The 70,533-nt window shown below is 47.6% G+C and overlaps 3 protein-coding genes across 3 annotated transcripts in view; 2 read left to right on the top strand and 1 right to left on the bottom strand.

Annotated features, from left to right (window-relative positions):
* GPR61 (G protein-coupled receptor 61) overlaps nt 1-1,396 on the top strand; it is a 10,388-nt gene extending 8,992 nt beyond the window's left edge. Inside the window, exon 3 of the transcript XR_004000206.1 lies at nt 607-1,396. The gene's annotated coding sequence lies outside the window, so the exon portion shown is untranslated. The remainder of the gene's footprint in view (nt 1-606) is intronic.
* A 9,027-nt stretch (nt 1,397-10,423) lies between these two features.
* GNAI3 (G protein subunit alpha i3) lies at nt 10,424-45,765 on the top strand. Its single transcript, XM_030561083.1, has 9 exons — nt 10,424-10,592; nt 28,828-28,870; nt 28,988-29,129; nt 31,247-31,404; nt 37,895-38,023; nt 42,341-42,470; nt 43,243-43,396; nt 44,281-44,479; nt 44,584-45,765. Exons 1-8 carry the CDS (start codon nt 10,475-10,477, stop codon nt 44,469-44,471), a joined length of 1,065 nt encoding a protein of 354 aa, XP_030416943.1. The 5' UTR covers nt 10,424-10,474; the 3' UTR covers nt 44,472-44,479; nt 44,584-45,765.
* A 4,202-nt stretch (nt 45,766-49,967) lies between these two features.
* The window catches only part of GNAT2 (G protein subunit alpha transducin 2), a 24,041-nt gene continuing 3,475 nt past the window's right edge, over nt 49,968-70,533 (bottom strand). Inside the window, exons 2-8 of the mRNA XM_030561082.1 lie at nt 69,158-69,200; nt 67,754-67,895; nt 66,575-66,732; nt 58,756-58,884; nt 58,299-58,428; nt 50,681-50,834; nt 49,968-50,158 (exon numbers count right to left, since the gene is read on the bottom strand). Of these exons, the coding sequence (XP_030416942.1) occupies nt 49,968-50,158; nt 50,681-50,834; nt 58,299-58,428; nt 58,756-58,884; nt 66,575-66,732; nt 67,754-67,895; nt 69,158-69,200 (947 nt within the window). The remainder of the gene's footprint in view (nt 50,159-50,680; nt 50,835-58,298; nt 58,429-58,755; nt 58,885-66,574; nt 66,733-67,753; nt 67,896-69,157; nt 69,201-70,533) is intronic.

The raw sequence follows: 70,533 nt of genomic DNA, 5'->3' as shown, positions 1-70,533 counted from the left end.
GCACGGTGGAGCCACGTGTCTGTGGGAGGAGCAGGTGGAGACTCACGCGATCCTGTTCAAGAAAATGTAGCTGAACTAGTGACTTTTGATCAGGCCGTGAGACAGGGTTTCCTAGGAGCCAGACCCATCTCCTCCCACTCTGCCCCCAGACTCCAACACAGCCTCCCCCCAGGCACAGCCTCCAGCACAATCTCCCTCCCTACCCCGTAGTCTTCCAGCCCCCAGCCTGGCCCAGGCCCCTTGCTCTGTCTCAAGCTCCTCCAAAGGTGATGACTAATGACACCTGCCCAGCAGGAGGTAGGCTGTGGGTCTCTTCCCCCGTCCCCAGCACCTCAAGTGCTCCCCCCAACCCGCACTCTTCTCCCACCCTGTCCCCCAGTGCTGCTCCATGGCCTGGGATTGGATCCCCTGCCCTTGAACCCCAGGGGAGCCCCCGCCCATGCATGGCCAGCTCAGACACCAGATACAACCTTCTCCCCAGAGAACAGAGCTGCTGCTACATGGGAAGCAGATCCCCAGGGCAGGCTGGCCCGAGCGCTGGGTAGGGGGAAGGGAACAGAGATAGTGATTTGTTTGTATTGACATTAATCATATTTTCCCTTCCAGAACCGCCACCTCTGGTCTGTCTGCCCGTGGCAGAGGGGACTCTAATGCAAGGAGCCCATGTGACGTGAGTGGGGCAGCCACAGGACTAAGTCATCCCCGCTGGTTGGCCCCCTCATGAGATCTTTGATCACTGACAGAGACTTAGGAACCGTGATCAGAGCCAGGCTGAACCTGAGCCTTCGCCTGTCACACGGCCCAAGCTAGGGGCGAGTGGGATCCAAGCTGCATTTATCCAAACACCTTTTCTGCCTGGATCTGACCCTGCCCCTTTCTGTCAAACAAAACTGGGGGAGAAGAGTTGGGATCTGGCAAGACCTCAGTGGTCAAGCTTTGGGCTTACCGGACAAGGGAGTGGTTCCGATCCCGGTCCTATTTATTTGACCCTCCCCCACCCCCAGGCAGTTCAGTGCAGGGTGATGGGGCCGGGGGAGAGGGGTTCTGGTTTTGTCTCATCTCTGCTTTCGAGAGCTGGAGAGGAGAATGGCATTCACATCTCTGTCCGTGAACAAAGATCTGCTCAGCCAAGCAGCCTCAGCCTGCTGGGATCTCTGGCAAAATTGCCCTGGGGCATGGACAGAATGGGGATAGGGCCCCATGTAATCAGTGAGCCTTTCCCAGCTGGGCTGGAGAATGGGAAATAGCCAGGAGAAGAGGCCCAGCCACCTTTGCCATGGGATTATGCACTAACCTCAGCTGCAGGGTATCCTGATCTCAGAGCCTGCAGAGGCTCGCTCTGGCTGGGAGGGCTCTCTCCAGGTGGGTCCTGCGCGCCAAGCTGGCAAGCCAGCACACCCAGCTGAGCAGCACCGTCTGAGCTCAGTCACTGCTTCCCAAGGGCTACGACTCAAGGATGTTCATGTAGGACGGTTCCAACCCAGAGCACCAAATAAAATACTTTATTACGAAACATGGCTCCCTGCCTGTGTGGGACCTGGCGTGCTCCGAGCCCTGCCGCTCAGAACAAAGGGTCCTGAACAGGATGCCAGGAATGTCATCCTGCTCTGATGGGGCTTTTAGCTGTGGCCAGGTGGGTCTTGCTCTAATGGAAACTAGTCTTTCTCTCTCCTGGCCTTGTCAGCTGTAGCTGAGCTCAAGATGGGGCAGGGGCAGTGATTTCAGCACAGGGCTCTGGTCACAAATCCAGAGTCAGATGAACTGCATTCTGTGCCCCATGTGACCTTGGGCCTGTAACTAGGCCAAGAGCCCCCCAAATGGGCATGAAGCTAGACTCCCAAATCCACATTGAGACACTTAAAGAAGCAGCCTGATTGTCCCATGGTACTAAGTGCCCAGCAGCTCCCCTTGAACCCCGTTCAAGCTTTGGGTGCTCAGCTGCTGTGAAAATTAGGCTCAAGACTGCTCCATGCCTCAGTTTCCTCCTTTGCGTACCAGGGATGAGGATACTGACCTGCCTAGCCGCAGGCTTGAAGTCTGAACTTAGATGCAATTCTTGGCCAGAGCAGGCTGGCACTCTGTCTAGCCGTGGCCCTTTCTCCAGAGATCTCAAAGCACATCACAGAGGTGGGTAAGTGCTAGTACTCGCCCCATTACAGCTGGGGCAGCAAAGACACAGAATTGGTGACGTGACAGTGAGCTTATAGCAGAGCTGAGAATGGGACTCAGGAGTCCTGCCTCCTCACCCATTCACCTAGCCGCCTATGCGCAGGACCCTGGCGGGCAGAGAGCTGCTAGTGGGTCATGAGCTCTGGCCCTTGCTCTTCCTGGAGCAGTGGGACTCAGTGATGTTTCTTGTCAGGAAGGCTGCTGGGCTCCCCTGAGACCACCCCACGGAAATGTGCCAGGGGCTAGAGCCCCAGGGCAGAGGAAGAGCTGCAGTCCTGCGCCCAGATTCACAAAGGGACTTAGGTGTCTCTGTGGGCATGCACAGACCTGCCCAAGTCCTGGCACTGTCCCACAGTGAATGAGCTGCTCAGAGCCCTAGCAGAATTCTCAGACTAGGTGTTCCCCACCTAGCTCACCTGCAGACACTTGACCCAGACCCTTCCCCAGCCTAGCTGAGGGCCCGAACTACTGGGCTATACTGTCAGTCTCTGGCCCAGTGAACACTATTTATATGCAGTGGAGCAGCAGACAGCCCCGGCCCAGTGTACCCTGAGGATTGGGGCACTCACCAGCCAGCTGGCAGACCTAAGTTGGGCTCAAGTCCCAGCTTCCAGTCAAGCAGAGACGAGATGTGAAGACAGGTGAGTGCCTGGGCTGGAACGGGGTGGGGTCTCTGCTTGTTCCTAAGAAAGGCTTGACTTGTTGGCATGTTTAACTCCCGGAGGGGCTCCAGCTGGGGATCCAGAGCAGAGAGGGGCTCCTCCCTTTGGCTCCTCAGTCAAGCACCCAAGGCCCAGATGAATTGGAAGTGTGAATCTGGGCTTAAGCCCTGTCCCTCCCCTCTGCATGTCACCTCGACTGGCTTAGGCAGCTCCCTGCTCAGTGTGCTAGTTTCTGAGGCTCCCTCCCCAAGCACTCATTGTTCAGTTAACCTGGGAGCTGAGACTGCACAGGGCACCTAGGAGCTAAGTCCTGCCTTTGGAAGAGGAGTTTGGAACCTGGCACCTGCATGCTTGGTAGCCAGTGTCCAATATCCACAAACGGGGTAATCATGAGGGAAGGCAGTAGCGTCTAGTGGTTAGAGCAGGGGACCGCTGCCCGAGTCTCTCTGGGTGAGTCATGGCCCTCTTTGTGTCTTTGTAACAATAGGCTGTGCTACTACAGGAGCCTCGGCTGTAATAGCTGGGTCTCGTTTCGGGCATTGGGCTGTGATACAGGCAGTTGGACAGCGATCTGGGGGTCCCCTCTGGGCTGGAGTGCCATGACCCTAAGAACTCTATGACTCATTTACACTCCTCCCCAGAGTGCTGTACAATTCAGCCAGTTGGTCTAGCACCCAGGAGTGACATGGGTGCTAATGAGTGTGAAGTGCTTTGAGATCCCCAGGAAACAGGCATTGGGCTGGTGCGAATGATTGTGCCAGCGGATAGTGCAGACAGACAGAGACATCGTGAGAGGCAGTCCAGGCCTGGGGATGCAGGATAGCTGTGTTCTAGCTACGGCTCTGCTGCTGGCTCACTCTTCCGCTCCCTTCCCCCCGTCCATGCTGTTTGAGGCAGGGGCTGTATGTGCAGTGCCTAGCACAATGGGGCTATGGCCTTGCTTGGGGCCTCCTTGTTTCACTGTATGATGAATAATAACTCTAGGGAGCTGCAGGGCTTGAGTTGTGACTGTGCTGCACCAGCAGACACACTGCCAGCAGAAGCCCTCCATGCCCAGCTGGGGATCCCAGAGGAGGAAGACATCTGAGGGATGCAGCTTTCATCTCCTGTTGTTGGCTGCAGCCTGGGCAAGCGGCCTTTTCAAAAACCAATCTTCGCCCATTTTTGCTCAGTGGCCTCACACGGGGGTGGAGACAGCTCCATCTAGGGGGGCCTGAGTCCCACGTGTTCCCCATATACCCCTGGAGCCTTTTGGTCTCCTACCCAGGCTAGCCTTTCTGGGTATTTCTGGTAGAAGGTGCCTTTGGCCCTGGTGCATGGTCAGGTTCTGAGCCACAAGGCGTCATGGTGCACAGTCAGGCTCTGAGGCACCCGGCTCAGTTCCACCCCTCTGGGATCAAGCCCCCTGGCCGGGAAAGCACTTAGCAAGCACGGTGTTTGCACCAGAAAGCTGAACCCAAACAGCCTTGTGACAGATCAAATGTCCTGGAAACCCTGCTCTTGGGATCCCTCCTGGGGAGTCTCCCTAGGGCCTGCAGGCCGAGCAACCCCACATATGAGTGAGTCCTTCCTGAATGGAGCGTGGTTCTGGATGCACCAGTCCAGGCACTGTACACATACGCATGTGATCTCATGCACACGCTCCCAGCACCTCCTGCACAGTCCATCCTCCACACCTCCCTCTCGTTCTCCTGCAGGATCCAGCAGCTCTGACCTTTCACGCTCTTCAGAGCCTCCCTGTGTGCGCTGGCTCATGCGCTCGTCCCTTGGAGCCTGGAGCCTCCAGAAATAGCTCTGCTTTGAAGAGTGCTTCCCCCACACCTGGGCAGGGCAGAGCAGCTTGTGTCTTGCAATCGGTGCGATAAGCTGCTCTATGGGTAATGGAGAAGGGACATGGGAGCCACGGCAGCACCTGGCTCTGTAGGTGCAAGGGAGAGATGCTGGCCTCGAATCTGGATTGAGCAGCTTCTCTTGGGGTGGCTGTGGAGTTTAGACCCTCTGCCCTTTCCTCCTCCCCGGGGGATCCTGGCTCAGACACAGAGGAAGGGTTGGCTCCTGTAATATAGGGGGAGCTCCAACTGGAAAGTCATTTGGTCCCTGTCCTCTGAAAGCCTGCCTGAGCCCTGCGTGGCCACAGCTCACTCTCCATCCCCATCTCGCCATCTGATATTCCTGCCTTGGGGACTGGAGTTTTGCTCATTCCTAGAGCAGGAGCAGCAAGAGCAAGACACCCCCCACCCCTGTCCTGGCCCCCAGCAACCTCCCTGCCATGGAGTGAGGGGGAGTCCGGCCAGGTCTGGGCCCGTCTGAACTGAGACTGCCAAGTGCCACAGGGAGTGTCCCTGAGCCCCCAATGTATTTCACTAGCCCACAGAATGGAACCTACTGGATACAAGCCCATGGCCAGTCCCCCAAGCCCTGCAGCACTCCCTGGCTGTGTCCAATTGAGTTCAGTGAGGCTTAGGAGGGTGTAAGCCAGGGCTGGCATTGCCTCCTCAGGTGTAAAATGCATTTGAAACCCACCTCCCAGTACCAGGGTTGCTGGCAGCTTTATGAATCAGGGAGGAAATGGGAGTTAACCACTTCATTACTGAGCCCGCAGGGGCAAAAGGGATGTCAGGGCTGCCCCCTGGGCCACTTACTTCTGCTTTGCTGAAGCACAGGGTGGGCCATTAGGTCAAGGGTTAAAATTAAACACCCTCCCCCCCCCACGTCCTTCACACATGGTTGTTGCTTCTTGTGCTGCTTAACCCTTCTAGTACCGACAAGGTGCAAACACAGGTTAAGTTCCTTCCCTCTCCCACCCTCTCCAACTCTCCTGCAGCCTCCGGCTCTCTCCCTGGCTACCTGAACCGAAGGACTCCCACAGCACTCCACCTGGTACATGCATCCCCAGCCAATAGGCCCCTCCTGGGCTGGGATTTTACCGGCCATGGCCAAACCAGTGGGCCTATGGTTAAGCCTCTACACAAATTCCTGGTTATCAGAGGGGCTGCACACTCCCAGCTCCCATCCAGTTACACCAGGGATGCACCAGACCCATTGTTGGTGCACCCCTAAACGGCACCCCCCTTTCTTGCCTCTGATGGAATCCAGAGACTGCCTTGGGGTTTTCTTCCAACCCCGCTGGGTGTTATGGAGAGTAACAGGCACAAGAGGGCAGCAGAATGCCCTTTATGGTGACTTCTTTTTATTTGGTGAACAGATTGAGGAAGGCCAGTAGCAGCCACATTTCCTGTGTTTGGTGGTTGTTCTGGGAGCAGCTTCAAGAGTCGCTCTGTCTGGGGAAGAGAGACAGGGGCTATGTTCTGTCCCCTAATGCAGAGCCAGGCGGGTTTATACATCAGGGCTGGGGAAGAGTTAGATGTTCTTGCCATCCTGGTTTGGTGGGCATATGCCATCAGTGCTAGCTGTTGGCAAGGAGAACTGGGCTCCTTGCTTGGGGGAACACATGGCTCAGGGGTGGGTAATGAAGAGCTGTTCGCCTCCAGGTCACTGATTGGAATGCACCCATTTGGCAGTGACTCAGAGGTGCCGCAGAGGTGCTGCTATCACAGGGTGGTTGTTTTCCCCAGCAGAGGTGAGTTTGGTGAGTCTCAGGCTGGCTCCCCACAGACAGGCATCTTCATCACAAAAGTTGGCACGAGGCTTGGCACTAATGGGTGGCAACCTCAGTACAGCCACCAAGGACTTAATAGAGACTGAATACTCCTTTTGAGGGTGTCCTTTGGGTTAGGACCAGGGCCAGCTCCAGGTTTTTTGCTGCCCCAAGCCAAAACAAAAGGCCGGAGTACCACCCCTTGAAAAGACTGCCCACAAAGGGCCGGAATGCCACCCTTGAAAAGGGCTGCCCCAAACACATGCTTGGAATGCTAGTGCCTAGAGCCAGCCCTGGTTAGGACTGAGACGTGAAAAGGGGGCACTGTGGGAGAGTAGCATGTCCTGCAACTGCCAGGGCATTGAGGATCCTATTGCCAAGAGCTTTCAAGCCGGGCATCAAATTCATACTAACAATATAAGAGTCCCTCCAAGATGTAACATCTGCAGCATGTTACCTGAACCCTCCACAAGTTTAAAAGTGGGAGAAGACAATTCTACCTTCTCTGGGCACATGGTTCCCACTACCATCTCCGAGTCCTCCAGATGCATTTGCAGCCTGCTCCCTCTTCACTGTTGGTAAGGATTTGGCTGTGAGGGGTACCCTATAGGAGCTTAGCTAGACTGCCACAAATGGGGTCCTGCATAGCAGCCAATGTACCGTCAGCCCCTAGTGCTGTTGAGAGGCTGGGCCCAGCACAAAGGCAAAAAAGCCCCCTCGTGGCAGTCCTGGGGCAGCTGCTCTGGCCCTGCTGTAGTCTGCCCATCTCGTTCCCCCAATCCAGCTTGGTCATCCTTTCTGTCCACATAGAATCCTGCAATGGGGTAGCACTGTAGGTTAGGACATGGGTATTCAGGGTCTTCCCTTGCTCAGATTCTTCCCTGTTCATGGGAAGGGTTTATGTCTGCTTCACTCCCCTGACTTTGGGGTTGGCAGGGGAACCCAGGCCATGCCAGCCCTCTTCACCGGGTTCCAATCCAGGGCGACAACTAAGTCCTGTGCCCAAAGTGCTACTCTGCTGCCTCCCTGGGTCGCTTCCTCACCAGTCCCATTTCTCAATGATAAAACAATAACCATCAAATATCTCGATTCAGAGGGGCAGCTGTGTTAGTCGGAATCAGCAAAAACAACAAGGAGTCTTTGTGGCACTTTAGAGATTAACAAACTTTCGTGGGCTATAACCCACTTCATCAGCTGCATGGAGTTAAAAATACAGTAGGCAAGTATAAATATACAGCACATGAAAAGATGGGAGTTGCCTTACCAAGTAGGGGGGCTAACACAGTCTATTTAATCAGGGCAGATAGCTCAGTGGTTTGAGTATTAGCCTACTAAAGTCAGGGTTGTATGTTCAATTCTTGAGGGGGCAATTTGAGGATTGGCTCTGCTTTGAGCAGGGGGTTGGACTAGATAATCTCCTAATGATCTATGAATTCCTAACAGCTCACAAAAGAGGGAAAAATACTTTTTGTAGTGACCCCCAGCCACTCCTGGTTCTTATTCAGGCCTAATTTGATGGCATAAAGTTTGCAAATTAATTCCAGTTCTGCAGTTTCTCATTGGAGTCTGTTTTTGAAGTTTTGTTGTTGAAGAATGGCTACTTTTAAGTCTGTCATTGAGCGTCCAGGGAAATTGAAGAGCTCTCCTACTGGTTTTTGAATGTTACAATTCTTGATGTCTGATTTGTGTCCATTTATTCTTTTGCATAGATACTGTCCAGTTTGGCCAATGTATACGGCAGAGGGGCATTGTTGGCACATGATGGCATATATCACATTGGTAGATGTGCAGGCAAACAAGTCCCGGCTGATGTGGTTAGGTCCTATGATGGTGTCCTTTGAATAGATATGCGGACAGAGTTGGTAACAGGGATTGGTTCCTGTGTTAGTGTTTCTGTTGTGTGGTGTGTAGTTGCTGGTGAGTATTTGCTTCAGGTTGGGGGGCTGTCTGTAAGCAAGGACTGGCCTGTCTCCCAAGGTCTGTGAGAGTGAGGGATTGTCCTCCAGGATAGATTGCAGATCCTTTTTTTTTTTTCATCAAATATATGACCTCCCGAGTCTCTCCTTGGTCTGGGAAAGTCTCTACAAACAGATTTGCAGGCAGCAGGGTCCCTGGTGTATTTCATCAGACAAGCTCAGGGCCTAGGTCACTTAACCTCCACTGCCTACTAGGTTAGCTTGCACTAATCCTGGGCCATCTGGACCCAGAGCACCTGCTTAACCCCTTCTTTACCAGTGTGGGGTTTGTATACCCTTGTCACGCACTCCAGAGGGAAACATGTGAGGAGCACAATGAGCTGGGCAGACAAAGAGCAAGCAGCAGATGATGTTTTATAGCTCAGAGCCCTACTTTGTATTGAGTCTATGGCTCATGTTGGCATCTTATGTAAAAGGCCTAATGCATATCCCTTACCAGCTGTGTAGCTGGAGACTTCATAGATTCCAAGGCCAGAAGGGACCACTGTGATTGTCTCATCTGACCTCCTGTATAACACAGGCCAGAGAACTGCCCCCAAATAATTCTCAGAGCAGAGCTTTTTGAAAAAATTGCCCATCTCAATTTAAAAATGGGCAGTGATAGAGAATCTACCATGACCCTTGGTAAATTGTTCCACTGGTTAATTACTCTCATTGTTAAAATGTGTACCTTATTTCCAGTCTGAATTGTCTAGTTTCAACTTCCAGCCATTGGATGGTGTTAAACAGTGATTCTCAAACTTTTGTACTGGTGACCCCTTTCACATAGCAAGCCTCGGAGTGCGGAACCCCCCCGTAAATTAAAAACACCTTTTTTATATTTAACACCCATTATAAATCTGGATGCAAAGCGGGGTTTAGGATGGAGGCTGACAGCTCACGACCCCCCATGCAATAAACTCGCAACCCTCTGACAGGTCCCAACCCCCAGTTTGAGAATCCCTGGTGTTAGACTGTTCTCTGCTACATGGAAGAACCCATTACTTGTGCACACATCCGCTGCATTTTACACCCATCCCTTAGTGGTGCTGTAATCACTGTAATGAACTGAGGTGGGTGCATGTACTGGAGTAAGATACATTTAATACTGCCATCTGCAGGATGGAATCAGAACTGACACACTATTTGCCATAAGCTCCATGCTGCCAGCTGCTAAGAGCTATTAGCTCAAGCTGCAGGGATTTGGGTTTTTGCAGCCAGAAAAGCTGAGGTTCTAGCCCCACTGTCACAGCCCGGTTCCAAGTGGGAGTGGTATGCAGCACAGAGCCAGTGATGAGGTCCTGGTGCTTGGAGCGTCCCACAGCACACAATACTGTCAGCAGTAAAGGTTTACGCTGGCTAGGCATTGGGGGGTAGTTCATGCCCATGAAGGATCAGGGTGCACCAGGGCCAGCTCCAGCTTTTTTGCTGCCCCAAATGGTGGGAAAAAGAAAGAAAGAAAGAAAGAAAAGCCAATCGGCGACACCTTGGCGGCAGTTTAATTGCGCTGCTTCATTCTTCGGCGGCAGCTCAAAGAGGTAGATAAGGACAAAGGGACCCACTGCTGAATTGCCGCCGAAGACCCAGACTTGCTGCCCTTTTCTATTGGCCACCCCAAGCACCTGCTTCCTTCGCTGGTGCCTGGAGCTGGCCCTGCATGGACCCCATTGAATAGTGCAGGCGCATATAGTGGAAACCTAATCTCACGAGAGACACCAGCCCACAGGGGATTGCAACCTCCTGCTGCAATCCTTTGCCATGCACACAGCCTCCCACTGCTGCCCACAGGCCCAGCCATGCGATGCCTCCATGCAATACGTAAGACTACAAATCCCAACATGCAATGCGGCGGGGGCGTCTCCAGACAGATCCCAGCATACAACGCTCTAAGCCATGGGCCGTGTCTGCAGAACTACATTTCCCAGGTCGCGCCGCGCTCCCAGACTCTGCTAGCGGGCAGGAGGCCCCGGAGCGGATATCCGGCTCCGCCTCACACACAGCCGCTCTCGGGCCGCCGGGCTGAGGAGAACTAGAGGCTCGTCCCGGAGTCCCGCCGAGCCCCGCGCGGTGCGGCGCGGCCCGGCCTCGCCATGGGCTGCACGCTGAGCGCCGAGGACAAGGCGGCGGTGGAGCGGAGCAAGATGATCGACCGCAACCTGCGGGAGGACGGCGAGAAGGCGTCCAAGGAGGTGAAGCTGCTGCTGCTCGGTGAGGAGGGGCCGGCGGGGCGGGGGGCTCGGGCCGGACCCTGTCGCCGCGGGAGGGGGCGGGTCGCCGCGCGGTCCCGGGAGCTGGGGCCGCCGCCGCGCACAGCGCTCGGACTGCGGCCGGCCGGACGAACGGGCCACCCGGGGCGCCTTGCCGGGGCTGGTTGTCCCCCGCTCCCGGTTAGGGGGCGGCAGCCCTGCAAGCTCAGGCAGGGCCAAATGGCTCCAGGGCCTCCCCCTGGCTGTCCCTGCTCGGATGGGCGGTGGCGCTGGGCTCCCCCCCGGAAGCTCCCGGCGGGAATAGCTCTCTGGGCACTCAGGGGCGGGGGGACTTGGCAGCTGAGCTCTCTGGAGAGAGAGAGAGAGAGAGGGTTTCAGAAACGGGCACTGATCCTTCGCGTGGGTCTGCTCTGAGAGTGACTCCCCGGAAGTGGCCTTGTGTGGGCCCCTTCTCCAGGTGAGAGCGGCTCCTTTTCACAAGCAAAGGTGCTCGTGCCTGGTAGCCGGTGGTCAGACTAGGTTCACCAGCGGTTGTGATAGGAGCTTGATGCCCCAGCTAAAATAGAATCAGGCTCCTTTCATGACTAAGGGCTTGTCTACATCAGAAAGTTGCAGCGCTGGTGAGGGAGTTACAGCACTGCAACCTTGAAGGTGTACACATCTGCAGGGCACCACCAGCGCTGCAACTCCCTGTTTGCAGCGCTGGCCGTACTCCCGTTTTGTCTCGGGTGTAGAGGATCCAGCGCTGGTAATCCAATGTAGACACTTACCAGCGCTTTTCTTGACCTCCGTGGAAGGAGGAAGCCTCTGGTAATCAAGCTGGTCTCCTTTCCCGGTTTGCTCTCTCGTTCCCGGAACCCCGAGCAAGCAGGTCTCCTTCCCTGCGGTTTGCTGGGTGGCTCCGGGAACGCGAGAGCAAACCGCGGCAAAGCTGGTCTCCTTTCCCGGTTTGCTCTCTCGTTCCCGGAACCCCGAGCAAGCAGGTCTCCTTCCCTGCGGTTTGCAGGGTGGTTCGCGGAACGCGAGAGCAAACCGCGGCGAAGCTGGTCTCCTTTCCCGGTTTGCTCTCTCGTTCCCGGAAACCCGAGCAAGCAGGTCTCCTTCCCTGCGGTTTGCTGGGTGGCTCCGGGAACGCGAGAGCAAACCGCGGCGAAGCTGGTCTCCTTTCCCGGTTTGCTCTCGCGTTCCCGGAACCCCGAGCAAGCAGGTCTCCTTCCCTGCGGTTTGCTGGGTGGCTCCGGGAACGCGAGAGCAAACCGCGGCGAAGCTGGTCTCCTTTCCCGGTTTGCTCTCGCGTTCCCGGAACCCCCCTTGAAGCCGCCCAACAGCGCTGCAGTGTGGCCACATCTAACACCACTTGCAGCGCTGGTTGCTGTAAGTGTGGCCACTCTGCAGCGCTGGCCCTATACAGCTGTACTAATACAGCTGTAACAACCAGCGCTGCAAAATTTTAGATGTAGACATGGCCTAAGGCTATGTCTACACTAGTGCTTTTATCGACACCACTTTGGTCAGTCAAGGGGTGAAAAAAACATCTCCCTGACCGACATAACTTTCACCAACAAAAGTGCCGATGTGGACAGTACTATGTTGCCGGGAGAGCATTTTCTGTCAACATAGCTAATGCTGTTGGTTGGGGATGTTTTAATTATGCTGGCAGGAGAGCTCTCTCTCCTGGTGGCATAGAATCTCTACACAAGAGATTTTGCAGTGGCACTGCTGTGCCTCAGTAAGGTCCGTAGTGCAAACATGGCCTAAGTGGTCTCCGCAGTGCTTGCAGGAGTGAAGTATAGTGTTTTATTGTCACCAAAGTCAGAGCTCTGGACATGTGCAGGAATCATATCCTCTGAGTAAGGAGATGCTATTTTTATATAGGGTCACTTTTCTGATGGTAACATTTTAAGGTGCTGCAAGAATATTTGCCTGCAATCCAGTATTTACTTATTGGAGACTGCTGACTTGTGTTTTTTCAATATAGTTCTTTGAACAGATAAATATTTTGGGGCTACAAATAAATTGCCATGTTCTGTCTGTTTTTTATTAACCCTATTGGAGATTGCACATAGCAGTTTAATGAATAATCCTGAGATAAAAAGGCCTATTAGGGAAAATTGCTGAAAAGTGAAATCTGTTAAATCGTTATAGACTCCTAAGTGAAACAGCGGCAGTCCCAGTCATTTAAAATGAGCTACAGAATAAAGTGTCAGGAACAGCCTTGCATTTATTGGAATGGAAGGTGGATTAGCTGATTTCTATATTTCATCATCAGTTACTTTGTGAAGTTTGCAATTTTAGTTACACGTGATATAGCTCTAGTGTGGGTATTGATCTACTTATAAGTATGTATACTAGTGAGCTTCTCTCATTTGTGTGGGAAATGTTACACTAAGATTTCTCGTTTTCTAAGGGGAGACAGCCATGGGAATCCTGAGAGCAATATGTGTATTGCTTAACTTGTTTTTCACCTGTGTGTACGGTGTTGAGGCACTGAGGTTCTTGGTCCTTTGTGTGCATAGAAAAAATGTTGATTGGCTGTATGTGGTGATAGGTCTTCTTCCTTGAGGGTTTGTTCCTTTGTTAGTAAGTAGGAGTTGCAAAATCTGTAGAGAAGAGACTTCTAATGAGATTAGTAACCTTTTTGAGACTGTGGACATGGGGTTTTTTAATGTGCAATGATGCTGGAATGCATCTAACACTGAAATGCCACTTTGAAAGGAATTTGCAGTGGTGTCAGCAGTTTTGCCTGTACATAAGAGGCCCAAGTAATATACAGAAAAGCTGTACAAATCAGAACACGTAGCAATGTTCACACAGAGTGGGAGAGACGTTTCAGAAGCATGAATGGTGGTCGTGCACCTAACTAGTATTGCCTTTCAGTGGCTGTTAATTGGCCTGACAGCCATTTGTGCTTTTGAAAATGTCTCCCTATAACTCATATTTTTAAAAAATCCTAGATTAGTAAGATCTCTCGGAATTAAAGGATTCTACAAAGATGTTTGCTCTCTATATATTTGGTAACATACAGCTAAAACAACAATTGCTAGGATAAAATGCACGCTTTAGTCATTTCATTAACGTTTCAAAAAGCTAGGCAAATAGCACATGAATTTTAAACAGTTTGAGGTGACATTTAAAAAAAAAATGCTTAGATTGAACCAAAGTAGCTCACTTCATTAAATTGTAAGAGACCTTTGGAGTGTTTAATAACTGGAGCAAGCCACTCAATGCTGATGCAGAGTAGTTTAGAAGAAATGTATTGCTTTACGTAAAGTCCAAACCCACTCTGTAATCCTCTTTTTAGAATTCAGGAATACTTTGAATGAAGGTGAGAAGACTCCATATAAATCTTCCCAGCATCTGTTCAAATAAGTGGCCTAGTTTTTGCACTTCTCTGCAGAATTATGTAGGTTGGGAAAGCTCACATAGGCAGGGTCTAGTCATTTTCCCCTGCCTCAGCCTTTTAACAGAATGTTCAATATTATGACATTTGTAAATTGCTACATCATTCAACATGTGGGTTACACCATATCCCAGGATTCTAACTGCATTTGACTTCTTCCCCACCCCTTTTAAAAAGAGAGAGATTCTAGAATTTTTGGACTAGCCTTATTTCAGCTACACATCCTGTTACTACAGGCTGTTTTTGTTCCTCTGGGTTTCTACTTTTCTATTTTGCAGTTGATTTGGTTTTGCACTTATTGAGAGCAGCCCAGAAGTGGAAGAAAAATAGGGTGCTAGGTTGTCTGGTCTTGCTCACTAAGCCCTTTCATGCGGCTCTTGGGTCATCAGTGTAACCTGATGAATTATATAACCATATTTGCATTTCTGTAGCACCTTTCATACAAATTACTTTACAAATAATACTTGTTTCATGACCCTGCCTGCTAGGTAGCAAAGTGTTACACCAATTTTAGACATAAGGAAACATAAGAAGAGAGTAGTGACTTGCCCAGGATCACACAAGACCTTGCCTGCAATAAGTAATTGTCTTGTTGCTGACTGCTGTTAATGGGTCTCTTTGAATCAGTGCTGAAAATGGCTTTAACTGGTGATGGATACCAGTCTTCAGCAACATTATAGAAAACATTGTTGACAGCTATTGTCAAAAGCAGGTCAGTCTCCTAGCATATGGGAAGCTGTGGAAAACCTGTGGGAGAGCAGGGAATAGAACCCAGGAATTCTTGCTCAGACCTCTGCTCTAGACAATACTCCCTCCTTTCTATTCGTTTGTTACCAGTGCCTCCAGGAGAACGCTACTGTGCAGGAACAGACATGCAATTTAGCTGATATATAATTCTGTGGGATTTTCCTGTTATGGTGAGCAGCAAAGTGTGGGAGGATATGGAAATTGTATGATTTTTGCCTATTCCATTTAACTCTTACCAGTGCTGTAAGTAGGACCCTTCATTTTCAGTTTTTGTGTTTAATTTTTCATGGGAATTTATCAGTGTTTATTACCGCCGTAACAAAAACAGGTGAAAATGCATGTGCAAAACTATTTATTTTTGGGGGGTAAATATCTAGGTTTATTTTGGTGGATAGAAAGACTGGAATAAAGTATTCAGGAGATTAATGCTTTGAATTCTGTTCATCAGTGTGGTTTGCTGCACAACTGAAGTAGAACTCTATACACAATGCCACCTCTAAGTGAAGAAAACAATGCATCTCTAATCCCCAAATAAAACTTTTCATTTGAATAAACAGTGTACTATTATAGACTTAGTCTAATATGTCTATATTTACATTTAATAATTGGGCCACAACATTTGCAATGCATACACTCAACTTCATTCTTTCTTCCTCTTTTTGTGTTTTTAAAACTTTTGAATAATTCCTTGTGTTCTGAAATGTATTCCAATAGATTTTTTGTTCTCTTCTCGTTTTTAGTGTCAGACCTTTAAACTGTTATCTGCTAACAGCTTGAAATGTGGATGTGGTGGACGTGAGATTCATCTGTACTTTCAGATGCGCACGCACTTCAGAGCTTGCTTGCCTGCCTGCCTGTTTGTGTGCATCTTCTAGGCTAAGCATAACCTTCCTTCAACAGGCAGCTTTGCATATATGCACAGACTAATGTATTACTGTAATGCAGATATCTCATGCAATGTATTATATTTTCCTAATAAAACAAGGGTTTTTTTATATTTGAGTGATACAAAACTAGGGTGAAAATTGGAAAAAACTGAGTAATACTTTTTGTAAAACCTGGGAAATTTTTGGTAAAAATGAGTTTAAACTAAAAATGAAGGGGCTCAACTGTAAGTTATGCCATACAGTATAAATTTACTGTATTGCTGCTTTTTTTAAAAAAAAAAAAGTTCATGTCATATCAAGTGACCAATATGTTATTGGCTGTAGAAGGCAGTTCTGTTGTTGAATCCAATCAGCATCACTCCTTTGTATGGAACATTCTGCTAGATGGCATCTTTTCCGATGCATCTTTCCCCTGTTTGAACTATTCATGCATAACGTGCATTTTACCATTCTTTTATCACTCCCTAGTTCTGTGGTACTTGAACATAATTCAAAACCATAATCCATACAAAATAATTGAAACAGAAGCCCATCCTAAAACAACCCTGACCTATGTAACCAGTTAACCCAAGAGACATTCTACAAAGAACACCCCCCACCTTCTGTAAAGACCTGATCCACCAGTTATTTCTTAGCCCTTCCCTGAGCTCAAGATAATAGGCTTTGTGTTGTGCCATGAAGGTCCACGGTTTTGGCCATTTCTGACCAAAGGGCTGGAGGATGAATTCCAGGGGTGAGGGCCATTCATTGAAAATGCCTTGCCACTACTTCCTTGTAAACTAGGAAGTCAAATGCTTTAGTGCCACAGCTGATCAGCTCTGGACAGTATCTCAAAAACAGGACATTTAGGGTTTCATAGGGCAAAATTCTCAAACTCTGCATAACACTGGAGGGCAGACATTGGAAATTACAGTGCAGTAATGTAACCAAGTCATCTAATACAAGTTGAGTTTCTATACAGTACCTAAATCTCAACCCAGATTGTGAGGCGGCTTGTCTAAGGCATTCTAATTCATGAATTACAAGTTATTCCACCTCCAGAACTTCATTGGGTGACACAGGGAAATGTCATGTCCCCTCCATATTGCCTTCCTATTCTATACTCCCTCTGCTTTCTACCCTTCCCCCCCCCCCCAAAGAGCTGAAGTATTTACCTACAAAACATTTAATCAGTCATCACAATGTGAAAGGCTTTAATTTTCTAGAGGTTGAGGAGACAACCCTGATCCATCAGGCTATCTACCAATCAGAGTAAATCCACTATCAAACTTTATGGCATAAGAATAAAAATGTGTTGAACTCTGTGAGCTTTGGAATGAGACTTGTGCCATGGTGCTTTGCAATCTTCTCTCTTGCTTCTTGTGTCTTAGGTCACCTATAAACCATTTGTGTGGAAGAGCTACGAGACATTTTTGGGGTCATTATCATATTAATAGCTGAGGACAAACAACTTATGAAGTACTGCTTAAGCATTGGTGGATCTGTATTTCCTGCCCCTCAAAAGCTTTCTGGTCATGCTTATTCCATTAATCTTCAAAGCGTAGCAACAAACAAGTTTTGTCTAACTAGAAACGGGTGCCCCAAAGACAAGTCCTCTTCTCTGTAAGTTAAAACAAGTCACTACCAAGTTAATCCCCTGGCAGAAAGCATTTTATATTCCTTGTGTATGTGTGATTCAAAAGCAATCTCGTAATGATTTCAAAAGTGTCTACAATTTAAATATTTACAAATAGTTGTTACGCATTCTGTTCTGTAGTGACTTTGCTATATCTCATTTCATAAGAAGTAGAATGGAGACATTCCTGTTACATCCAGCTTCTTCAGTTTTTAGTGTCATAACTTTCTGCTGTTTCCAGTATTGAAATTAGCAGTTGTATGCATCTGATTTCTAATCTTATTTCAGTGGTTAAACTGATCACAACCCCCAGGTTGGCTCATAAAAGGCAATCCAGGAGTGGGAGGTCACAAGCACTGAATGCTTCGTTAGTCTGTGGCCATGTCTACGCTTACAAGCTTACAGTGGCACAGCTATACCGATACAACTGGGCTGCTGTAAGAGTGCTCATGTAGCCATGTTATGCTGATGGGAGAGCGCTCTCCTGTTGACATAATAGCTACCACCACTCATTGACCTGGTTTTACGTCGGCAGAAGAGGTTTCTTGCTGACGTAGCACTGTGCACACTAGCGCTTATGCCAGCAAAACATGTCACTCAGGGATATGTTTGTTTGTTTTTTACACCCAAGTGACAAAAATGTTGTCAACATAAGTGCTAGTATAGACATGGCCTAAAGTGAAGAAAATCTCCCTCCTTTTCACCCCACGCCCTGTTACCTTTTTAAGATCAAGTATTCTGTCTGCTCTTAACAGACACACATTATATAGGCTTAGCAATGCACTGATGTTTCTTTTTTACTCTACTTTTAAGTACTGTCAATGGTAAGGGGCTTGTGATTTTTTTTTTTTTTTTTTTTTTTTTTTTTTTTTTTTTTTTACTTCAGATAAGGGGTTGCCAACCTGAAAAGGTTGAGAATAACTGCTGTTTTTGATCTGGCTGTCAGAGGATGAGTGTATGTGACTACTACATATGACATGTTTAAGTTATTTCAAGAATGAATATTTTCAACTTAGTTCTTATGTCATTCAATAGAAAAAAGCCTTTGTGAAAGGACATTAAGAGGAAGACTTTAGTCATGTGATGGGATAGATGTTTGAAGTACTTCCAACTAAAAGACTGACTCAGGAATGCTGCAACATTTTAGTCCCTTTCATTCTCCTGCACATTTAAGTTTGACAGCAGGGCTTGATGTAAACCTGTGTAGGTGAGAGAGGCAGCTAAAGCAGTTTACCTTGGAGATGTTTGTTTGATCTTTTGTCAAATCTGTTTAGTGCTTTTCATGACTAGTATCAATAGATGTCTTGTGCTTCGTGTTGGTAACCTTGGTTTAATTAGCTTTAAATGTTCCCAAGGCTGCAGTGTGAAGTGCTGCAAAAACAACTACAAAACAAAAAGGCAAGGGTGTGGTGGTAGTATGCATAGTTCAAGATACATAGAAGTGGTCTCTTATGCTTTAGTTGTATTAAAAAATCTTTCTCTGGAGAGGAAATGAGACCCTGCTGAGCTTTTTGCAATCTTACGGATTTTGTCTGTTATCGACCATGGATGTAGCTGCGCTGGTGCAACCCCTAGTACAGATAGGTACAGCTAGTATTTGCACTGGTTGGAGCTTACACCAGTTGGCCACTGATGGCTGGAATTGGAGCAAACTCTGGTGTGGACGAGGCCCTGAAATCCCACACACTTGAGTAACAAGGCTTTGAGCAATCTGTCAGGTTTGTGAAGGCCATTTTTTGCATTTGAGGTTAATTTTGTGTGCTAGAGATGTGCTCCATTGTCAGTATTCATGTGTAATATGAAAACTGACAATTCTGCTATAAATCAAGTTTTATCTATTTTTTACTACTTTCTGTTGGATTCCATCATCTTGCTGCCCATAACTAATCATTACGGTTTTGTAGCTAGTGATGGTTAGTAACAAGTTCAAACTGCTTCTGTGATGAATGCTGCAATTTGAATATTATTGCACATAGTTTTTGAATGCAGAGAGCCTTCTGGCATAATCAAATATCCTGTTTTTGCTGATATGCTCATTTGCTTATTCCCTTTATAGCCTCTTTACTATGATGCAGAGCTTTAGAATAGAATAAGATCCTCAGAGAATCATGGAAGAATATCCGCATCGGAGACCCTGTCTTAACTGTAAAACTATAAAGCTGAGCTGGTTACAACACAATTGTTCCTTAACCCCATTACAACATGGCCAACAAATTGTAATGCAGCTGAGACCTTACTTCATCCCTGTAACCATGTTGAAACCTCTAGGCTACAACTTTTAGTGCTTTTATAGCTGAGTCTGGGGATGACTGTTCTGACCCAGTTCCCAGAGTTGGTTAAAGTAGTTCCACAGAAGACTGTTGTAGTAATTATCCTTAATTCAAATCTATGTTGTTTAGACATCCCCCTCCTCCGAAATATTTAGTTTCCTGTTCTGCAGTTTTTATCTAAAAATCTATTTATAATGATAATTCCATATATCAGTATTTCTCTCAGTGACCTTTAATTAGAGAGTAGGTTGTCTAGTCAACCCTAGTAGTTTCTAATTGCTAAATCAGGTTTCCTAATCTGTAATGTCCTGAGATGTCTGGATCCTTTTTTGAAAGGCTGCTTTGGATTTTACTTAAACATTATGAAAGGTCACAAGATGTAATATTTTTCACCACATACGAAGTATAAATTTATCTATATCTTTGAATTCCACACATTTCAGCTTCCCGTTGGCCATCCTGCCTTAGTGACCTCATTTGTGAAATAGTATTATATGGAACTCTTAAATAAGTTTCTAGCCTGGTTTTATGCTGGCATGGACAAATTGGCTCTTGTTCTACTTAGTTTTCGTTTGATTGGCAGGCATGACCATTGTGCTCAGGTACAATACACAATAATTTCCAAATACTTCCAAGTTTTCCTGCAGGGCAGCCTCTCAAGTATAATTTCAAAAGCCTTGAGGCAGTTGTTATGCATTCAGTCCCTTAAGTAAAAAATAGGTTAATACAACAGTACCATGAAAATGTTAAATGCCCCAAAGTCAAAAGTAACAGTATTTTGAATGTTAACTTTAATGTCTTTGATACATATACAGTGTAATGGTCCCATAACCTAAATTATGCAATTAAAATTGAGATAGATTGGACGACCTAATATTATATTGCTATATTTAACTTCTTTGCCTAATATTAACTCTAATTATTTGGATGCTGTGAATTTTCAATCAGTGTTATATGAACTTAAATTATTGTATTTAATTTCCTATCTCTGAAAAATAAATATTTCCTGCAGAAATAAACGCACATTTTTGTGCACCTCCCCTGTTACTAACTGTTGGAGCAGATAAACTGTTTGCATGGGGCCATTTTTTAACCTAATACTTTCACAGAAGAGGAGATGTCTCGTTATGCCGCACTGGGTAGATGTAATATTTTTGCCTTTGGCCTCTGACTTGAGATCCTATCTGACTTAGAGATGGTAGTGTGGTGAATGCATCCTGTCATGTTGTGATTAACTTCCTTCCTTCCTAACAACCTCAGCTTTTAATGGAGCAATGTAGGTGCTGGCCACTCTGTCAGACAAAACTATCTGATTAGCCCCTTTCTTATTTGACAGTAGATCTGGCTGTCTGACCTGCTTTGCTCTCCTCCGGATGGCCTCACTTTCTCTGTCCTCAACCTTATCTGCTTTAGCAGCAGTCCTTAAGTAGCACATGGTTTCTAGTTTTGTCACAGAATAGTGTTTTGCAAATCACACTGAGCCTAAATGCTGTAGTTGATTTACAGCAGGGATCAGCAACCTTTGGCAACAGGCTCACCAGAGTAAGCACTCTGGTGGACTGGTTTGTTTACTTGCTGGGTACGCAGGTTCTGCCGATCACGGTTCCCACTAGCTGCAGTTCGCTGTCCCAGGCTAATGGAGGCTGCGGGAAGTGGCTTAGGGCGAGGGATGTGCTGGCCGTCACTTCCTGCTGCCCCCATTGGCCTGGAGCAGCGAACCATGGCCAGTGAACCTGCAGACGCAGCCGGTAAACAAACTGGCCCTGCCCACCAGGGTGCTTATCCTGGCAGGACGCGTGCCAAAGGTTGCCGATCCCTGATTTAGGGAAAAGAATGCTGCTTCTAAACCTTCAAGTACTTTGGGAATTTTAACCAGGAAAGTAGTGTACTGGAAAGCATAAGCCTTTGTGTGAAGAGAACTATTCGAGTTGACTTGCTAGGGAGAAAGGATTTTAGACTAATGGTTGGTCATTGCTTCCAAAGCAATAATGATGTTTACTGGGTAAAAAGTGCCAGTATCTAAAAGACACATTTAATTTCTGGTCCAGGACAATGGGGTGGTTTCAAATATTTTTGATACTATTGCATTCATTTAATTTTCTATACCCAGAATATTGAAACACCAATCATCTAATTGCTATCCAAAGTGGTTTCTTGGCAGTTTTCTGATTGGCTGTTGCTTCCCAGTTAACTGATCAATTTTGGCTTCTTGTGAGGGTTGGATTTTTCTTCATGTTTCAGGAAGGCGTCTGGCTTACTTTAAGGAAGTGGTTGGTTGATAATGTCCCCCTTTGCATAAATGCACCTACTGGTGCTATTACTAATATGGGGCTGACCAAGAAGCTGCAGTGTCTAGTGCTCCCCACTGAAGCCAATGGGAGTTCTGTGCATGGGCCTTTGTTTAGCCTCTATGGGTATAGCTACAGTGCAATTAGATACCTTGTGCTGGCTCGGGCTGCAGGCCTGTTTAATTACGATGTATATGTACAAGCTTGGGCTGAAGCCCATGGTCTGGGACCCTCCCACTTCGCAGGGTCCTAGAACCTGGATATCTACACCACAAATAAACAGCCTCTTAGCCTAACCCCCACGAGCCTGCCTGAGTCAGCTGGTATATGAGAGCCATGGGTTTTTAATTGCAGTATATACATACCCTGTGGGATCTTAAATAGATGTTAAAGAAATGTGTAACTAGAGGTAGACTTGCTGTTCTACTCTTCAGCATAATGGTGAAAGAAGCCCTACAATACAAATTCTAATAGTTGAACATGTATGAAATATCCCATTAAGGACCTTGGTGCAAGCTCTTGGGTTTTTTGTGGGTAGAGGTGGAGTGGATGTCTGCCTGTGGGAGCACCCGAGGTTTTGGCCTGGTTTCCATAGGGAGCTAAAGCAATTCTGTCATGGGCTTCCTGATTATCTGATAACCTAGCAGTGATGACACTGGTTCTAAACAAGCTACCCTTTGATGTGAACCTATCGCTGTGTATCAGAGGGGTAGCCGTGTTAGTCTGGATCTGTAAAAGCAGCAAAGAATCCTGTGGCACCTTCGTCAAATGCATCTGACGAAGTGGGTATTCACCCACGAAAGCTCATGCTCCAAAACGTCTGTTAGTCTATAAGGTGCCACAGGATTCTTTGCTGCTATCGCTATGGTGTTTTGTTTTTTTTCCCCATTGTCTGGTAAATTGAGTTCTGTCTCATTTTTCAATCACCTCTTCTTTGTATTTTTGCAAATATGCAAACAGAGCCCTGGGGTTCATTGTCCTCATACTGCTAATTTTGAAGAAGTGAATTGAGACTTCTATTCTCCACATAATTACAACATCCCTGATCTGAAACTAGTTAACCAGAGTCAGCTTAGATTTTTCATGCTGAAATGCGATCTTCTGGGTAGCTGTTCTAATCAAAGCAAAAGGAACAGCCTTACTTATATTTTTGCTAATGAAAATGTCTAAATAATGCTTCTGAATTTGTTATTGTTGAGCCCAGTAAAATACTCTTATTTCCTGAGCTCTAAGCTTTTGAAAGCTTTATAACTTTTACATCTGGTCAGGATCTGCCTCTTATCCCTAAGTAAGAGGATGCATGCAGGACCCACAAGAACATCAGATGTAATGTTATCCAATCACACTAGCCTACTTGGAAAACTATTTGTCATGAGAAATCGCAGTGGAAAAGTTTTTTCTGTTGTATTTAAATTCCTACTTTGTTAGTAATCTAGAGGTGGTCATGTACTTTAGGATTAAGTTTTTCAAGTCACGTTTAACCAGAATATACATCATAATGACTGAAGCTGGCTGAAAGCAATAAAGTAAGTAAATTAAAAAAAAATTAAACATCAATTTATTGAGTTGGTTAGGTACAGAATTGGGTCTGCTTGTAAGTGATCTGAAAAAAAGAAGGAAAATTGAAATGTGAGAAGAATGCTAATCTTTGCAGATATCTATCTAGAAGGAGTTGTGAATGCCCCTGAAAACGCAAATAACACAGGGACCTAGGGAGATTGGAAATGTATGAGGAAAATGTGATTAAGTTGAGAAAATGCAAGCTAATAAATCTTGGTTGGGGTTGTAGGGGAGACAAGAACAATCTAAAGCACAGATATTCAAAGTGAGAGAGAAACCTGAAACAGCCTGTACAGTTTTATGCTGTGTACAGAAACTCAAGTTATAAAGCAGAGCACAAACAGGCCCTCTTTATTCACCTGCAGTATAGCATCTGGTGCTGGACATCTCATTACCAGGAAGACTGGACTGCCATATTGGAAGGAGCACACAGAGCAAAAAATCACTGGGGGGCTGGAAGGTTGTCTTGAGGGCAGGTTTAAAATGGTTATTGTGATACTTGGCACAGGGTGGCTGTTACAGGTGCTGAGGTGAAATTGAGAGGGAGATCTTGGACTGAATATCAGGAAAGACTTCTTCAGGGGAACAGTATCCCAGAGAAGGTGGTAGAAGCCCAGTCACTTGTGAAATTTTGAAGCTAGACTGGCTGACCCAGTGTGCTGTAGGAGACAATCCTGCCCCTGGCAGGAGGCGAGGACCAGATGGCCTAAAATGTTTTCTCTAGCTACCTTTTTAGAAGGAATCAGATGACAGATGCTTTCTCATCCAATACAGTTTGAGGACTGCTTTTTTTTTCTTTTGAGATACATTGGGGCTGATTTGGTGGATCAGAGGGAAAGATTTAAACAAAAGGAAATATACATGATTTTTTTAAATTAGAATACCCTTACAGCTTACCTTGGCCCTATAGTGCAGTTATTGATAGCGTAATTTTATGCCACTTTGTCAGTGAAATAACTGGTATCACACACTCAGCATTGACTGCGCTGCAGAAAATAAATAGCTTTAAGATTACTATTGAAGTTTCCTCAATTTAACATAGCAATGAGAAATGAGCGTCATTTGAGAATGCATCTGAAAGTAGTCTGCATGAGAATTCCTGCTGCCAGAGCTTTTTGTGATGGGGATAGTCTTTTTTTTTTTTTTTTTTTTTTTTCAAAACTGTATACACTGCTGCTCAAAATACATAATGCTATTCTTCAAATATCCCCTCTATTTGTAAGGGGAATTTAGAGGATCACTGTCAAAATAAAATGAATCTGTGTCCCCTTACCCCCAGTGTGGAAATTCCAAAAGGGAATATATAGAATATTGGAACCACTAAATTCTTAGGCCTAACCTTAAATATTTTTCTTTCTTGAAAGCATGAGGCGCAGTGGAAGAAGCACACAAAGTTCTTAGCGCAGTAGATGTTCCTGATGTCATCTCTGTTGAAATGCACACTGCTCAGAAATGATGGGCAGCCATTTTGGCAGTACAGGGAGAAGAGAACAAGAGAGCTAGCTTGCTAAATGGAAGATATTTTTGAAAGGAAAAATCACATTGATCCTTAAAGGAGCATTACTAAAGTCATCTGTGAAAGCTGAAGTTTTTGAGTGTTTCATTAGCCTCAGTGCTTTTTAGTCTTGCAGTATCTCCTTTTGTGGCAGATGTCTGCTCATAATCTTGGAGCGAACAAACATGCTTTGAGACCCGGTTTAAAGTCCTTATTCTGTTCCCATTGTTTGCCATTTATTGTTTGCCTTAGCAGCAGGATACAGATAGATATCCTGTACTGTCTGAAACTGAACCGGAAGTATCTCAGTATTTGATGTGTAAGTGATGAATGAGGCTGAGCCACATGAAATACTGTTTAAAATATTGAGCTGACTTTCATTACTGCATGCCTTGGGTTGAGTCAAAGAACAACTGAAAACTCATTACTGGTACTTTGCCTCAACAGCACAGAGCTGCTCATGATGAAAAACATCTGAGTCAGCTTTTCCCCTCACCCCCAAACTAATGACTAATTGATTCTGATTGTACTACCCACACTGCCTTGGAAGCAAACTTGCTGTCCCGTGGGACAGCTATCAACATTACTATCCGGATGGGGATTCTGAGGCAGGTAAACAAGTAGCATCTTTCGATCAGCTCTGAGCATTTTAGGGAATTTACACTCTAACTTGGTATGGCCTCAGGCAGTAAATCTGAATTAAATCAACATATGTACTCAATAGCAGAACTCATAAAGAACACATGTACCTGAACTACCGTGTGGATTAAGCCTTACCCTTTGAAATTCCGTGGTTTTGTATTACAGAGGTGCCTAGAGGCTCTGTTGTGCAAGGCACTGTGTAAGTGCATAGCAATAGATGAGCCCCAGTCTCCCAAAGAGTGGGAAAAGGAAGTGGTATGCCCATTTTGCAGGTGGGGAACTGAGGCACAAAGATGAAGCGACTTGCCAACGGACACACAAACGCTGTAGCAGAGCTGCAGATTGAACCAGGTCTTTGGAAGCTCAGTGCCTTAACCACAAGAGCCATTCTTCCTCTTGATAATTTTAAGCACCATTAATTAAAGCTTTAGGCACTGAATCAACCTACTGTCAAATACACCGAGGCATGTAGAAGTTGGTCTGTACCTACTCTGTTTGGCCACCAAAGGTTTTCAGGCAATACTATGACCACTTGTTCAGTCCAAAACAATCTAAACTACAATTGGGAAATATAAACTTGAGTATAAAGTTACCCTGGCAGATAATGGGAAACTTAATTTTGTAACGAATTGCTATTATATTACCTATGGTAGACTTTAAAGAAGTTGAATCCAGGGATAAATTTCAGTTTGTCCTGTTGCCAGGGGCAAACACGGCAGAAAAAATATTTTTTTTCTCATCTAGAAAGACTGCAGGAATTGTCCAATTCAATTTCTGACATTGTTATTGTCTGTTATCCTGCTTCCAGGGCAACAACAGTTTTCCCTGTTCAAGTTTGCACAATATTTCCATAACTAATGAATAGCTGCTTGTATTTGGCTATTGCATAAGTGTTTAGAACATCAGGTAGTTGTAAGTTTTCTCTTTCCATTTCTCTCTAACTAATGGCCATTTGTACCTTGAGACTTAACATTCTCATGCAAGTACTCTTAATTCTTTTCCATACTAGCCCAACATTTTATCCTGGTTTTAAAAACTCTTCAACATGATAAAGGAACTGGAAAAAGTTCAGCAAAGTTGAAACACATCTGTAAAACTCAATACAAAGTAATTTTTATCTGTTTATACAAAAGTTGTTGTAACAGTCACCTCTCTAATCTTCAGAAATCCAAGCTGCAGATTTCCTGGTTTCTCCGGAAGCATGTGACATCAAGTACCGAGAACAGAAGGAATGTACCAAGTGACTCTTTCAAACTTTGTTCATGGTTCTCTTTGGGAGTTCAGCTTTTCTGACATCTTAATGATGTAATAACTAAACTTGAGTACAGCAGTTTCTCTATCAATGGCTATCCTCTTTATCTCTATTTGAATCTAGCAAAAGATTTTTGGAACTTTTATTCCAGAGAGCATACCTCCCAGAGGAAACATTAGAAGCTTCTGCTAGATCAATAGTGACAAGAACATATGCAAAAGCCCAGATTTCACTTGACATAATTACCAAGATTCTAGAGACCAGATGCTCTGGCATACTTCTGCTAGAAGCGAACAGGAGGTTGGGTCATATAATCATCAGTCTTAAAATACTGAGAATCTCATGAGCCACGAGTCCAAACCTAGGCACGCTTCTCTTCATACTTCTGTGGATAATAGAATTCTAGTTTACTGAGTGCTGCTTTTAGATGAGACCTTAAACGGATGTCCTGTTTGCTCTGGGTGAAAATTAGAACCCTCGGCACTTTTTATTGAAGAGTATTGTTTGCTCCAGAGTGTCTGTCTAAAACTTACCTGCCACGCCACTTCTATGCTCTTTGCTCTGAGAGCTGGTTATCACCTCCACTCTCTGGGGTGGGTGAGGTGGGCTGCCTTTCTGCAGGGTGTATATGTCATTTGTAAAGCACTGTCGGATGCTCGAGTATGAAAAGCAAAGTATCTAAAAGGTAGAACATTCTAGAGTTAAGATGACTCTTGGCTGGATCTGTGAACTTCTGGAAAGGTGAGTCGTCTGCCCTTCTGTAGTCAGCAAAATGCTTGAGGAGGGGTGTGTGCCAAATGGTACAGCTGGGAGGCCTGGTATCTAGCCAAGAAGATCATCTTTGAGGCAAACTTTCACTTCTCATTATCTTTGGAATCTTCTGTCCTAAGTTTCCCAGACTGCTGTTCTAAAATGGGGAAAAGCCTTCCTTGCTTGAGATTATGATCTGACATGTAAGGAATTCTTTAGTCCAGTCCTATCCTATCATTACAGCAAACATAGTGTTGTTGCTATTTTAGATTAGGTTTCCATAAACTGCTGCAGAATAGAATCTGGGGTTCAGTAGACTCTTCCACTTCCAGGAAGACAGACTGCTGGTGCAGAAAGTGGGGATGCTGGAACTTGTCAGTAGACTGGGTTTCTATCATAACTTGCTTATGATCCATCATTTTGATATTTCAGAACTAGCAAACAAAGAACCGAGGCATTGATTTTAAAATTAGACAATGTGTAAATGCAAGTTAGCACGTTGGAATATTGCTGTGGCGAGTGTTTGCCATCTGATTTCCCTTGGTGCAGCAGTTTTTTTTCTCGCCCACTTGCTCTGCTAGGAATTGTCCTCAAGATCAAGTGTAGTAAAGTCAGAGTATAGTCGTCTTGTGCATGCCAATGCTTCTGAATCACAGAAGATCACGCTGCTTGAAACCTATGGCCCAGAGTGGCGTGGGAAATGAAAGCAAATACAGACATTTCAAACTTGGCTGTCTCACGTTCTGTACATAATGCGAAGGTGCAGGTATATTTGCCATGGTGAAAATGTTGAACTTCCTTGTTAATGCCTGTTGCTTACACTGCTCTGTATCCTTCAAATTCGTGTGTAATGGGAGCACTGCCTTGGGAGATCATTAGTGTATTGCAGGAAGGGGTGATGGATCGGCCGGTGTACAAACTGAAGTACCTTTGTGCCCGCCCCCCCCCTTCCCCATTTTACAGTCCTATCTGCCTGGAAGATAGAGAGTAAATGAGTAGTCAGAACTTTGGAAATTCAGAAGTATAACCTTCCTTGTTCTGTGAACAGATGAGCACTTGGTTGTCAGCATTCATAAACAAGCTGAGAATACAAACTGAGCATTGTGTACGGTGCCTGGTCTCTCCAGGGAGCCACTGTCAGAGGTGTAAAAGTAGCAAAGGTGGATCACTGCTGGGAATAGCTGTTGTGAAGATGTTTAACTGTTGAGTTTGCACAATTAAGTTCTTCACTTCAATCCCAATCAACATCTAGATGTGGGGCTACATCTCACTTTGACTCTTAGTTTTAATTTGAAGTTAAAACTAACATGAGTTTGTATGTACTTTTCAGGTGCAGGAGAGTCTGGTAAAAGCACCATTGTGAAGCAGATGAAGTAAGTAGAAGCCTAAATATTTAAATTGGTATAAATTGCATTTCTGTATTAGACGAAATAAGAAATCAACATTATTGTCCTGATTTAGCTTGTGATTATGGCTTGCTTTTGTTTCAGGATCATCCATGAGGATGGCTATTCAGAGGAAGAATGCAAACAGTATAAAGTGGTTGTCTACAGCAATACCATTCAGTCCATCATTGCAATAATAAGAGCCATGGGAAGGCTAAAGATAGACTTTGGGGAAGTTGCCAGAGCAGTGAGTATTTCACTCATTTCCTTTAGCTTACTTCTGTAATGTAGATCATATTAATGAACATCTGACGTTCAGTCCATGGAACATGTGGTGGAAATATTTTTAAGCCACAAGATAGCAGTAGTGGAGTACATCTGATAATCTGTAAAGTATTAGTAACACCCTGCATGGAGTATCTTATTGCAGATACAAAAAGGAGCCTTGACAACTTTTTGAACTTATTTCTAATACAAAATATTTGGATTCAGCTCAAGTTACTACATTTTTAACAAAAGACTCTTATGAATTAATTTAAAATATTTGGCCTCTTGCATCAGTGTTCAGTAGTATTTCAGAAAGTTATGCCCCTTCAAATTTTTAATCTAAATCAGATTCTAATGAGTTTTCACAATGTAAAAATGATTAAGAGCATCACAAAGATAACTCTTTGACATTCTCCTTTCCAAATCCAAATCCTCTGTGATATCACTAAAATTTCCCCCCTCTGAGTCCCTCCTATCTAGCAAACTTCCTGGCATTTCTTCTTTGCTTTCCCCACCCACAAAAGTCAAGAAGGAATGAGTCCGAATGAGGGAAGTCCCAGGAGACACTTGAAAAGGTGGCACAAATACAAAGGAGCAGGAAGTAAATAGTGTAATTATGGGATTAAGCCCCCCAGGATGTCCCTTGTCCACAAACACAAACCGCTCTCCTTAGTCCAGTTGTGCTTTCAACCTGGGCTAGCTGGCATGGCTGGGAGTGAGGTTAGAGCCCTGGTTCTGCTTTCACTATGGCTGGTATCCTGCCCATTCTGCAGGGGTGATCCAGGCAAAGCACTTGAGTGCTGATAGTCCTCCATTGCCTTCGTACAATTCTCCTATGTGCCCAGAAGGACAGGCAGTTCCTCCCACAACTTACTGGGAAAGAATCCTAGAGCAGCTCAGTGTACAACAGCCCGTAGAGCCCTGGGATATGCCCCCAGCTGTCCTAGCGAGACGCAGAGGAGTGCTGCACAAGCGAAGGCTCTAACTCGGGTAGGGACTTGCAGTGTGGTTGCATAACCGCAGGCCAGATATTGATCAGTTGGGCTAACTCTGCAGTGACATACCCTTAGAGTGGGCACCTGGGCATTATCCTACAGGCTACCTTGGTTCTTCGTTAACTCTGTGCCCTGAAGCAGCATTTTAAGGGCTGATTTCAGGAGAAAGTAAGTATTGGGAGCAGACCAGCTCTTCAAGTTGGGGGTACTGCTGGCAGAGTAAAACGGTCTTGCAACATTACCCCTTAAATAGAGCTGATACAAGTTGCATCATCACAGAAACCTCAAAGTAGGTCAGCCTATTTCTCAGTTGCAAATCTGGCTGATGTTTTTCAATATGGAAATTGAGAGCCTATAATTTTTCTGACAAGTGTTTCATGTAATCCAATGCAAACAAACACTGGAATCCTGATTGGTCCCTATCCTTCCTCTATGTTCCCAATAAGAAGTTGGAATTCCCCTTTCTTTTGACAGCCCTTAAGGGAGATCGCAGTTCTTCAAAGCTCTAAAACCTTTAATCACCCAGTATTTGCTTTTTGACACTGGGTTTTTCCCTGCTGGGGTATTACACATTATGGCCTCTAATAAACAGTAATTTGTAGTTTTAGACAGGAAAAGCTTTAATTCCTTCAGTAGCTTATTGTACAGAACTGATATTCTTTCGAAAGCCAGCAGCACGTCTGAGGAGATGTGCCATGCACAAGATGTAATGCTGAAGGTTCATATTGCCCCATGTACCTCATTAAAATCGCTAAACGTTGCCTATTAAGTTGGAACTATGATCCTCCTCTCAGAAGAGAGGGTTCGTGGTGCTGTGGGCATGCTGTATGCCACAGATGACCACCACCTCCCTCTGATTAACACATCTTGCTTGCATGAAACCACATGCTCTTGAGCAGTTTGCTTCTTTCTCGGTCCATTTGTTTCTGGTTGAACAAGGAATATTGATTTAACGGAGTGGGTAGACGGCAGGGGGAGGGGAATCTAGCTTTGCCAGTCAGGAACCTATCACTGGTGCCACTGCAGGCGTTTGTGGTGGTGAAGGCTCATTTTAACTTGTAATGGTGTTTGACTGAACCTTTCTTTTGCTCTCTTCCTGCAGGACGATGCCCGTCAGTTGTTTGTGTTGGCTGGAAGTGCTGAGGAAGGAGTGATGACTCCTGAGCTAGCTGGAGTGATTAAACGATTATGGCGAGATGCTGGGGTCCAAGCCTGCTTCAGCAGATCAAGAGAGTATCAACTTAATGACTCAGCATCCTAGTAAGAGACCTTTACTGGCAGCGTTTTGTGTAGCAACCACGCCACTTATAACTGTGGTGTGGTCAGAGCAATGGGTACTTCCAGTGCCTAGGTGCTCCTCTAAAGGACAGTCAGAAAGCATTTAATGGGAATACAAGTCACACTTCAGGAAGCGTTTACCTTAGATGGGTAGATTGGCAGGATGGGATATGCTGAGACAGGAGGGGATTGGCTCTAAATACTTAGTCCTGCCTCAGGTCACCTAATCCAGTTGCCTGCTCTATTGAGAGCTCTTCCAGTCCTACGTGTCTGATTCTGTGGCTCTGTGCTTTAGCTGATCAAAGTAGATCTTGCAATGAAAAGGAAAGGGATCCATTTAAAGAATTCATTGCTGTCTTCCCCTTATCACATGAAAAACTTACTTGTATTTCTAATGTCATGAATAAATTAACTTGTCGGTTTGCCTTCCCAGTATAAAAGTAGCTTAGTCTGTTTGTAAACGTCAGTGTAGTGAGACAAATTGTTGTAGCTTATCTGGAAGGTGACTTGAGATCTCCTCAGTGTTAATGTAAGGATTAGTATTTCCTGAAAACTAGACTTATAATTAAGCTACCAAATATGTAATGAACAACGTTTGACTGTGAGGATCTAAAACCAGTATAGGAAAAACCATTTTCTTTCAATTCTTCGTTTTAGTAATTTTTACCAGGTTTCTTCTGGTGTTGCACCAGATGGGAAACTATTTTGGGCAAAAGGAGTAGTTCTGTATTTTAGCCCAGTCTGGCAGCCCCGATACTTCCCATTAGGAGAACCTGTTTTCAATTGCTTACAACTTTGCCAAACTTTAACTGTTTGGGTTTAAGTTCTCCATGCTGGATGCCTGGAATTTTTGGTGACCTTTTCTTTGGAAAGCTCTATTGCCCCCTTGCTTTTTGCAGGGGCTTGAAATTTGGTAGGGATCTGGCCTTTGTGTCAGGGATGTAGCTTTTGCCAGCCCTGTGAAAATACATTGAAAATCCACCAAATTATAAACCTTTGAAAAATTGCAGTTTGCACATGCTCACTAGAGACTCCTTTCTGGCAGCAAATTGCTTGAAGATTCTGTCCATGCTGAGTAGAAGTTTCCCTGCAGTTGCTGTTTTGGGCTGCTGGGGATCATGCTTGGCTCCTGTGAGCAGGGAGCCTCTCTCTCCTGTACGCTCATTGACCTCCTCTTCAGGGCCAGTGTACCATGGAAGAAGCTGCCTGATTCAAAGGCTAGAGCTGGATTGGGGTGGGTGGGGGGTGGAATGTCAGGGAAGTAGGTTGGGACAAAGAGGTGGGGTGGATGTAGACTTGGAATTAGGGAGGAGGGGAAGACAGATGATGAAGGCAAGAGAACGGAGTCGGTATGTTGGGTGGGGGCGGGGGAGACACTGAGATTGAGTCGCCGAGGGAGGTGGTGGTTAGAAGTGACTGGAACTGAGAGGGCAGGAGAAGAAGTGTGTGTTTTCGGGGAGAAGGGGAAAGGGGATGACACTAATCTGTTGAGGAGCCAGGTTGCTAGGGGTCAACTGGGATTGGCTGGGCAAAGAGCGGGACAAGGAGCTGGGAGGGTGATGACTATGAGAGTAGATGAGAAGTCTGGGTAGGGAGATGGGGGTAGGAGGAGAGAAATTGGCTGAGAAGCCGAGGTGTGGGGAGTAGTAGGATTGGCCGAGGTGGGGAAGAGACAGAACTAGAGGACAGGGCCGGGATGGGATGGGAGGAGAGGAAATGAGCTGAAGTCTCACACTCCCCTCCGGAGTCTCACCATTCATCTGCTATCAGTAAATATCTGGAAGCCCTCTAAATGGCAGCGTCCCATTCTTCTCTAGCGCTGGTCAGCTTAACTGATGACAATTTAGTCTAGCTATCAAGTGTCAGAAGTCTGTGTGGTGGATCTAATAGTTCCAATCCTGCTGATGACCTCTATGGGTGTCAGTATGATCCCATGTGATGGAATTTCCATTCTTTCATTTAAAAAAAGAAAAAAAAGGAAATTACACAGAAAAATTACAAGAAACGAATGCTAGTGTTGCAAAGTTAATCACCCCAAAGCTGGGAAATGCCGGAATTAAGATTACCTGTGCAGTCTGAATCCAGCCTCATTGTGCATATGCATTATGGTGCAATCTACTTATGTGATCACATAGTATTATTTTCTACACTTCAGTCTCATTCAGTTTACAGGATCAATCTTTCCAGCAAAAAGTGGGTGTTGTCTGTAATGCCCTCTGCTTCAGTTGTTGCAGAAGTTGAAAGATGTGTAGTGAATGAGGCTGTGTCCGAGTCCCTATGTGATGCTCGGCAAGTCACTTAACCTAGGCTTTTCAGAGGTGGTTGCTGATCACACATTCCTACCTTTCCATTTGTGCTGTTGTGCTTCATGTACAATGGACTTTGTATTGTGTAGAGGCCCATTGAAGAACCATCGCCTTACCTGGTTGGGCGCCAGGCTATTCACTACCTCGGCTTCCCCTCACTCATGTACTTTACCTTCCTAGGAAAGACTCACTGCCACATCCAAATCCTTTTTGTCACACAGTTTTATTCTTCATACAGAAAATGTATGTGAAACAAAAGCAGATCCTCCACCCAGCTCCCAAGGGCTTTCCCCCGGTGCTGAAAGGAGAACACAGCTTCCCTTCATTCCCCCTGCTGCAGGGCATACTTCAGGAACCCTTCCTCCCTCTTGCAGCTCCTCTTACCTGAGCTGTCCCTGCCCTTTATAGGGAACTCTTGACCCCTTCCCAGCTGGGCCTGATAATTGAAGGGACATATTCAGTTTGACAAACCTAATTAAATAAAATCTGCCCTTCCCTTCATTGGGGGTGCTGAAGGTCATATTCAGTTTGGTGCATCCATTTCTACTTTTACCTAGCCACAACAGCTTCCTAATTTCAGCTAACCGCAGTAGGGAAGGCACAGCCTATTTCTACATACAGGGAATTCAATCTTCTATCTCAGTGCCTGAATTATCAGAACTTTGTCAGGGGCTGTTTTTCCTGACTATTATCTTCAGTTCAGGAAGGACTGGCTCCTGAGGACTGCATAGGAAGGAATGAATGGATATTCTTTGGTTGTGAGTAAGAAGAGCTATAACTAGAGCAATATCTAGGACTTCTGTGAAGAAGAGCTTCTACCCAGGCACTGAAAGATATTGTACCTCCCTGGTTCTCGTATCTTATGGATGTTGGTCTTTTGGTACAGCCTTTCTAGAAAGCTTGTAGTTCAGTGGTCCCAAATACAGAACTATCTGAATACTGTCATGGGGATTTCATGCCCTCTTATACCCTCTCCTCAGTGTGGAGTCAGAAGGCAGTCTTTTGTGTTCTCTGCTTTTCCCTAGAGATCTGTTAGTGACAACTCCTCCCTTAGCTCAAGTTGTGACTACTCGGTATCCTACAGACTCTTCCATAATAAATGCTTTGTATGAATCTTTGAGATTTTAGCTCTTTGTTTGGCCTTGTAACTGTTCTTCCCAGTAGTTAGAGGAAACATGACTGCATTGTTAGGAAAATACCACTCTGGTGCTCATGTGAACATATGGAGGAGGGAGAGCCTATTGTAGCCACCAACTGAATCTTGTCCAACTCATTGACGTTGTCTGCCAAAACCTGCCTGTCTCCTGAGAAGCTCTGAGAAATCAATGTTCTGCTTTGTACCATGAGATTCCTTCTGAGTTTTAGATTCAGAGAAACTTGAAGCTGCCAAATTTTATTTTATTTCAAGTTGGAGCTGCCCCAAAACTAGTATGGGTTCTCCTGGGAAACCTCAATGGTGAGCCAAGTCCTGGGCTTAATTATGAAAACTTCACCCCCTCTGCAGCTGAAATCTTAATTTTAGGACGTCCAGTTTTACAGGGGATAGTTGAAGCATGAAAACAAGCTTCCCCCACAAGAGAGAGTGTAGGGTAGGGAGCAAATGTTTTTGTCAAAAATAGTGAAGAAATTATCTAACAAGGTGCAGGAAAGCCCTAGGTGCTCACCTGGGAAGGGAACATTGTTAAACCAGGTAGGATATAGAAACACTGTCTCATATTAGGATAAACACATCTGTTCTTTGAATGGTAGATAAATTTGTCTTGTCTTAGTTTGTCTTAACTTTTACCCACATAGTAGTGGGAAAACTGGATTATTAATGTGGTCTCTGCATCGTTCTCTTGTCCCCGACTTTCTCTTCTTGCATTTCTACTTTTTTTTCAGGCTGACAGATTTTTACATGGTGTGCTATACAGAAGCTGTGCGCACAGATCTAGTAGCAGCTTGTAACTGACTAGGATTCTGCAGCTTCCCTCTGTAGAAAGGACTTCTTTGCAGGACAGTGCTGCATGGGTGTGGTTGCAGCCACTTCCCACAGAGAGCAAACCACATCTGTCAAGTCATGGGCAGCTGATGCCAGATAAGGAAGTGCAGTGAGGGAGCTTTTGTTGCTACGTGCGTATGGGGAAAATTGAAAAGCGAAGGCTTACTTCCTGGTGTCAGCAGAGTCCTTTTTGATGCTGCCAGTGTTCTGATTATTTTAAAATGCATTTCTGCCGACCAGGGAGGTTCAGATGAGTATTGGCCTGTAGCATTGTTCATTTCCACCTTTTCAAATGAGTTGGTTAAGATCTTTCATGGTGTCTTAATATAGTATTTTGTAGATTCTCTCCCCAGTCAGTTGGACCAGGTTTGTTTGATCATTAAGAGTCACACTTCAATCACTAATGGAAACAAGGTGCTTACTGGACTAAAGTAGCTTTGTGTTTTAAGCATGTGTGGGATTTCTCAGTTCATTTGGTGGAGGAGTTAAATAACTTCAGTCAGTATCTACCATCTGCTGTAGAAAGAGCTGATGAGAGAACTAAACCAGTTTTGCTTCCAATAGGTCTTGTGCTGAAACCTGACAATGTAGTGAGTAGATTACAAGTGTGCTAATGGAGGAAGCAGAGCAACTGTTTAAATAATTCACTAGCTAGTCACATGCTTGTTATCACAGCCTAGCTGTTACAGTGCCAGCTCTTGAGGTAGCACTTGCATTCTTCTACCAACAGGACACAGCTTGTTTAGAGTTTAATACTTATTGCCAGTGCTGTTACTTAATTCACTTGGCTCTGCTGTCTGGTTTGTCTAGCTTCTTTTCCATTAGTGCTTTGCTGCTAAATTAGCTGTGTTCTGGTATGTGTGATTAGAGCAGTTACATTTTCCTGTGGTGTTAAACTAATCTGGACTAGAAATTCCCAGGATCTTTATTTCTCATCAGAAATACACTTATCACAAGTTTGTTAAAGGTGACACTACTTACACCAAATGCAGTTATATAGTTTTTTTTCTAAAACCTCATTAATAATACCCTGTTCAGTGCCCTGGCATATCTTGTAGACAGCTGAGAAGTTTACTCTTTGAACTAGTTGGCAACTTGTCTGTTATGCTACTGAGTGGAAAGAAGGACTGTGTAGAACCAAATTATGACAAATTATCCAATGGGGGGAGAAGGTAGGGTCTAGCTAGAAAATTTATCTACCAATAGTCCAAGAACTGGCAGGGCTAGAAGTGGGGGCAAAGGCTAAAGCCTGCCAGTTCAAAACTCAGTTACAGATTACTCTCAGGTTGCCAAAGATAGAGGAGCTTCTGAAATGGATGAAAGGCAGGAGCAGGATTTGTGGATCCAGACTAGAAGAGATGCACCCATTACATGACTTGGAGCTCTAAAGGGGATATTTGTATGAAGCTGAGAGTTGAAGGTGGTCTAAGTGGTGACGCTGCTGCAGAGTGGTTGTGATGCTGCAGAGAGGAAAGGATTCCGCCCAGCAGCCTCTGGGGAGCTCCAGTGCATAGCCCAGCTATATGGGAGGGATGCTTGAGCAAAGAGATGGGCCTTGGTCAGTTCACAATTCTGGTCTCAGAGGGCCTGGAGGCACTGGAAGGTAGAAGTGCATCAGGTCACATAAGTATTTTTGCCCCATAATAGCTAGAGATTGAGAGTTTGTTCTCCAGACATTGGTGGGTAAGCGGCCCCAAGTTGTCAGGGAAAGATTCCTGCTTGCTTTTGCCTGAGTGGATGGCTGGATTTGTCATGCTTTGGATAGAGCTATGAACGTGGCTTACTGTTTTGCCACATTCTGCCTTTTACCCTTTACAATGAGCAGAAACCTGGGCTTTATTCACTTCTCTTCTGGTACATTAGTGTAAGCCTTTAGCAAAGGGTATTAATTACAGTGGGAGTTCTGTGATCATTGTTTCTGCACTCTTGTCTTCCACACTCTTATTCTGTAGCCCAGCTTGAGCTTACGACTAGCTGAGCACTATCTGTTACTAACTGATGCTATGTTAGCCTGGATAGTATACGGCTATAGGAAACCCTAGAATAGAGGTGCATGTTGGAGGTCTGGGCTGTGCTAACAGAACTAATGCACTTCACCATGACTTTCTTCTGCAGTTTATAAAAGGTTCATAGGAAGGAAGCAGACTAAAAAAAAAGCATGTCTTGGATTGTCTCTTTGGTTTAGTTACCTAAATGACTTGGATAGAATATCCCAGCAGACCTACATTCCAACTCAGCAAGACGTTCTGCGGACCAGAGTGAAGACTACAGGCATTGTGGAAACTCACTTCACCTTCAAGGACCTGTACTTCAAGTGAGTATGGTGCAGGCTACTGCAGGATGTTATTCCCCCTGCAGATTGCACTGCCTTCTGCTGAGTGCACTGGTGCTTGGTGGTGACTGGTATCCAGTTTTCCCTCATGCACATATTGTGGAGCCTTTCAAGTAAATTGTGACTTGACCCATTAATTATTCTGTTCTTACTGGAGTTGCTCACTTGGGGGACTGCTGACTCTTTATTTACATTCTCTTGTTCTTTTCAGCTGCTTTTCTATTGGAATCGCAAACACAGGTACTGAATGCTTGCTTACAGGATCAAAAACTACTAAAAGGACACTGTTGGCTACTGGTTTTAGTTTGCATTTAACGGCTTCATTTGATAAGATAAGAGCCCTTTCCTTTAGCCTTGGTCTCTGTCATTTGCAGTGCATTGTTTTTCCTGTGTTTCTAAGGGAGCTGAAATTAATTTGGCTCTGACTGGCCTGCATGGCATTGTTAGCAAAACTCAAGATACAGTAGTACAGCAGGGGGCATGCATAAGTGTTGGCAAAAATGGCGGCCTTTATTGTGCAAGAGTGCAGGGGCAGGGACTTGCCCTCTATTGTAATACAAGTAAAACCTTTTCAAGTGGTACAGATACTGAGCCTAACCTTGACAGTGTCCTTTGAAGTACGATGAATCAGAGTTCCCTCTTTATCCTCCATACAAGCTGTTGGGGGGGGGGGGGGGAAGGGTAGGGTTAGCACAGCTTCATATTTACTCTTCTAGCTAAGCTTGCTTTGGATTCTGAGCGTGTTCACTGACACACAAGCGAGAATTCTGTGCGCTGGACATTAGTGCTGTGTAACATTGTCCTAGGAAACTGCTGTTTGTATCATGGACCAGGTTCTTCCCTATCTGGAATTCTGTGAAGTTTTAGTCACATAAGACTTTAAATAAGCATTAATTTGCCAGCTGTGATTTTGATCCTTCTGTGTAACCAGGTTTGAATGGGACATAGGAACAGTCTAAACACTTGTGTATGAAATCTGACTCATTGCACGCTTCTGGGGGTATAGTGGCACCTTGGCTTCCAAGCTGTCTAACCGGTGACTTGTTAACAGAAAATGCTTGCGCACTTTGCCTCAGAGCTATTTTTATGGCTGTTGGTAAGCTCAGGGGAAACTTGTCGTCTTCCATCACTATGTACTGGGATTAACATTGCTATGCTGTGCAGTGCTTGTTTTAAAAAGCCACTTGTTTCTGACTCCTGGGAAACTGAGATCAGCGTAGCAGACATTTATTTTCACCATTTCTATGAACAGGAAAAATAAGGAAAGTTTCCAGCTATCTGCTGTGCAGCAGATGTTATCTAGGGGCTTGTCTACATCAGAAAGTTGCAGCGCTGGTGAGGAAGTTACAGCGCTGCAACTTTGAAGGTGTACACATCTGCAGGGCACCACCAGCGCTGCAACTCCCTGTTGGCAGCGCTGGCCGTACTCCCGTTTTGTCTCGGGTGTAGAGGATCCAGCGCTGGTGATCCAGCGCTGGTGATCCAATGTAGACAGTTACCAGCGCTTTTCTTGACCTCCGTGGAAGGAGGAAGCCTCTGGTAATCAAGCTGGTTTCCTTTCCCGGTTTGCTCTCTCGGTCCCGGAGCCACCCAGCAAACCGCAGGGAAGGAGACCTGCTTGCTCGGGGTTCCGGGACCGAGAGAGCAAACCGGGAACGCCGCGGTTTGCTCTCTCGGTCCCGGAGCCAGCCAGCAAACCGCAGGGAAGGAGACCTGCTTGCTCGGGGTTCCGGGACCGAGAGAGCAAACCGGGAACGCCGCGGTTTGCTCTCTCGGTCCCGGAGCCAGCCAGCAAACCGCAGGGAAGGAGACCTGCTTGCTCGGGGTTCCGGGACCGAGAGAGCAAACCGGGAACGCCGCGGTTTGCTCTCTCGGTCCCGGAGCCACCCAGCAAAAAACCGCAGGGAAGGAGACCTGCTTGCTCGGGGTTCCGGGACCGAGAGAGCAAACCGGGAAAGGAAACCAGCTTCGCCGCGGTTTGCTCTCTCGGTCCCGGAACCCCGAGCAAGCAGGTCTCCTTCCCTGCGGTTTGCTGGGTGGCTCCGGGACCGAGAGAGCAAACCGCGGCGTTCCCAGTTTGCTCTCTCGGTCCCGGAACCCCGAGCAAGCAGGTCTCCTTCCCTGCGGTTTGCTGGCTGGCTCCGGGACCGAGAGAGCAAACCGCGGCGTTCCCGGTTTGCTCTCTCGGTCCCGGAACCCCGAGCAAGCAGGTCTCCTTCCCTGCGGTTTGCTGGCTGGCTCCGGGACCGAGAGAGCAAACCGCGGCGTTCCCGGTTTGCTCTCTCCTCCCGGAACCCGAGCAAGCAGGTCTCCTTCCCTGCGGTTTGCTGGGTGGCTCCGGGACCGAGAGAGCAAACCGCGGCGTTCCCGGTTTGCTCTCTCGGTCCCGGAACCCCGAGCAAGCAGGTCTCCTTCCCTGCGGTTTGCTGGCTGGCTCCGGGACCGAGAGAGGAAACCGCGGCGTTCCCGGTTTGCTCTCTCGGTCCCGGAACCCCGAGCAAGCAGGTCTCCTTCCCTGCGGTTTGCTGGCTGGCTCCGGGACCGAGAGAGCAAACCGCGGGGAAGCTGGTTTCCTTTCCCGGTTTGCTCTCTCCTCCCGGAACCCCCCTTGAAGCCGCCCAACAGCGCTGCAGTGTGGCCACATCTAACACCACTTGCAGCGCTGGTTGCTGTAAGTGTGGCCACTCTGCAGCGCTGGCCCTATACAGCTGTACTAATACAGCTGTAACAACCAGCGCTGCAAAATTTTAGATGTAGACATGGCCTAAGGCTCTGCAGCCCTCACCCAACTTCCTGTTGGGGCCTACAATCACGACTATATCCCTCTATGTATCCATATGAATGGGATATAGATGTGAGAGTAGGTACATGATGAGGGTAGAAGGGCCCAGCCAAGATTTGGCTAAGAGGCAATTTCAGATCATATAGGCTTGGATAGAGAGAGTTGTTATATTGCTAAATAAGTTTTTGGGTTTTTTGTTTAAAGTAGATCATTAAGGCTGAGCATTCAAATCTCCCTTTAGGAAACTGGCTTACACAGGGCTAACAAGGCCTGCTTAGACTAATTGGGCATCCACAGAAACTGAGACACAAGGCATCTCATTTCAAAGGGAAGGACCTGCTTAGGAAAATGCTTAAATAGATTTTAAACACAAAGCAGCAGTCTTCTCTCTCGCAACCTACTGTATCTTCCTTTCATCCTGCAATGAAGTCCCAATGTTGAGTCTGGGATTGCACTTCCCTACTGGGCTGAGATGTTCCAAAGGCATGACTGTGAATTCAGGATCAGCTTGGAGAAGAGGGGTTGAGAGGCACTATTCTTTTTTCAGATATCTTTGCAATAACACTAAAGGTAATGGAGAGCTTTGCAAACTAAATAACATATCTTTATACAAAATTCCCTCTTTCATAGTGTGGTCCGCTGGAACAGCGTGTTTTAAATAAAAGCATGGAGTTGCTGAGCCACAGTTCTGGCCCTTTTGACCAGAATCATTAAATTGTGTTCTTGTTGGCATACACTGAATAGTTCCTCTCTTTGTCTGACTACCTGTTTGCTCTGATTGTCAACTTGGATTTTGGTTTTGTACCTCTTGGATATTGACTTGTATCTGACCCAATGTAATTAATGATTGTGGGAAACCAGCAGAGAATACTACCTCTCTTCAAAATGCTTTGGAGAGGAGGGCATTGTAACTTTCCAAGAAACTTGCATATCTTTGTTTTATAGCCAAAAATCTTCCAGCAAAGTTTAGAAATGTTTTGCCCCAAACTTTTACACCACTGTAGCTCATTAACTATATATTAAACTGCTGCAACACCCAATTTCTTAAAAGTTCTGTCAGCATCCCAATGGTAGGTCCAGGTCATGTTACCTCAGAGAACCAAGCACAGGTAATTGGAAGAACTGATCTATGCAGAGTGGGTGCTTTGCATCCAGTGAAGCCAATGGGTTATTGCTACAGGAATGTGAGATAACAAACAAGGAAGAGTGCCAAGGTGAAGCAGCAGGTTCTATTTTTTCCATTCGAGTTACTGTTGAGGGTTATTTCCAACTGGAAGGCATAGAATCTTCATATTTAAATTAAAACTTGAGTTCATTAGAACAAATAGTTCAGATCCCATAAATTGAAGGATTTGAGTTTCTTCTGGCCTTATGGATGGAAAGGCTTTGTATCTCTCTACATTTTCCTTGCACTCTGCTTGCTGAAAGTACTTTGAAAAGTTTTTCTTCACCATTTCCTATGAGTAGGAAGGTGAGTGCTGCATGACATCTGAGCCACTTTCCCTTCACTCTTCCAGGATGTTTGATGTTGGTGGCCAGCGATCAGAACGAAAGAAATGGATCCACTGCTTTGAAGGTGTGACAGCGATCATATTTTGTGTAGCCCTCAGTGATTATGACCTTGTCCTTGCAGAAGATGAAGAAATGGTATGTCAGTCATTACTAACACTTGGAAGTTGGTTTCAAGCTGCCTGACAGACTTTGCATCCAAGTTTATGGGACTCTAACCATAACTTGTTCTGTGCTAGTAATGTGTTTGAGATGGTGTTAGAAAGCAGTCTCTCCCCTCAGTCATATGGCAGTAGAACTGTGGAGGGAATGAGCTTCTGAAGCTCTAGCCTCTAGCCTCTTCCTCTACAAGAGCACATAATAACAAACACTGTGGGAAGTCAAATATCAGGGGTAGCCATGTTAGTCTGTATCCACAAAAACAACAAGGAGTCCAGTGGCACCTTAAAGACTAACGTTTATTTGGGCATAAGCTTTTGTGGGTAAAAAACCTCACTTCTAAATGTGTTAGTCTTTAAGGTGCCACTGGACTTCTTTTTTGTTAGTGTAGGAAGTGAGATTTTTCTCCAGGACCTATCAGCTGCTTTGACAACCACTACAAATACACACTCTCTTCAGAACCCGTGCCTCCCTGACAATCTCAGAGAGAGATTATGGAGTGGGGAAATGCTGAGGAAAATTAAGACATGGGGAGTTTCAACCTCTCCTGGACAGACCTCTGATCAGGGTCAAGCACAGTGCAGAATTACCTGACCTCTGCCTGATGCAGCACCACTAACACTTGTGTGGTTGTGCAGCAGTGACACACACCACATTGTTAACACTAGTAGCTTTGTTCTAAAGCTCATCAAAGAAAAACCCTCCTCCCAAATTACTGCTGCAATGATATATTGTTTTAATTACTTTTCAGAACCGAATGCATGAGAGTATGAAACTGTTTGACAGCATTTGTAACAACAAATGGTTTACAGACACATCAATCATTCTCTTCCTGAACAAGAAAGACCTGTTTGAGGAAAAGATTAAGAGGAGCCCATTAACGATCTGCTACCCAGAGTACACAGGTGAGCTGGGCTAACAGGAATGAAGAAATAGAATGAAGGTGTCTCCTAGAGCCAGGCAGTTAAAATGCTCAGGAAATCCAAGCTCACTTGAGCCTGTTTTTCCTTGTCATTCCCGTCCTCTGGACTTCCTATACAGGCAAGGAGAGGGTTCTGTCTTGTTCTGGCCCAGCACATGTCTAGTGATTTAAAGGTGTTCAGAAGGGGCAAGGGCTAGGCCATCTGGGGCATAGTCAGCACTGGTTCTCTTCTGAGCAGCTTTGGCTCCATGTGGAATCCTTATCCACATTTTCATATGACTTGGCGTATGGATAGAACAGATATCTGACCCGTTCATGTGCTCCCCAAAGCTGGGTCCTTTTGCATCTCACTGGTGGTGTAAGAATAACTGTGTTTCAGCTCAATGGAAATTCTGGAAACACGATAAAAGGAATCTGGGTGAATGCTAGAGCATTCATTTGCCCTAGCAACTAAAGTCCCCATTTCTTCCACTAGAGTACCCTTTGCAGCCACCTCCCTGTTCCAAATGGTGTGCAGGCAGGTCATTCTCCCTAATCTATCGCTCTGTACCTAGTCTTTTAAAGGTCAGACCCACATCTGCCCTCTAGTGTGATCCTCTTGGGTTTATGTCTAGTCATAGCCCAACTGATGGGGCCTCCATTCATACCTGTCATTTGTTTCATCCCCTAATTCAATTTAGAAGTTTAATCTAGTGGGTAAAGCTGTACTGGTATTAAGTACTAGTGACCATTGACATGAAGAGGCAAAAGATAAGATTGTAGCTTGCTTAACCATATGGTTGCAAGAAGCTTAACTTCTGCCTGAAGGATTTGAATCAAGCTGTCTCCTGCAAGCTGCTGGCTAAAGTCAGGTGTCCTATTTTCCAGGCTCTAATACATATGAGGAGGCAGCTGCATACATTCAGTGTCAGTTTGAAGATTTGAACCGAAGGAAAGACACCAAGGAGATCTACACCCACTTCACCTGTGCCACTGACACAAAGAATGTGCAGTTTGTGTTTGATGCCGTTACAGATGTTATCATTAAAAACAACCTGAAGGAATGTGGACTCTATTAAGGAGGAAGGTAACACTGAGCTATTTAACTGCTTTGAGTTCTGGTATTACACTGACAACTCAATGTGGGGTTGGAATGTTTTTTCGCTAACACTCTCGGTGTTCTTCTTTCAGTTTTTAAGATGTGGCGTTTTGAGAAGCAGACTGTTCCTTTGCTGCCTCGTGGACAGCTGCAAGCATGAACAGGACCAGGGGAATGAAAACAGCATGCAAACTTCTTGCATTCCTTAGCACAATCTTCTTTTATTAGGACCTTTTTTATTGATCTGGGATGTTGAAGTTAAAGATCTCAAAATGGGACGACTGTTAAGTGTGGTTTGCTCATTCAGGCAGCAGTTGGATTGCATAATCTCAAGTGTGTACAGCTGTTGTGAAACTGATGTACTGAATTCCAGAACTTCAGTATGTAGCTTTTCTCTTTCTTTGATTAACAAGCCACCACTAGTCTGTTTTTAAGATTTTTTTCCATCAAGAAAACTATATAACTGTACTAAATTTTATTTCTTTATTTGCAAATGAATCTTGTTTAAAAAAACAAAAAATCACTTAACTATGCACATGATGTGACCAGATCATGCAGAAAGTATTCCTCTTAGTAGGAACTCTTTGTTTTTAATGCTTGGTATGGTCAGAGTTTAATATTTCTGCAACTGTTTAAAAGATCCATAGAACTCTTATGACTATAGCTTCAGTTTCTTCTGATGTGTAACTTGTTACCATCCTGCTACAAATACCTTAAGGCTTTTAAAAGAGGTAGTGGAGGTTTCTGCAGCAGGATAACATGTCTTAACTTGTGGTTGGGGTTTACCTGGGCTATGTTGGTCACCAGATTACTGAGATTTGTACTAGGGTAGTAAGCTTTAAAGACAGCTTCTTGGGTGACAATTTACCTAGGAATGCTTCCATCTGAAGGGACAAATTGCTAAATTCCAAACTGGATGGAGCATACATGCTGCTGCAAAGCTACTAAATCAACCACTTAGATCCTTGTATGTTTGTTTTTTTTCTTCGTCTAAAGCAGTGAGGAATCTTGTAAAAGATACACCTTGTTCTGCATTTTACCATGGCCTTTTCTGTTCAGAGACTTCAAAACTGTATTGACAGCATGCCTTTACTTTGTAAATGTGGTGCCAAATTCCTGTTTGCTTTGTGTTTTTACTGTAGTAATATTCTTAACAAGTCAGTGCATTTCTTTGCTGAAACCATTGCATTATGAGACTTCTCCCAATTTGTCATGTGTACAGATTCAACCTGTTATAGTTGTTGGCAGTATTAAAATGGTGAGTAAACGGTTTAGCCTTTTTCTCTAGTTTATTCCAACTGTTTCTGGAAATGTGCTCCCATATTATGTGGTCTGTCCACATCGGTCTGTTTGCACAAATAAGATGTGCAGCTAGTAGCGAATAAGGTGGGACTAAGCAGAGATCTACTAATTCTTGACTACAGGACCTCTAGACCTAGTGGTGTCTTGTACAGTGCTGTCTTCTGCTGCCAGTGGCTTGGATAGAGATCAGCAGACATCCTGTGTCGTTCATCACATCTGGTGGCAAGTCTCTTGCTAGAGTCCTAGTTCCTCACTTGAATGCAATGGAAAAAATGTCCAAAGCCAGCCTGTCACAATAGGTGGATACGTGTCAGCTTGAAGAATGTTTGCCTGGAAGTACAGCACCACAACCCTGCTAGCACTTCAAACTCTGGGGGAAAAACCTCAGCTGGTCCAATTTGTCATTACCCCATACTCTCTGCTTTGCGTAACATTCCCAACAAGTGGCAGCATTCAGTAGCTGTAAACAACTTGTTTTCACCTGGAAATCCCCTTCAACTGTCAGTGTATAGCTCTCACTTTCCTTTTAACAAAACCTTGTAGGAATCATTACAGCTTCACAGTGATGCCAGGAGTAGCTCACTCCGTTCTTAAAGCATACGTGCATGCTGACCCCTCCAGTAACATTGTATGCCAACATTGTGCCACCTGAAGGAACTGCGGAAGCTGGCGTTAGGGCCTGATCCTGCAAGGGGCTGTGCCTATAAATGCTTATTTCTTCTTTCAGTGAGACCAAGGATGCTCAGCACTTTGCAGCTTCAGACTATTAAAGGTGAAGTGATGTCAGGGGGGACTTGACTGCAAGTGGCACCCACGCAACCAGCCAAGGCAGCACTGACTGGAAGTTCCACAGCATGGCCAGACCAGTCACTTGGCTTGACTCTGTGGCCACTGTGCACATGGAGCTCTTGTTGGCTGCAGTGTGAGATCTGTGTGCAACTGCTACAGGACAAGGGCCAGTATGGCTGCTGCTTCTGAGCTCTATGGTTCATGTTTTTGTGCTTTAAGGAATCATTTTAAAAGTAGCTAGCCCAGAACAAATGACAGCCAGCCATTCCATGCACATTTCTTTATTTTTGGATTTACTACAGTTTAATTGAAGCCATATACGTGATTCTCTGCAGTAAACATTGAGAAGATACAAGAAACCTTCTTGTCTACAGTAATAGCTTAGACTTATTTACAAATGAGAGCAGATACAGCTCTAAATAGCAGAATGAGAATCTTTTCAAGTAACCATTTCCTCTTCGTATCTGACCTGTTCTCCCCCCTTCGAGATGTGAAATGTTTGCCAAACTCTAATAAATTCAACACTTTCTCTCACTGTCCTGTAATCTTCTACAGTAGGCATCAATGAGACAGCATGTGCAAAAGTCTCAGCAGCTGCAGGTACCCAGTGAGCTGGGATCAGTACTGCTACACTGTATGGATAGAGAGAACAGGTCTAGACTCATAAGCCTTCCAGGCTATCTAATACAGAGAGAAAGTTGGATACCAGAAATAGTCAATCGGCTACTTAAGGCTGTAGGGACAAATTGCACAGTTGCAGGGAAGTGCAAATGTTAATTTTTTTCCAATGGAAAGTTTGAAAATTTCACAATTCTTGGGGGCTTATTTACAATTGGTAAATTGGTTAGTTTCTAAAACATAAGGAAAGAGGGATTAGTTATGTTTGAGTTCAAATTAAATCAGTTCCATTGTCCGCTTTCAGGAATACCTTTCAGTTCACACCGCTTACGAATTTTTTTTGATTTCCACAAAATATAATTGAGGGGTGGTTTTCTCTAGAATTCCACAAAACATTGCTTTCACCTTTTCCATGTAGGTTTGTAATACGTTTTTTACATGCAGCTGTCCAGAGATGTGAAACTTCAGTATCAGTTATCCATTTGGTGTCCTGATGGCTCTTTTTGGGTTCAGATCACATTGAATCTCTTGTAAGCAGCAGTTTTAAAGTGCACACAGACTGCAGAGAAACTATTTATTTTATTAAAAATGAGGAAATTACCCTGGAAGACAGCTGGGCTGCAGTAAGTTTAGCCTCACTGGATGGCTTGTTCTTGGAGATGTGCAGCTGTGTGCTGGGCAGGTATTAGTGTGTGGACTCTCAGTAATTTTTGCTTAGTCCTCTGGCTTTTCTCTGCAGAACAGTGATGCTAAATGGAAGTCATTTTCTTTTCTTGAGGGAGGTATCAGGGGAGAGAAAAGGAAGCTAAATACTTTTACAACTTTAAAATTAGGAGGACATTTTAAGAGAATTAAAATGCAATGCATAAATCTATTGCATAAATCCCTGCAGAATATCAATATTGAGGGGCCAGATTCTGATTTATGCAAATGCCAGAGCTGTATAAACATGCCTTGATCTCTAAATGAGAATCTGACTCAGACAGTAGCAAACAAAGTGTGAAAATACAATGGTAGTAAAGTTTACAAGAATTATTCCATCTAATCAACCGCTAGTAGAAGAGTTGTGTTCATTGGTGCTTGTAATGCCAATACAGTGCTAAACCCTCCAAGCTACTGTCATGACACACTATCTTCCTTTATGTTTAAAGTGGGCGTTCCTGCATTCACAGACTGCTGTGTACTCTGATTGGAAAGTTTTGTTTTGCAGCGAACAATGCAGAGGTGAAATCAAAGTGTTTTTTTGGTCCCTCTGCCCTTCTGCAAGCTACTTTATGCCTGCAGAGAAGCTGGCTGGCTGCTTTTAATTTTCCTGCTTTCCTGTGCATGTGCATTGGAAAGTGAAAGCTCCAAGACTGCTCATTTTGCTCCCTAGGAAACAAATTGTTGGAAGATGCTGGCTGCATGTTTTGGAGGTAAGGGATGGGCAGAGAATGCTTCAAAGATTTTCTGGGCAGTTGGTACAAACTGAAAATAACATTCACGTTTGTTAAAAAACAGCATGGTGGCTATAGCTAAAAGGCTGTCTAAAGCAGAACACTGCGCATAACTCATCTCCAGGGCCCTGCCCACACTAGCACACTACTCATGCTAGGTTCTGTTTAAGTTCTAGTGCGAGCAGGATTCGGGACCAGTTTCCCTGAGCAGTGATAATTTTATGGACTAGGTTATAAGACTGCCTCAGAGTAGCAAGGATACTGTGTTGTGACAGTGTAGTGCCCTGATCTTGCCTGACTCACAGGGCTAGGTCTGTATTACAATAGGCACCATATCTCCACGGACAAGGCTGAACAGTTTTGTAATATAGTGCCTTAAAACAATACTTTACTACCCAAATGGACCCTCTAGCCCACTTTGGCATATCAGATTCAGCTAAAAACCCCTTCTACGCATGGAGTAGGGAAATCAACCACTGCTGGGGCTGGCAGGGTTTAAGTAGTTTGTTTCTTGGGTTCTTCAAGAGGGTGGCTAGTGCTTGCAATCACCCTGTCCTTCCCATACTATGAAAAAGGAGGATACTGCCAAGACAGGGGAGGGGAAAAGGTTAAGAACCAGTGGTTTAGTGGTAATATAGCTGTTTACAAGGGCAAAAAGTGCACCGAGTACTCTGGAAAATCTGCTACCAAATTCAGTCCATTTTGGTCAATTTCATGGTCATAGGATTTTAAAAATAATAAATTTCAGTTTGATATTTAAATCTGAAATTTCACAGTATTGTAACTCACGGTCCTGACCCAAAACGGGGTTGTGGGGTGGGGGGGGAAGAATGTCACACAACTACTGTGGGGGGGGGGTCAGGATATTGACACCCTTACTTCTGTGCTGCTGCCTTCAGAGCTGGGCAGCTGGAGGGCAGCTTCTGGTCAGGCACCCAGCTCTGAAGGCAGCGCCACTGCCAGCAGCAGCACAGAAGTAGGGGTGGCATTATCATATCATGCCACTGTCACTTCTGCGCTGTTGGTGGTGGCAGCTCTGCCTTCAAAGCTGGGCTCTTGGCCAGCAGCTGCTGCTCTCCAGCCACCCTGTGCTGTGAAATCTGGTCCTCTCTACAATAGCCAGATTCCACAGGGGAGATCCGATTTCACAGTCCGTGACCTGTTTTTCACAGCTGTGAATTTGGTCGGGCCCTAACTATCGGTGAGGAGTCAGACCAGTTGTCTCCTATCCCTCACAATGCCCGTTTTTAGTAGTAAAGTGGCTAAATTGTGATTTACAATAGGCATTTAGTTCTCTGCTTGAAGTTACAGTACCTGCAAAAGTTGGAGTTCTAGAAGAGACCACAGTCCTTGAGGTTCTCTTTGATGATGACATCCGTGACTGCGTCAAACACAAATTTAACGTTCTGTGTGTCTGTGGCACAGGTCATATGACTGTAGATTTCTTTCACATCTTTTCGCATGTTGAGATCAAGGAACTGATTCTTGATGTAATTTCCTGCATCTTCAAATGTATTGGGACCTATTTTGGGGAAGAAAATAACTCTGCTGCTAAGTGCTGCTGAATAGGTAGACTGCACTAATTAGAAACTCCTCAAAGCCCGTTGTGATTAGGCTGGATCTGTGGCCAGCAGAAGAAATGTGATCCTTTAACATGCATTTTATTCTCCCAAAACATGGCAAAGAACAAGATTGCAGTGACTGCCCTGGGCAGTGACATGTGCTTTCTACACAAAAGTTGAAGAGCAAAGAGATCTTCTCTTGGGGTGGTTCAGCCTTGAGTCAAAACCTTTGTTCCTACCAAATCATCCCAAGATGGTAATGCTTAATACAGATCCTCTCCTTTTCCTAGCTGCAGAGGCCTAGCTTGATCCTAATGACTTTTCCCAAGACAACCATTTTCTATTCCTTCGTGGCTTTTGTGCTACACACTTCTTCCCACCCGTTACTCTGATTTGGTTTTTTTGTTTTTAGACTCGGATGAGGATAATTTGGGCCTAAACACTAGCGGAAAGGGGGAGATAAAGTTTTTAGACCAACTCACCATCGTAATCTGGGAAGCAAATGCTGAGGTGGACTTTCTTGATCTTTTCCTCAAAGAGGTCCTTCTTGTTGAGGAACAGAATAATGGAGGTGGCAGCAAAGAACTTGTGGTTGCATATACTGTTGAACAGATGCAGAGACTCATGCATGCGGTTCTGAAGACAAAAAGACCACATCACTTGTAAAGAAATTTCAGAGGTGGGTGTGTTGAAAAGACCCTGCTCGTTCTGGTTTCAGAAAGAAGGGGTGGGCAGGTCCTTGCTGGTCTAACACATACTGAAAGCTCTCCCCCACTCAAGTTTCTGTGGCTTGTTAACGTGCAAGTCCAGACTCCTGCTCAGGCTTGTTCCTCAAACAGGCTGAGGCTCTACAACAGGCATTGCCTGAGCTGCTGCTAATTGTACTTGCTTTTTGATCTCCACAGTTTTTGCAGCTGTAAAGGTGAGGGCAGCACTTTATACTGTTACAATGGTGAAGCCTTTACTGGTCATAAAGCCGTGATGTTTCCTGTTTGTCGTAGCCCAGGTAAGGACTCTGTGGCTAGCCAGAAGCTTTAGACCAACTGGATTTTAAACAAAGCAAATCAGCATCCTTCCATGGTGACTTTTTTGCAGTTTCAACAGGCCTCCAATTTTCAGATGATGCCATGACTGAAAAAGTACAAGGGGAACAAATTCACTCGACTGTAAGCTCGTTGGAGCAGAGACTGTTCTGTGCCACGCACAGTGGGGTCCAGGTCCATCACAAGGCCCTCCAGCTGCTACCATAACACCACTAATAAAGCTCTCTTGAGACACAAGAAAGCATTGAGGAGAGATTTACTGTTGCTGAACTTAAAGTACTCCCAGCAGCGAGGGGGAAAGTACAGATACAGCAGCTGGAAACCAGCAGCCAAACCAACTGCATTTCAGCAAGTTGATTTTACCTTTTGTCTCTTGCAAACTCTCCTGTTCTTTTGCTGTAACAAACACATGTGTTGCCAAAGAGAAGGTTGTAGGTGGTTTTTATGGGAGAATATTTATTGAAATGGCCAACGATAGGAAGTCTTGAACTGTTTGGTTAGAGTTGTTGGAGGATTCTTTTTGCCTTGAGAATCCTCATGTTCCTGCTCCTCAAAGCCAGGTAGTTCGGTAGTCCTAATTTCTGTTGCCACACTGTAGGCAGCTGGCTGTTTCTATGGGTTGTCACAGCAGCTACTGGGGAGTCCAGAGTGAAGGACTTCTGTCACTCTGCACCCTCACCTCCTAATGTCAGAACACTAATGCCAGATTCCTAATTGCTGCAAGGCAGGCTGTGTGTGGGGAAGAATCAGATGTGAGAAGTCACTGTCTAAATAACTGAGCTGAGACCCCATTACTAAAATAATGGCCAGCTATCTCCCATAGCATTCCAATGGCAGAAAGTATGTGCTCTCTCTCTCTAAGGAGCCATCGCCTATGGGTCTTCCTGCAGCAGCCATAAAAGGAGTTGCAGGTACTTTAGGATAGGTAGACCTTTCAGAAATCATCCTCTTTGATCACTACAGTGCCCTTCACAAAGCAAGATCGATCTCTTAACCTCTGGGTTTGCAAGTCAGCTGTGATAGGACTATCTTCCTTGAGAAAACTAGTACACGCTGGTCCAAATCTCTGCTATGGGACTATCACAAACAGCCTCCAACTCTACCCTCTGGTAGTACAAGCACCTCCCAAATGTTAACGGATCACAACACACCCCAGAGGTAGAGAAGTCCTATCCCCACTGTATAAAGGAAACTGAGCCAGAGAGTAGATCAAGTGACTTGCCCAAGGTCACACAAGGAACTCTGAGGAGAGAACTGAACCCAGATTTCCCATGCCCTATCCACTAGGCCTTTCCTCCTCCTTGCTCTCGTTCCTGCTCCTAAGGGCTTGACTGTGTAGTCTCCCTCATGCCCCTTGCCTGTCTGAAGGGGTACCAGAGTAGGGACTTTCTCCAGCATCTTGTGAAACAGTCTAAAATGGTGCCCCTGGTTTGTCCCTTCTGAGTCCAACCAAAGAGAGGGAGGAGTTCAGTCTCCCCTGTCCATAGTCTCTTGTCTACTGAGAAGAGAACTCTCCACCAGCTGTGGAGCATGTTCTCTGGTTTGCAAATCTCCTCCAAAGCCATTTGTTTTAATAACTGGCAGGGCCAAGGAGCCCTTCTGCATTAATCCATCCTGAGGGCAGAAGAGAAACAGGTGCCCTGTTCGAAGGACAACCATCTGCATGCAGGAGGGCTGCTGTTGTGTTAATGAGCTGGCTTCCCTCAGAGGGCTGCTCCTAGCAGGGGCAGACAACACCGGAGGCATCTTGTTACTGTTTTCTGCTTCCTTATCGCCAGCTTTCTCTGCTCTTCACTCTCTGTGTGTTTGAAGGAGAGGCTGAGAGCCCCTATGCCTGACTAGTGGTATCCAAAACATTCCCCACAGGCTGCACTGCTCCAATTTCCCCTTGATGCTATTTGTATATGAAATGGGGGCTCTGGAGAGAATCTTGGTCGAGGAAGCTGGAGACTGAGCATCATGTTAGGGGGGAGCTGCTGTGAAAGTCCACTGGCCCTCGGATTGGCTTGCAGTGCCAGCCATTTGGTTCCCGCAGGAACAAGCCTGGATCCTAGAGCGCGCTCTCTCTTCATGTCTTCTCTTTAAGGAAGTCCCACAGCAAACTGACTGGGGATGGATGCTCTGTGGGATCCCAGCAGTCAGAGATGGATAAAACCCTCTCCCTGCTGGGGGGGCATTAAATCACCAGTGTCTGATGGAGCTGCAGTATCAGACACTGGGGCTAAGGAACTGGACTGCAACTGAGGAGATGTGGGTTCTGTTCTGTTCTGTCCTACGACTCCCTCCTTGTGTGAATGTGGGCAGGTCTGTCTCCCTGGTGTTTTAGGCCCCCGCCTGTGCAAGGGGGATGATCTGTTATTTCCACCATGCTGTTTCTATTCAAAGGGTCAGCACTTTGGGACAGGGGCTCTCTCTACTGTCGGTCTGTGCAGCATGTAGCACCTGGTTTTGATTGGGGCTGCTGGATGCTACTGAAATACAAATCATCCTAAGAGTGGTGGTGGTCTGATTTTAGGAAGGCTCTCTGCTCTTGCTTCATCTGTTATAAACCAAAACCAGAATATGCTTCTCAGTCCCCTTTGGGCCCTGTTTGAATGACAAATCTCAGCATTGTCCCCCAGTGAGGTGTTGATAGAGGAGATTTGGAACACATTGACAAACTAAACAGTAATAAGTCACCAGGACCAGATGGGATTCACCCACTAGTTCTGAAGGAGCTCGAATATGAAGCTGCAGAGCTACTAACTGAGGTGTGTAACCTGTGCTTAGCTATCCTCCAGTCATCCGGTACAGAGGGTGATTTAACGCAACACCAATTTTAAAAAGCCTCCAGAGGCAATCCTGGCAATTACAGGCTGATAAAACTAACTTCAGTACTGGGCAAAGTGGTAGAAACTACAGTAAAGAGCAGAGTTATCAGACACACCGGTGAACATGATTTGTTGGGGAATAGTCATAACAGCTTTTGTAAAGGGAAATCATGCCTCACCAGTCTATTCTGTGAAGGAGTCAACAAGCATGTGGACAAGGGTGATCCAGAGGATCTAGGGTACTTGGATTTTCAGAAAGCCTTTGACAAGGCCCCTGACCAAAGGCTCTTAAGCAAACTAAGTAGGTGTGAGATAATAGGGAAGGTCCTCATAGAGCAGTAACTGGTTAAAAGACAGGAAACAAAGGGTAGGAATAAATTATCAGTTTTTACAAAGGAGAGAGGTAAGCAGTGGGGTCCCCCAAGGATCTGTACTGGGACTTGTGCTATTCAACATATTAAGTAATGACCTGGAAAAGAGAGCGAACGGTGAAGTGGCAAAATTTGCAGATTATACAAAATTATTTAAGATAATTAAGTCTACAGCTGACTGCGAACAGTTACAAGGGGAGCTCACAAACTCTGACTGGACAATAAAATGACATTAAATTCAACATTGGTAAGTACAAAGTAATGTACATTGGGGAAAAAGTAAGAGCACTCCTGGTGATCTTAATAGAAGTTCCACATGTGCAGATGAGGATCCAGCTGAGCCTGTAGTGTTCCCCCACCTCAAATCTAGTGGGCCTTAAGGGTTGGCTGTGTGCAGGTCCTGAAGGGCAAGGGAACAGCTTGGGTGACAAACTCATTGATTCCATGGCCAGGAGGGACCATTGTGATTGGCTAGTCTGATGCCCTGTAGGGCACAGGCTGGAGACCTGCCCCAAATCATTCCCAGAGCAGAGAACAGCCCATTGGTGATTTTAAAATGGTCAGTGATGGAGAATCTAGCATGACCCTTGGTCAGTGGTGCCATGGTTAATTACTTGCACTGTTAAAATTTTATGCCTGATTTCCAGCCTGAATTTGTCAAGCTTCAGCTTCCCGACACTGGCTTGTGGTAGGCTGTTGTCTGCTGGAGTGAAGAGCCCATTATTAAATATTCGTTCCTCAAATTGGTATTTATAGACTGATCAAGTCACCCTTCCACCTTCTCTTTGTTAGACTATATAGAGCTCCTTGAATCTGTCATTATAACCCTCATTCTTGTGACTCTTCTCTGACCCCTCTCCAATTTATCAACATCCTCTTTGAATTTGTGAACTCCAGAACTGGACACAGGGTTCCAGCACTGGTCCCACCAGTGCCAAATACAGAGGAAAAATAACTTCTCTGCTCCTACTTGAGATTCCCATTTATGCATCCCAGGATCGCATCAGCCTTTTTGGACATAACATTGCACTGGGAGCTCAAGTGCAGCTGATCGAGGTTTGTGGTGGACAAATCTTTTTCAGCCTCTGCTTCCTAGTGTAATAAGGGTGCGCCTTGGAGATGGGGCTCCAGCTGCAATTGAGAGCCAGGTTCAGAGTGGTGGGGTGGATCAGGCCCATCTGTGGCTGCCTTCCCCTGCATTGCTACACAAAGCAAGCAAGCAGTCGGTGAATGGACAAGGGCTTTTCCATCCATCAGTTATGTAACTGCACATAGAAGCAGCAGAGTTATGAACAGTTTTTCATGGTAAAACTGCAAACTGTTCTAAGAGATTTCTTCAGCTATGGGCACAGCTGTTCAGCTGCAGCTTGCTGCCTGGCTAGTTCTGCAAGCCATTGCTGCCTCTCTGATACACGTACATTCATTACAGGTCTATCACTTCCTGTGGGTTTAATTGTCATAAGACTCAATTCCTCTCTATGCTGACATCTGATCTTCAGCAACCAGGGCAACCACTGACTGGGGGGGAACCCTAGCCCCGTGAAGTCAACGGGAGCTTTGTCATTGACGTTAGTGGGGCCAGGATTTCACCTGTACTGTCCCCACACAGGATGTGGTAATTCTCCTGGGGTTTCTCAAAGCTGCAGTCTTGGCCATGCTGTTTGGCTGTTGTCCTTTTTCTAGCTCCTACATAGATTTTAAAAACAAAAGAAGTCATCTAGTCTGACCTGCACAGCACAGGCCAGAGAACTCACCCAGGGATTTCTGCACCCTGCCCATAGCTTGTGACTGAGCTAGCACAGAGCTTTTAGGAAGAGAGACCCAATTTTGATTTAAAGACTCCAGGCTAGACCCACAAAGGAACTTAGATCCTCAACCCCCTACTCACCTGCTGCTTAACCCTGAGTGTGCCTAAATTCCTTGGCACCTCTGCTTCTTTGGTGGACATGTGCAAAGCCACTAATTCCTGAGACTGCTGAGCTGCCTGGTCTGATCCTCAAACGAGGTGTTACCCCACCTGTCTCACTTGCTGTGCCCAATCCTGTAGACATGCTTGGAGCACGCTAACCCACACAAAACATGGTGCGGGTTCACCCTGTACTCAGTCACTCAGTGGTTGGAGCACTCAGCTGGAAGGTCTAGGTTTGAATCCCCCTCTGCTTGGTTCAGAGCAGGGACATAAACTTGAATCTCCCCCACCTCAGCTGAGTGCCCTGACTGCCAGGCTCTGGCATACTCTGGGGCAGGTGTCTCCATTTCTTCTGGCGAAGCTGTTCTTTGTGTGGGATATTGAAACAGTCACTGGTCCAGAGAGAGAGAGACTATAGCCCAGGGGTTAGTGCACCTCCTGGGAGACCCAAGGTCCTGTCCCTGCTCCAAGGGCAATTTAAGTGTTTCAGACAAAGTGGGACAGCTTCAGCAGGAGAAGTCAAGAGAGACTCCTCAGGGCACATAGCTGGGAGATGGATGATGTGGGTCCAAGTTCCTGCTCCGGATTAGAGTGGGGATTCAAAGCCGGATCTCCCATATGTCAGATTAGTGTTCTGCCTATTGGGGATGGCACCCCAACCCCATGGAGTTAGATCACTGAGGCAATGCCAGGCACCTGCTCTTCTACTGGCTGGCTTGGGTGGCTCCCTGCTCAGGTTGCTGGGTTCTGTAAATCCCATTCCTACCAGCTCTCCTGATGTAGTGCTTAGTCTCTAAGCCCCCCATGCCAGCACATGTCCAGGTAGGTTGTTCTAATGCTTAGCTAAAAATGTGCACCTTCTATCTAGTCTGCATGTGTCTAGCCGTTGGGTTTCCCAGCTGTTGTCTGCCTTTGTCTGCTAGATTAAAGATTCTCTGCCATTGGAAACCTTCCTGCTCAGGAGCTTCTGGGCTGGGATCAAGTCTTTAGTTTCTTGCTGTGAAGCAGGTTTCCATGCATGTGGCTCACATCTGAGCCATTCCCGATTTTTTTTCCTCTGAACTTTCCACCTTTGCTTCCTAGTTTACAGGTTCTGAAACCGATGTGCCAACATTCTGCACTTGCTGTGCAGCAGGGAGATAGGGCTGAGGATGAGAACGCCATTACAGACATTCCACTGAATTCAGCCCCATGCTAACCTTGAAAGGTCGGTGCTACGATCCCTCACTGACAGAGATGGAAGCTGCAGAACACTTGAGTTTTTTTTTCCAGAGGGGCCGTGCACCCACCATGCCTATCGAAATCAGCCGGGAGTGCAGGTACTTCTGAAAATCCAGGCATCAGTTCTCTGTCCAAGGTCACATAGGCTGGGAACAGTATCCAGCTTCGTACCTCGTGCTTTAACCACAAGCCCATCTTCCTTCTCCTATTAATTTCTCGTGCCCTCTTGAAAGGCAAGCCATGGGGCAGCCTCCTGAAATATCCTTTGCCTTAACCAGCCACGGGATGTCACTGTGCTATGTGAATTAGCTTTAGGTGCCAGCTGTACTAGCTGGAAGGCAGGCATTTATTTTCAGACGTGGGTTAATCTGATGTCAGGCAAGTGCTATTTTGCTTCCTGGATTTGCGTCTGAGCAGCGCAATGTAAACCTCGAGCTGCCATTCAAGGGTAGTAGTCATGGCTCTGTGGCCTGCCGGAGCCTCCCTGTGTTCCAGGCAATACAGGCACTTCATACCAAGCAAGAGTTGGTGCTCACCCCTCTCCTTAGAGCTCTCTGTGCTAGGGAGATGCTATTTTCTTAAAATCTGGGCGGTGGCTCCCAGATGTCGCCCAGCTGAGCTAGGAGTTTTTTTCCATTTCCAGGTGCTCTGAAAAAGGGGAGAGCAGCCACCCAGCTGTGTTCTGGTGGCAAAGGAGCAGTGGTCCCAGTGCCATCAGCAGATAGGGATTAAGAGAGAGAACATACCACTTCATCATCCTCTACTAGCACCATGTCATAGGCGCTGAGGGCTCCGCAGAAGATAATGCAGGTCACGCCTTCAAAGCAGTGGATCCACTTTTTGCGCTCTGACCGCTGTCCTCCCACGTCAAACATCCTGTGGAGGGAATAATTCTGCTGTTGTTAGCCCCTTCCTGCCCAGAGCACTGAACACACAAGCAGTCCTAGCACCCATCGCAGAAACCCCGCCCCCGCCAAATTGTGCTGTGGCAGCTGTTTACATGAGTGCAGAGGGCCAGATCCTTAGCTGGTGTAAACTGACAGCACAATGGCGCTCTTCAGATTTACACCAGCCAAGAAACGCAGCCGTTTAGGATGGGATGTGAGGCAGGCTTTCCCAGCCAACTGAAATAAATGTCATTAGCCTGTTTGGGTCAGTGATGCTACCAAAGGGGAAGAGGGACACACGTGCATATACACTCACCTGAAGTTAAGATCTTTGACAGAGAACTTGGTCTCTATGATCCCCGTGGTCTTCACTCGAGATCGTAGTACATCCTGTTCGTTGGGGAGGTAATCGGGGGCTGTGATCCGATCCAGCTGGTTCAGGTAGCTAGGCAGGAATGCAGAGAGCTGTTGGGGGCAGTCCTAAGTGATAGGGCATATAGCTATCGGGCATGGGGAAGGATGTCTGGGGTAAGGTGTTATCAGTGAGCTAGCAATCATAGGAGAGGACAGTGGGAAGGTCCAAGCGATTCCGCTAGCCTGAGGGAGAGGAGATGTCCTTCTAGCCCAACTGTAGAGCAAGAAAATCCCAGTTTGTGACTAACCAGGGTCAAAGTGTGCACATAGCCACCTTACCTGCATTGCAGCAGCACCTAGGAGCATGGAGCATGACCCCCTTGGGCCAGGTGCTGGGCCATTGCAGACTCTGCTTGTTCAGAGAACTAACAATCTAACAACAAGGCAAGAGATGACAGATGGAGGCAGACAGGTGGACTCTGCTGGTGGGAGGTGATGGAGCAGCTCTGTTAATGCTGTGGTATAGAAAGCCTGTAACCTTAAGTTCTTCTTCGAGTGATTGCTCACATCCATTCCAGTTAGGTGTGCGCGCTGCGCATGCACGCTCGTCGGAAACTTTTTTACCCTAGCAACTCCAGTGGGCCGGCAGGTCGCCCCCTAGAGTGGCGCCGCCATGGTGCTAGATATATACCCCTGCCGGCCCACCCGCTTCTCAGTTCCTTCTTACCGCCGTATCGGTCGTTGGAACTGTGGAGCGTGGCATAGCTGTCCTCCATGTCCCTAGCTCTCCTTGTTAACTACCGTTATTATTACAGTTGTTAGTTAGGTCGTTAAGTATAGTTAATTAGTTGTAGTGTAAATAGTATTGTATTGTATATAGTTGTTCGCCGGTCTGGGCTGTAGCCCTACCCGGCACCGGGCTCATGCCTGGTTCGCCGGGCTTTAAGCAGTGTGCAGCCTGTAAAAAGCCTATGCCAACCAGCGACCCCCACGACGAGTGTCTGAAGTGCCTAGGGGAATCGCACAGGTCAGACAAGTGCTGCATTTGCAAGGCTTTTAAGCCCAGGACAAAGAAGGAGAGAGACCAGAGACTCAGGACTCTCCTAATGGAGGCGGCACTTGACCCGGCAGCTTCACAGGCCGTGAGCTCGGCGCCGGCACCGGATCGCACCGTCACCGGGAAGACTCCCCGGCACCGACCTTCCCCGGCACCGGGTGCAGAGGCGAGACCGTCAACGTCTGCTACTCCAGCCAGGCAGACCCGAATGGAGCGCTCGGCATCGACATCGGCCGCGGCGCTACCGGCACCGTCGACTCCGGGCCCGGTGGGTCCGTCGAGTCCGGTGCCGCCAAGCTCCCCCATAAGATCTGGGGTTGAGCTATTGGTCCCATCCACTCCAGAGACCTTCACCTCGGCACGGGACCTTATCGCCCTAACTGAGTCTACTCAGCTGCCACCCCCGGTACCTCCGGTGCGGGTAGCATCTAGGGGCAAGCCCATGATGACGGCACCGTCTCGGGACTCGCGCTCGCGATCCAGGTCCCGATGCCACGGTCGCTCGAGATCCCGCCGCCGCTCGCAGTCCCGGCACCGCTCCCCTCGGCGGTACCTGGTCACACTCGCGGCACCGATCGACCTCCAGACGGTCGCGGTCTGACTCCAGCTGTCGATACCGGCACCGTGACTCGAGGAGCCAGTCTCGCCATCACTCACCGCGCCGGTCGACCTCCCGGCACCGAGCTGGTGGCAGGTCCCGGTCCCGGTCGACCTCCCGGCACCGCGTCGGTGGCAGGTCCCGGTCCCGATCCCGGCACCGATGCAGCGGCCGGTACCGATCCAGATCCCGGCACCGAGACAGAACCCGGTCCCGATCCCGGCGCCGCCATGACTCCCGGTACCGATCCCCGGCACCGAGAAGATCTTCGGTGCCGGACCGCGCAGACCCTTATCAGCCGGGGTCGGCCCCGCCATGGCCTTCTAGGCAGCCGTCGGTGTCGTCTCAAGCGGACAGCGTGTATGCGCTGGGCACCGACAGGCAGGCGGCATTGTTTCAGGACCCTCCGCAACAAGACCAGGGTCCGCAGCAGTGGGGGTTTTGGACCCCCTGGGCATACCATCAAGCCCAGGGCCCCCAACAGATTCCTGCTAGGCCTGCAACGGTGGAGCACAGGGTGCCAGAGGCTTCGTTGTCTCGCTCCCCTCCCTCCCCGGATGGAGAGGAAGGATCAAAGCAGCAAGACCCTGCTCTTGCTCCTGAGACAGAGGCGAGGGCTGAGGGGGACCCCCCACTGGACACTTTCTTGCCGGGGGTCTCCTCATCCTCCTCCCCCGACGAAGCGGTGGCTGGCACCTCCTCCAGTAGCCCTCCTCCGCTGGATCTCAGGGCGCACCAAGACCTCCTTAGGCGAGTAGCTCAGAATCTGAGCCTGCAAGCCGAGGAGGTCTCTGAGATCGAGGACCCTATCGTCGCCATCCTCTCATCTGATGCTCCCACCAGGGTCGCCCTACCCTTCATTAGGACGATCCAGGCCAACGCCAATACAATCTGGCAGTCACCGGCCTCCATCCCCCCTACGGCGAGGGGCGTCGAGAGGAAGTACATGGCCCCCTCCAAGGGCTACGAGTACCTCCACGTCCACCCGACACAGTGTTCCCTGGTGGTGCAGTCGGTGAATGAGAGGGAGCGCCACGGACAGGAAGCTCCAGCCCCCAAATCCAAGGAGGCCAGGCGTATGGACCTCCTCGGCCGTAAGGTCTATTTGGCTGGGGCCCTTCAGCTCAGGGTTTCAAATCAACAAGCCCTGCTCAGCAGATATGCTTTTAACTCGTGGGTGGCAGTGGACAAATTCAAAGAGCTGCTGCCACAGCAGGCCCGCCAAGAATTTGCGGCCATTCTGGACGAGGGCAAGAAGGTTGCACGAACCTCGTTGCAAGCTTCTTTGGACGCTGCAGACTTGGCTGCCCGCACCCTCGCCTCGGGGGTAACGATGCGCCGTATCTCCTGGCTTCAGGTCTCTGGCCTTCCACCGGAGCTCCAATACACCATCCAGGACCTCCCGTTCGAAGGCCAGGGCCTGTTTTCAGAAAAGACAGACCCCAGACTTAAAAATCTCAAAGACAATCGGGTCATTATGCGCTCCCTCGGGATGCACACGCCGGGAACGCAGCGCAGACCCTTCCGGCCACAGCAGCAACAGCAGCGCAGGCCATACCCCCAATTCCGCCAACGGCAGGACCTCAATAGGCGCCGTGGCAGGAATGGAAGGCGTAGACATTCGGGGAACCGGGGGGGCAAAATCAAAGCTCCTCTAAGCCCCCGCCTGGGCCCAAGCCTTCGTTTTGAAGGTGCACCCGAGGGCGCAGTAACAGTTTTCCCCATGGATCCTTCCCCCCCGTTTTCCAACCGCCTTTCATTTTTCCTCCCGGCGTGGACCCAAATAACATCGGACCGCTGGGTCTTACGCACGGTGCAGGCGAGATACCGCCTGCAGTTTATATCATTTCCTCCTTCCCGCCCCCCTTCCTCGTCCCTCTTCAGGGACCCCTCTCACGAGCAATTCCTTCGACAGGAGGTACAGACGCTCCTCAACAAAGGAGCTATAGAGGCGGTTCCGGAAAACGAGAGAGGCAAGGGGTTTTATTCCCGCTACTTTCTGATCCCCAAGGCCAAGGGAGGCCTCAGGCCTATCCTCGACCTGCGAGAGCTCAACAAATACCTAGTGAAGTTGAAGTTCCGCATGGTATCCCTGGGGACCATTATCCCATCCCTGGATCCGGGAGACTGGTACGCCGCCCTCGACATGCAGGACGCTTATTTTCACATTGCCATTTGGCCACACCACAGACGTTTCCTTCGATTCGTGGTGGGCCACCTTCACTACCAATTTGCAGTCCTCCCATTTGGCCTTTCTACGGCCCCGAGGGTGTTCACAAAATGCATGGCAGTCGTTGTGGCACATCTTCGGCGCAGTCGTATCCACGTGTTCCCTTACCTAGACGATTGGTTAATTCGGGGCACGTCGGAACTACAGGTTTGCAGACACGTCCACAGGATCACCGGCCTGTTTGCTACCTTGGGCCTCGTGATCAACATAGACAAGTCCACCCTGCTCCCCACGCAGAGGGTGGAGTTCATCGGGGCCGTCCTGGACTCCACCGTGGCCAGGGCTCTTCTGCCGTTACCGAGGATCCAGGCGTTGTCGGCGATCGTTCAGCGATTGCGGGCAGCCCCCTTGACATCAATACGGACATGTCTAACCCTGTTAGGCCACATGGCAGCATGCACATTTGTGACCGGTTACGCTCGGCTCCGCATGAGGCCCCTCCAGTTGTGGCTCATTGCATATTACCGGCCGGCAAGGCAACCGCTAGACACGCTGATCACAATCCCCCAGGGGGTGTTAGATTCTCTCGGCTGGTGGTTAGACCAGTCCGTAGTGTGTGCGGGGCTCCCTTTCCACCCACCTCAGCCTTCGGTGTCCCTAACAACAGATGCCTCAGATCTCGGCTGGGGGGCCCACCTGGGAACCCTGAGAACACAGGGCCTGTGGTCCCCGCAGGAGGTGAAGCTGCACGTCAACATGCGGGAGTTGAGAGCGGTCCGCCTTGCTTGTCAAACGTTCTGTCACCAGCTTCGAGGTCATTGTGTCGCGGTGTTTACCGACGACACGACGACCATGTACTATATCAACAAGCAGGGCGGCACCAGATCCTCTCCCCTATGTCACGAGGCGATGCGACTCTGGGACTTTTGTGTAGCCCACTCCATTCACCTCACGGCTTCCTTCCTCCCCGGAGTACGGAACACGCTGGCGGATCGCCTGAGCAGATCCTTCCTATCACACAAGTGGTCCCTTCGCCCGGACGTCGCCCTCTCAATCTTCCAGAGGTGGGGTTATCCCCGTGTGGACCTCTTCGCGTCCGGGGGGAACAAGAAATGCCAGGCGTTCTGCTCCTTTCAGGGCAGGGAGCCCGGATCTATAGCGGATGCCTTCCTTATTCCGTGGACGACCCACTTGTACTACGCGTTTCCCCCGTTCCCACTGGTCCACAGGGTCCTTCTGAAGGTGCGCAGGGACAGGGCTCGCGTGATCATGGTAGCCCCGGCGTGGCCCAGGCAGCATTGGTACCCCATGCTGCTGGACCTGGCCATAGCCGACCCAGTTCCCCTGCCCCTTCACCCGAACCTGATCACCCAGGAACACGGGACTCTCTGTCACCCGGACCTGCAGTCGCTACACCTAGCGGTGTGGTTCCTGCGTGGCTGACCAGTTCTGAACTGCGCTGCTCCACCCCGGTACGGGAGGTACTTTTGGGCAGCAGGAAGCCTTCCACTAGAGCGACATACTCGGCCAAGTGGAAGCGTTTCTCCTGTTGGTGCGTGGAGAAAGGTCTCCGCCCTATGGAAGTTTCGGTGGCCAATATTTTAGACTATATTTGGTCCCTCAAACAACAGGGCCTGGCGATATCATCTTTGCGGGTCCACCTGGCAGCTATCTCCACCTTTCACCCGGGTGGGGATGGCCGCTCCGTTTTTTCTCACCCTACGGTGACTAGATTCCTGAAGGGGCTGGAACGTTTATACCCTAACGTCCGACTCCCTGCTCCAACCTGGGATCTTAACCTGGTGTTGTCTCGGCTCATGGGGCCCCCCTTTGAGCCGTTAGCTACTTGCTCCCTACTCTATCTCTCTTGGAAGACTGCCTTTCTAGTAGCTATCACCTCAGCTAGACGGGTGTCGGAACTCCGGGCTCTCGTGGTAGACCCGCCGTATACAGTCTTCCACAAAGATAAGGTGCAGCTGAGGCCACACCCTGCCTTTCTCCCCAAGGTGGTCTCGGCCTTCCACATCAACCAAGAGAGATTCCTCCCAGTTTTTTTCCCGAAACCTCACTCTTCAAGCAGGGAGCGACAGCTCCACTCGCTTGATGTCCGTAGGGCTCTCGCGTTCTATGTGGAGAGGACTAAACCGTTCCGCAAATCCCCCCAGCTTTTCGTGGCAGTAGCGGACCGCATGAAGGGGCTTCCTATCTCCTCGCAGTGGTTATCCTCATGGGTAACGTCCTGTATCAGGACCTGCTATGACTTGGCCCATGTCCCTACGGGCCGTGTGACTGCGCATTCTACCAGGGCGCAGGCGTCGTCGCTGGCTTTCCTCGCCAGTGTGCCCATCCAGGAAATCTGTCGGGCAGCGACCTGGTCATCGGTCCACACCTTTGCTTCCCACTACGCCCTGGTCCAGCAGTCAAGAGAGGATGCGGCCTTCAGATCTGCAGTGCTCCATGCCGCTACTTCTCACTCCGACCCCACCGCCTAGGTATGGCTTGGGATTCACCTAACTGGAATGGATGTGAGCAATCACTCGAAGAAGAAAAGACGGTTACTCACCTTTGTAACTGTTGTTCTTCGAGATGTGTTGCTCACATCCATTCCACACCCGCCCTCTTTCCCCACTGTCGGAGTAGCCGGCAAGAAGGAACTGAGGAGCGGGTGGGCCGGCAGGGGTATATATCGAGCGCCATGGTGGCGCCACTCTAGGGGGCGACCTGCCGGCCCACTGGAGTTGCTAGGGTAAAAAAGTTTCCGACGAGCGTGCACGCGCGGCGTGCACACCTAACTGGAATGGATGTGAGCAACACATCTCGAAGAACAACAGTTACAAAGGTGAGTAACCGTCTTTTCCAGCATCCACAGTTGCTCCTCCATTCTGCTGTTGAATGGGACTGTGCAGCTGCTGCAGCCTACGAGGGAGATGCATGGCAGGCCAGGGTTTATGAAGTCAGAGAATGGCCACGTTTGGATCAACAGAGTGAAAACTGTTCCCTGCAGCATTCCCTGTAATGTGTCCGTGCGTCTGCTCTGCAGCCGTTGTGTCAGACCATGGCTCTGGGCCCTTGAGAACTATGTTAAACTAACGTGAAGAGACAAATTGCGATGGTGTTGACACCAGCGTGTGTCTGGAGTAACCACTGTCTTCAGTGGATTTACACTGCTGGGAGCAGAAGCAGCATTTGGCCCTGAGGCTACTGAAAGCCAGAGTCTGAAATATCTCATTTGCCTTAGATAGTGCAGCCTGTAATAGTACATGAGGCAGGTTGGTGCTCAGATGCCTGAAATACCCTGGCATGTGGCATCAATTAAGGGTACAGGAACTAGGCTGGTAACGAGGGGCGGGCACCCCTACTGCAGCAGGCAGTGATAGTCGCATGTCAGTGGTGTTTAGGGGCTCTGTCTGACACAATAGCACTATCTTGGCCATGAGGGATAATCCTGTGTTCTCTGTCTCACGTGGAGCCATTCTGGGCTAAGTGGGAGCACAGAGGACCTCGCTTGTTACATAGTGAATTATGAGAGTATATGCAACTTGATGCCTCAAAGCCAGTCTGGTCTGTCTTGCTTGTTTTCTAAAGTCCCTTAAAGGGCATGTACCCTTCCCTTGATGGACAAGGCTCTCCTTGGACTCAGTGCTAAAATTTCCACTGGCTTCAAAGGGAGCAGATTGGCCCCTTCACCTGGAATTTCTCCTTCCCTTCCCCTTGGCTGCTGGTGACAAGCTGAGTCCTCAATTTTTTTTTTTTTTACATAGCAGTAGGGGAGGGGGGTGGTACCAGCTCCATAAAGAAATCAGTCACTTCAGCACCAGCGATGGGGAAGATTCACGGCACTAAGCCCCAACGATGGATAAACCCTCTGTGTCCCAATATGGTTGTGTCCATCCCTGGAGGATCTTGCTGTTTGGCAGTTGCTTTTCCTAATGACTGAGCCATAGGGACAGACTTACTAGGAAGCGGAGTCGTTGAGCTGGTACTCAGCTGCTCTGTCAAAACAGGCCTGAACTCCCGCATCTTTCCACAGCTTTTTTATACAGTCCACTAGCTCCGGGGGCATGGTGCCCTCCTCGATGGAATCTGCCAAGTTGCACAGCTGCCGCCCATCATCCTGTAAGAGACCGAGCCGGTGAGCGGGCTGGGGCCAGAGACGGGCATGAATAGCGGACCTGCTTTGGGCCCTTCTGAACAGGGTAAGGTTTTGTGGGATTTTAATGTGGATTTTGATGTTTAAATTCTACCCCCACTCAACCCTGCTGATTTTTGAGAACAGCTTCCCCAGAGAACGTGGGAAACATGCCCAGAATCCTGTCTTGCCAGGCCCTGGAGTGGGGAACTCTCACTGCTCCCAGAATAACCAGTAGATGGCAACGCACCCATAGCAGCGTGGTGCCTGAAGCAACGGGAAACCAAACTCCTTGCTCCTCTGCGAATAATGAAAGGAGCAGGACCCTCCTCTCTGGACTCTCCTTCCCCACAGCTCCTCTTCCCCACACTTGGAGGTCTTGCCCCTCCCTTCCAATCTGCATCACGTCAGTGGAACCAGACGACTGCCACTTGCCCACTGAGTGGCATTGGTGTCTATTTAAAATATTTATCTGCTGGTGTAAGGAGCAGCTGGGAACGTTTGGCTTCTAGCAGGAGTGAGTGAGACACACAGGGTATGTCTACACCACAGCCTCCCAATCCCAGGAGACAGGCTTGAGCAAGTGTGCTAAAAATAGCAGTATGGATGTTGCAGTTTGGGCGTGGGCTTGGACTAGCCCCGTGAGCTCAGACCCAGGGGGTCAGGTGAGCTTAGACTCACACAGCTAGCCTGAGCTTCTGCTCGAGCTGCAGCATCCACGCTGCTGCTATTCACACGCTAGCCCGAGTGAACACCAGTGAACACATCCCCCACACACACACATCCCAGGGCTCAGAAGGAACAAACTTCCTCTCCAACCCAAGAGCAGCATCTTGCATCCCAGACTACCCTGCAGCCTCTCCCAGGGCTCCTGCATATAACTGGGAATTGCAGGCACTCGAACAGATGAACATATGGGGACTGCGCGCCCCCTCCCCGCCACCTGCCTTCCCCTGTACATGGGGTCAGACAGATGTTCCAGTGAGGGCAGGGGCAACGGACTGACCCCTCGCCCTGATTCGGCATAATCTATCCCCAGTGTGGACATCGCTCGGATGATGGCCAGGATTGACTGCAGCACGTTGCCATAGATGATGGACTTGAATTCCAGGCACTCTTCTTGCGTGTAACCATCTTGGTGGATAATCCTGCGAGGGGAGGGGAATGAAACACAGCCTTTATCAGGGATCACAGCCTTGCTTCCCTGGCAGGCATCTCACTGCAGCACAGACATTGGCACCTTGCCCTCCAGCCTGAAGGAGACAGTGCAGGAACTGAACTGTGCCAGCTTGAATGCCTGCTGTTTTCCTGGCATAACTGACTTTCCCTGGTGCTGGCAGGGGTGGGGTGCGGGGCTGAGGAACCACACCATTGCTCAGTATGGGTGGGGGGGAGGGGTAGCAGCCTGAATGTCATCTGCTAGCAGTGTCTGACAATGTCACTCCATGCAAGGGAGCTCCTTACATCCCTATCTACCCCTGTGCTGGCGTGCAGCCCTGCTTACAATTGGGCCCATTGTGATCTACACAGTTGCCTGGCAGCCAAGTCCTGATGCAACGAGAAAATGCCCTCCCTCAGCTGGCTCAATGAAGACCAGGATACCAGCTTTGAAAGGAAAGTGGTCTGAGACCCATGGCACAGATTAGCTCGTTGGCTCCTGGACTGACCACGCATGGCTCTGCCTGTGACAAAACCTCAGATTCATAGCGGAAGGTCAGATCACATGGGACCTGCGACTGGACTCTGCTGACCCGTAGAGCTCACTTGCTCCCTGTGTAACTCCTTGATGGTTGGTGTTCCCTGCCCCATGGGGCTTACATCAGAGACCCAGCATAGCAAGGAGCGACGCACAAAGGGAGTGTGATGGTTTTCTCCTCCCTTGTGCCGGAGACTTGCAGTCTGCTGTTTGGTATAGCTGGCCATCAACTTGCCACCAGTACCCCACATGCCAACAGCTCACATGGGATGTGCCTGCACTCCATCCACTCCCTGGGATGTTCCACAGGGCATGAGTGCTGAGATGCTAGATTCGCTGTCTGTCTAGGCCAATCTCCTTGTCCTGAGAGTGGGCTGTAGCAGGTGCGCGGGAGAAATGAACCTTCCATTCCCCCCCAACACTTGTTACTGAGATGGCACATGAAGAGACCCCAGCTGATGATCAGTTCGTGCCTCAAAGCAGAACTGGGCCCCTTTCCCCCCTAGCTTGCATAACTGCAGATGCTAGTTTTGTTTAATAAAAAGAGATTAATCAACTAATCTTGCTAAGTTATTGCCAGCCGGCAGGCAGGCTGGCCCAGCAGCAGCACAGGGGTTCATCATGCTACATTCATGCCTAGATTAGGCTCCTAGAAGGAAACCGCCTTGGGTTGTGTTCTGGGCAACCGACCCTCAGCCCTCCTGTGGTACTCACTTCATCTGTTTGACGATTGTGCTCTTGCCTGACTCCCCAGCACCTGGAAAAGAGCCGGAGGAAATGTTTGAGTGCCAACATCCAGAAAGAGAGACGTGTGCACCTTAGAGGGGACCACAGCTCTGGGGCACTCGGATCCTACGGCACTGGGACCAGCATAAGGACCTGGATATACAGTGCTCCATATGCAGCATCTATCCTGCTCTTCACTCCTTTCCCTCATGCGCTTGTCTCTGGGGTTGTCCCCTCAGACACTTTGGCATGGATGGATTTCTCCAGTGTGAGGTTATTTAGTGGCATATTAATGTGGATCAAACAGGTTAGTTGATCTGGGCCCTGGGCTCCCAAGAGCTCATCAAGAGCCCAACCCAGGGAATGGCCTTGTTTTGAGGAAGTGATCAAACTAGCTGTCTAGAAAGCAGAGAGTGATCCTGCTTTTACATAACTGCCTGGCCTCTCCCCTTCAGCAGCCACCCCAAGAGGTGCTCGGCTCCCCGCGTTGGGTGCTGGTGCATTGCCTGGGCTCTGGGAAGGGGGAGGTACGCATGGGACAGCTGCGCTTCCCTTACTGCTGCTGTTCACCAGCACGTGCGCTGTTCATTGGAGGCTCCATGTCAGCCAGCTGTACCCTAGCTCATCTCCAAGTTACCAAGTCCTCACCCTGTGGAAGCTGGGACAGGCACTTCCAGCCCAAACCTGACCCCCCTGCCCAAGGTTCAAACCATCTTGTGCCCCGCAGAGTAGGGGATGAGGAAAGAACTGGGCACGTGTGGTCTAGAGATGAGATGGCTGAGGGAGAAACATAGCATGTAAAGGTGGTTACACAAGGACCAGCGATCTATTGCTCTCCTTGGGCCGAGGGCAGGACAAGTAGCAAGCAGCTTACTGGACAGACAAAGGCGCTTAGGTTGGATTTTTTAGGAATAACTTTCTACCTGTAAGGCGAGTTCAGCTTGGGAGGCCAGGGGGGCTTAAAAATAGGTTACAGCCATTGGGGTGGGCCTGCCTCGGCAAGGGGGGGAGGGACTAGGGGCCCTGTTGAGGTCCCTTCCAGCCCTGTAGTTCGATAAGGGTATCTAGCCTCCACAACTCTCCTGCCCCAACGAACCCTCTTGCCTGGCTGCCCAGTATTCAGATCCTTCGCTACTCCCACACCTCCAGGATCCATCCGCCAGAGCAATATCCTGCAGCTTCCATCATCCTTCCACACCCCTTCGCCTGAGTCTGCAGCCCCTACCCTCCATCCACCAACCCGCCTGCAGACTATCTAGTGCATTGTCACTGAGCCCCTCTGTTCTGGCTCCTGTCCCACCCACTCCTCTCAGTACTGGGCCTTGCTGGTCTGGTGGATCAGAGGAACCTCTGGTTATATACTC

The sequence above is a fragment of the Gopherus evgoodei genome, chromosome 4 (assembly GCF_007399415.2).
Source record: "Gopherus evgoodei ecotype Sinaloan lineage chromosome 4, rGopEvg1_v1.p, whole genome shotgun sequence".
Lineage (NCBI taxonomy): Eukaryota > Metazoa > Chordata > Testudines > Testudinidae > Gopherus > Gopherus evgoodei.
The sequence above is the reverse complement of the archived record's forward strand: the minus strand, read 5'-3'. Positions and strand labels throughout refer to the sequence as shown.

Coding starts and splice junctions, on each gene's coding strand:
- GNAI3 (XM_030561083.1), top strand. CDS start 10,475: ATGGGCTGCACGCTGAGCGCCGAGGACAAGGCGGCGGTGGAGCGGAGC. Junction 29,130..31,246: donor TTGGGGAAGTTGCCAGAGCA/GTGAGTATTTCA, acceptor CTCTTCCTGCAG/GACGATGCCCGTCAGTTGTT. Junction 38,024..42,340: donor TTCAAGGACCTGTACTTCAA/GTGAGTATGGTG, acceptor TCACTCTTCCAG/GATGTTTGATGTTGGTGGCC.